General features: G+C 36.3%; 14 protein-coding genes across 14 annotated transcripts in view; 6 read left to right on the top strand and 8 right to left on the bottom strand.

Moving 5' to 3' along the window:
• Positions 1–271, top strand: part of LOC18020808 (phosphoinositide phosphatase SAC8) — a 4,802-nt gene extending 4,531 nt beyond the window's left edge. Inside the window, exon 20 of the mRNA XM_024157651.1 lies at positions 1–271. This exon is cut by the window's left edge and continues 79 nt beyond it. Within this exon, the coding sequence (XP_024013419.1) occupies positions 1–49 (49 nt within the window). The 3' untranslated portion in view covers positions 50–271.
• A 101-nt stretch (positions 272–372) lies between these two features.
• On the bottom strand, positions 373–3,822 carry LOC18020807 (acyl-coenzyme A oxidase 4, peroxisomal). The gene is made up of 13 exons (XM_006403813.2): positions 3,639–3,822; positions 3,090–3,194; positions 2,880–2,986; positions 2,699–2,776; positions 2,492–2,615; positions 2,304–2,377; positions 2,139–2,198; positions 1,916–2,025; positions 1,452–1,611; positions 1,251–1,327; positions 979–1,150; positions 768–860; positions 373–700 (listed from the first exon to the last, which is right to left on the bottom strand). Exons 1-13 carry the CDS (start codon positions 3,664–3,666, stop codon positions 578–580), a joined length of 1,311 nt encoding a protein of 436 aa, XP_006403876.1. The 5' UTR covers positions 3,667–3,822; the 3' UTR covers positions 373–577.
• Positions 3,823–8,122: 4,300 nt separating this feature from the next.
• Positions 8,123–11,672, top strand: LOC18020806 (calcium-dependent protein kinase 13). The gene is made up of 7 exons (XM_006403812.2): positions 8,123–8,997; positions 9,432–9,575; positions 9,693–9,845; positions 9,986–10,101; positions 10,192–10,359; positions 10,546–10,776; positions 11,194–11,672. Exons 1-7 carry the CDS (start codon positions 8,373–8,375, stop codon positions 11,341–11,343), a joined length of 1,587 nt encoding a protein of 528 aa, XP_006403875.1. The 5' UTR covers positions 8,123–8,372; the 3' UTR covers positions 11,344–11,672.
• Positions 11,673–17,936: 6,264 nt separating this feature from the next.
• Positions 17,937–21,918, top strand: LOC18020805 (vacuolar cation/proton exchanger 3). The gene is made up of 11 exons (XM_006403811.2): positions 17,937–18,224; positions 18,745–18,812; positions 19,403–19,431; positions 19,527–19,723; positions 19,950–20,171; positions 20,323–20,463; positions 20,554–20,670; positions 20,905–20,958; positions 21,055–21,171; positions 21,380–21,470; positions 21,564–21,918. Exons 1-11 carry the CDS (start codon positions 17,937–17,939, stop codon positions 21,623–21,625), a joined length of 1,386 nt encoding a protein of 461 aa, XP_006403874.1. The 3' UTR covers positions 21,626–21,918.
• Positions 21,919–22,395: 477 nt separating this feature from the next.
• Positions 22,396–25,785, top strand: LOC18020804 (probable envelope ADP,ATP carrier protein, chloroplastic). The gene is made up of 10 exons (XM_006403810.2): positions 22,396–22,797; positions 23,134–23,190; positions 23,292–23,354; positions 23,444–23,500; positions 23,873–23,956; positions 24,334–24,402; positions 24,551–24,663; positions 24,764–24,933; positions 25,075–25,153; positions 25,389–25,785. The coding sequence occupies exons 1-10, from the start codon at positions 22,447–22,449 to the stop codon at positions 25,492–25,494; spliced, it is 1,149 nt and encodes a 382-aa protein (XP_006403873.1). The 5' UTR covers positions 22,396–22,446; the 3' UTR covers positions 25,495–25,785.
• LOC18020709 (high mobility group B protein 1) lies at positions 25,702–28,005 on the bottom strand. Its single transcript, XM_006403809.2, has 8 exons — positions 27,870–28,005; positions 27,517–27,592; positions 27,099–27,221; positions 26,934–26,991; positions 26,811–26,855; positions 26,330–26,410; positions 26,195–26,263; positions 25,702–26,099 (listed from the first exon to the last, which is right to left on the bottom strand). Exons 2-8 carry the CDS (start codon positions 27,582–27,584, stop codon positions 25,986–25,988), a joined length of 558 nt encoding a protein of 185 aa, XP_006403872.1. The 5' UTR covers positions 27,585–27,592; positions 27,870–28,005; the 3' UTR covers positions 25,702–25,985.
• Positions 28,006–28,396: 391 nt separating this feature from the next.
• Positions 28,397–30,002, bottom strand: LOC18020708 (clathrin light chain 3). Its single transcript, XM_006403808.2, has 3 exons — positions 29,582–30,002; positions 28,968–29,121; positions 28,397–28,874 (listed from the first exon to the last, which is right to left on the bottom strand). The coding sequence occupies exons 1-3, from the start codon at positions 29,914–29,916 to the stop codon at positions 28,608–28,610; spliced, it is 756 nt and encodes a 251-aa protein (XP_006403871.2). The 5' UTR covers positions 29,917–30,002; the 3' UTR covers positions 28,397–28,607.
• A 406-nt stretch (positions 30,003–30,408) lies between these two features.
• Positions 30,409–36,169, bottom strand: LOC18020707 (sulfate transporter 3.1). Its single transcript, XM_006403807.2, has 12 exons — positions 35,743–36,169; positions 35,173–35,380; positions 34,376–34,547; positions 34,185–34,250; positions 33,808–33,921; positions 33,350–33,466; positions 31,931–32,057; positions 31,513–31,799; positions 31,216–31,406; positions 31,035–31,120; positions 30,872–30,948; positions 30,409–30,798 (listed from the first exon to the last, which is right to left on the bottom strand). The coding sequence occupies exons 1-12, from the start codon at positions 36,086–36,088 to the stop codon at positions 30,613–30,615; spliced, it is 1,977 nt and encodes a 658-aa protein (XP_006403870.1). The 5' UTR covers positions 36,089–36,169; the 3' UTR covers positions 30,409–30,612.
• Positions 36,170–36,638: 469 nt separating this feature from the next.
• LOC112087797 lies at positions 36,639–37,556 on the bottom strand. The gene has a single exon (XM_024157788.1). The coding sequence runs from the start codon at positions 37,554–37,556 to the stop codon at positions 36,639–36,641; it is 918 nt and encodes a 305-aa protein (XP_024013556.1).
• Positions 37,557–38,636: 1,080 nt separating this feature from the next.
• LOC112087796 (glutathione S-transferase T2-like) lies at positions 38,637–39,505 on the bottom strand. Its single transcript, XM_024157787.1, has 2 exons — positions 39,232–39,505; positions 38,637–39,133 (listed from the first exon to the last, which is right to left on the bottom strand). Exons 1-2 carry the CDS (start codon positions 39,503–39,505, stop codon positions 38,637–38,639), a joined length of 771 nt encoding a protein of 256 aa, XP_024013555.1.
• Positions 39,506–56,692: 17,187 nt separating this feature from the next.
• LOC18020706 (heat stress transcription factor A-7a) lies at positions 56,693–58,456 on the top strand. The gene is made up of 2 exons (XM_006403806.2): positions 56,693–57,087; positions 57,676–58,456. Exons 1-2 carry the CDS (start codon positions 56,827–56,829, stop codon positions 58,219–58,221), a joined length of 807 nt encoding a protein of 268 aa, XP_006403869.1. The 5' UTR covers positions 56,693–56,826; the 3' UTR covers positions 58,222–58,456.
• Positions 58,457–60,186: 1,730 nt separating this feature from the next.
• LOC18020705 (calmodulin-like protein 9) lies at positions 60,187–61,259 on the bottom strand. Its single transcript, XM_006403805.2, has 4 exons — positions 61,036–61,259; positions 60,790–60,950; positions 60,611–60,688; positions 60,187–60,477 (listed from the first exon to the last, which is right to left on the bottom strand). Exons 1-4 carry the CDS (start codon positions 61,109–61,111, stop codon positions 60,337–60,339), a joined length of 456 nt encoding a protein of 151 aa, XP_006403868.1. The 5' UTR covers positions 61,112–61,259; the 3' UTR covers positions 60,187–60,336.
• A 2,112-nt stretch (positions 61,260–63,371) lies between these two features.
• On the top strand, positions 63,372–64,782 carry LOC18020704 (protein JINGUBANG). Its single transcript, XM_006403803.2, has one exon. It carries the CDS (start codon positions 63,417–63,419, stop codon positions 64,680–64,682), a length of 1,266 nt encoding a protein of 421 aa, XP_006403866.1. The 5' UTR covers positions 63,372–63,416; the 3' UTR covers positions 64,683–64,782.
• A 642-nt stretch (positions 64,783–65,424) lies between these two features.
• LOC18020703 overlaps positions 65,425–67,039 on the bottom strand; it is a 1,756-nt gene continuing 141 nt past the window's right edge. The window contains exons 1-2 of the mRNA XM_024157633.1: positions 67,000–67,039; positions 65,425–66,829 (exon numbers count right to left, since the gene is read on the bottom strand). The exon at positions 67,000–67,039 is cut by the window's right edge and continues 141 nt beyond it. Coding sequence (XP_024013401.1) covers positions 65,679–66,829; positions 67,000–67,039 — 1,191 coding nt within the window. The 3' untranslated portion in view covers positions 65,425–65,678. The remainder of the gene's footprint in view (positions 66,830–66,999) is intronic.

Below are 67,039 nucleotides of genomic sequence, written 5' to 3'. Positions count from 1 at the left end.
CAATGGAAGGCACTTATGTTCTAAGCCTCGTCTTTGCCATCTCATTTGATTCTTTCTACATTCAGATTCTCTGCCTTGGCCACATTCTTCTCAAATCCCACGACCTCTCTCTTTCTTCTCTTTCACGTGTTTTCTTGTTCAACTTACGTGTGCAAGCTTTGAATACTTAAAAGGGCCATATCAAAAATAATCAAATAAGTCTACAAAAACTAAACAATGTACATATAGTGATGTTTATTCAGACTATTATTTATTTTTCATATTATTTTGATTTCTTCTTCAAACCAATCTAAATTTCTGTTATAGTTTAGTATAAACTGGATCAGAACATATTTTTACAGAACCAAGAAAACCCAGAAAGACATTTAAATCGAGATGCAACAAACGTTTTACTTATTATTTCTGCTTCTTTGAATTGAATAAAATGTTACGGAATGATTCTATTCCCTGTTACATGAATCCATAATTGCAATCAAAGTTTGCGCACGACCCTTTGAGATAGATTTTATTTGCCCCACATTACATTATTAAAGTAACCAACAGACAACAACAAACACTGCACAAACCTTAATTAACCTTAAAGACGGCTCCGTGAAACCGGTTTGAAACTCGCGATTCCCGTTACTTCCCTTGCCGTCACTAAGGTGTTTATATCGTAAGTCCCTTCGTATGTATAAATGGGTTCAAGGTCACAGAAAGCCTGCAAATATTTTACTTTTTTAGCACTTAACTCTGACCATTTTTCATTAATACCCAACGAAGCTCACCTTTGCCACCAGAAAATCAGCTAAAATTCCATTCCCACCGAGTAATTCCCGACCTAGCGAAGCTGTTTCCCTTCCCTTCGATGAAATCCATGCCTAGAGAAAACACATAATTGGTTATGCAAATGATTTCAGTCAACGTTTACTATTGAGCTATGCTTGATTCTACACTACAATGCAGATTTTAATAAGCAAAAAGGATTTTTTGCTATACCTTTCCTAAACTGGCCTGACCTGGAGTCATCTGACCCGACTCATATAGCTTGCAGAGGCGCCAACCCATAAGAAACATCGCTTGAACATTACCCAACATCTGCACAAGCTTTTGTTGATTTATTTGGAAAGCAGCCAACGGTGCTCCAAACTGTTTCCTCTCCTTCAGGTATCTTTGAACAATACACATTAAATGGGGAATTATTGTAAGAAACGAGATAATGCACAAAACTATGATTACTGTGGTCTGGCTGTTTCTATGGTAATGAATACCTGTGACACATATCGTAGATTCCCATTGATATGCCGATTGGTTGCCAGGCGACCATTACACGTGAAACAGCAAGGACCTATTCATGTTTAGTGTAGACAACCACTTTAATATCACAACAACGAGAGGAGAATGTAATGTTTTGCTTGTGTTAAAATATCCAAAGACCATTTTTGGGTCATGCGGAATTATCACCACAGTACCTTGCTGGTATCCTGAAAAGAATTCACCCCAGGTAACCGATCCTCATCCGGAACAAATACATTCTGTAGTAGTATATCTCCATTTTGAACCATACGTAAGCCTATTTTATTCGCCATCTTTGTTGCCTTTAGGCCAGGCGCATCTTTCTTGACTATGTATCTGCAAGAGGGCTGCTGCTCAGTAATTTTCCAAAGCAGAAAATATAGTCTATCTTAAATATATCAAGAGCCATGTATTTAGAATAACACATAAGTCCAGTATGCTCTTGATAACGGTTTATACAATATTTATTGTTCAGTACACTTAATTGTAGAGCAAGCTATTTACCATATTCTTGAAAAAATGGATTTTAAAATCTACCGTTAGTTGAAATTACGAGCCACCTCACTCGCGTAAGACACGACATCTACACCTAAGACACAAAATATCTGAGAGATCTAAGAAACTCAAGAATCTGACATACCCGTTGATCTGGTTAGTTGTCGTATTCCTAGCAAAGATGATTAACAGATCTGCAAAGGTGCTGTTTCCGATCCAACGTTTTTGTCCCTCAATTATCCAACCTCCTTCAACCTGATGAAGTAGACAATTTAAACAAGTAGAAAGATTGAAACACTCCAGTTGTTGAAGAAGTAGAGCAGGAACGGATACAAGCAAATGAAAACAAGGAGAGAAGCCAGCCACACCTTTTTGGCTGTTGTTCGTAGACCACTTGCATCACTTCCATTATCAGGCTCTGTCAACGCCTTCATACAAGTTCAATATACGAAATGGTATCAACATCAGCTTTACATAACACAAAGTTTTATTTAGGGATGCAAATAGTCTACGTTCAAGATCGAAGTACTCACCCAACAAGCCACAGTATTCAATTTCGCCAAAGAAGGCAAATACTTCTGTTTCTGTTCTTCTGATCCACAGAGTGCTATTCTTGACAAAATCAGAAGAAATTAAGCTTATGGATATCCTACGGTGTTTCTCACCAAAAATAGAAAATAAATACGAAACAAGCTAAGAGCTTTCTTTTAGTAGATCTCACCAATAGTAAGCATGCCCAAAGAAGAATGCACCAAAATGAAAGTCGAACAGCTTGCATCAACTCTAGCTATTTCTGCTGTTGCAATTGCATTAGCGGTGATGGAGAGGCCAGGACAGCCATAACCCTAAGAAGTCAGACAAAAAATTAATATTGAAATCAACATCTACATAATCAAAAAAGAAACCAGAGACAAGCATTGCAAATTACCTTGATCGAGCCACCAGCAACACCAATAGCCCCAAGCTTTGGAACGATATGGAACGGAAATTCTGCCTTTTCCCAGTACTGAGGAGTAAAAATCACCCAAAAAAAGAACAATAATGTAACACAATGATACCATCATTAGTAAACAAAACAAAATAAACATCTTGAACAGGAAGATAAACACCTCTGCCATGATCGGGGCAACTTCTTTCTCCATGCACTCCCTCACTCTCTTCCGTACGGCCTGTTCCTCCGGAGTCAATAGATCATTGAAATGATAATAGTCTGAAGCTGTAGCAGTATCAAGTATAGAAAAAACATATGAGGCCAAAGCACAACAAATCATCCAAATGTATTGTTTGGTAAGAAAACAAATAGATTGAATAATCCTTACTGCACGGTGGAAATGTCGAGGCTGGAGTTGCTTGAGGAAATGCTACAGATATGTCCATAGAAGGTAAATTAAAATATGAACTCTTCACCTTCTTCTCTGTGATTTCTGCAAGACCAAAACACATTCATAATCAAAATTCTCAACTCTAAAAACCAAAATTCATAGATAATCTCGTCTTTACTTCCTATATACTGTATATTACATAAGTTTCAGCAATCATGATCTGCAAATGAAACAGTTCGCGAATTGGAAATCGCAAAAGCCCCTGAAAATTCGCCATCTCCAAACTCACACGCAGAAGTGCAGAACACAATTCCATTGACGGAACCAACGATATTACTTGGTTGATCGGTGATCGACACATAAATCGTCAAAAACAAAGTAAAACTCGTCCATTTCTCGAGAATTGAACAAGACATTAATTAAAAAAAAAAAAAAAAAAAAGAAGATCAAACCAGAGAGCAAAAACAGCTGCAATCAGATGAAGAGTAAAACGAAACATGCAAACCATGAGAAAAAGGAATGAAGACTGTGAAGACGGTAACGAACCTCGATCTGCAGATGATAGCACAGTCATGGCGAGGATTGTAATTGAAAATTTTATTTGGCTTCTTCGTGTTGGAACGAAAGTCGATACAAGGAGATAGAATGAATTATAATATGCAAGACCCGACCCGGTTACGTGTTTAATTTTTTTGTTTTAAGATAAGATCTTTTGTCTGTTTTTGTTCAAAAGATAAGACTTTTTTTTTTTCATAGAAGTTATCGATTCCATTTTAAAGTTATTCTTAAGCAATGTATTGATAGTTTTTGTTTCTTTGATTGAGAATAATGTAGTCGACTGAAATTGATAAATATTTTTTTTTCAAAAAAGGGTTATCAACTAAACACAATGTATTTTTTAAATAATTTTTGTTTGCTTCTGTTAAAAAATGTGGTTTTAATGTTAAGATGTTGTACCTTTTTCAAATATATACAACCTAATCTACTCACTGAAACCTAAAAAAAACATAATGTTTGACATACAGGAAACGATTACAATTAGAAAAATAGAACGAAATTTTTTGATAAAAGTAATAGATAGATGTTACGTACAGGCCCCGTCTTTTAGGTGACAAATGACAACAGCACTTAATAATTATGAACAATAGAGACAGATAGTGAAATATTTGGAACTTTTAGCCGTAGAATTAGAAACGATATCAAACACTCAGACAAATCGTGTCGTTTAACGTTCCATTGTTACTTTCAACCACAGCAATGCCAATGAACATACATTGTTGCTATTCGTTTGTCGTCATCGCATGAAGATGGAAGGTCTGAAAATTAATTTGTAAGAGAATAAAAGACTTGCGAATTCTTTAGCCAAAAGAGCCATCATTTTTGGCTCATTTTCTCGAACTGAATTTCATATTCTTTTTAAATAGGTTAATCCACTTAGATTTATATGTTTTTGTTTGTTTTACAAGGACTAGTTGTTCCTTGGATGTATACAAGACATTCAACTTTTGTTGGACACATGTGTTTTTTTTTTTGCCACTTCATCACCTTTATATTGTAGTTTGTACGTATTAATTTTGGGTTTCGATATAAGATCATCCGCGTATATTTTTTAATATATAATTAAGAAAGGTGGTTTGATAATTAAGAAAGGAGTAATAGATAATAATTCAGGAAAAATTACATCTTTATTGTAACATGTGTTTGAACTCAAACTTGATCTACCACCCATAAATTTAATGGGCTAAGCTTTTTGAGTTGTCTATTATATATATCAGTATATCACTGTGATTTGTAAACTACTGGCTTATACTTGTTGTGTTCACCGTATCATAATCTGAAATTAATTTTGGAAGTGTGCATGTGTGAGTTGTAAACAAGATTGTACTGAAATATACATATATAGACAAGCAATCATTTCCAACAGTTAAAATTCTAACATACTTTACATTTGATATAGAATTGAGCTCGTACTTAAATATCCATCAACATAAACTCAACTTTATTGCCAAGCTAATGGCCGGCACATGAAAAGAATAAAATTATAAATTCATATACGAGTGCATCCATTTTGAAACCTTGTTTTTGTAGCATACTTGAGTTTATTATTTAGATGGCCCATCATGCTATGCTTTCTCTTTCGCTTATACCATATACTTCGCGACAATTGAGGAAAAGACAAGCCCAACACATTTTACTTTAACAAAAAAAACTCATCAAACTCTACTTCTTTTTCATATAATTAAAAAGGTGTGTTCGTAATTTTTATTTTTTATATAAATCCATTATCGACCTTGTGTGTGTCCCGATAAATCTTGCCTTTTAAGTTCTTTGACTACCAAAATTTTTTAGAGTTGTAATAATTATCATTGACCAATTGTGTCTGTATTCTCTTAAATTAAGAAAGACAATATGATGTAACGCTCCGGGTGGATAGCTTAGGAAAGCGGTCAAGCTATGAATATCGACGGATTTATGAGGATTCGCTGTTGTGAAAGAATATTTTTGTTATAAATTTAATGGATTTTGTCAGTCAATTATGAGTGAATAGGTTGCAAGTTTGGTAGAAGACACTACACACAAAAAAGTGATGAGCTAATAATATCAAAAGTTACACGTTGTTCAAGAGATTCGTCAACACACTCGAAAACCAGTTGAAACCTATATTTCTTGTTTCCTTTTTTTAGAACTACCTATACTTCATATTTCAAATCAAGATCATCAAATTTCTAGGTAGTAAATCTTATACGTTGTAGTAGTATTGGTCCATTGCTAAAAAGGAAACGAATAGAATTCTCAAATAAAATCCTAGAAAATGATACAAGGGTTAAACAAATCAATAGCTTGTTGGGTTTGATCTTTTGGACGTAAAAAAAGAAATGAAAAGAAGATGGCCGTTGTAAGTTGATCTCTTCGGAGGACAGCTTCTCTTTATTCATGGTATAAATCCTTGGTGATATATATGTGTTAAAAAAAAAAAGTGTTAACGCATTTCAGACTAGACAAATAAGTTAACTAGATATGTTGTGGTAGGTGTGAATGCATGTCCACATTTTGAAATTTGGTTGGTTACATTGGGTCAAATGTGAACGCATCATTGGTGCTTCAGATCTAGTAAAAAGACGTTTGTAGCTTCTCAAAATATTTCTCTGATCCACACTCTATCAAATAATTAAGATATGTGGCCGTTGCAATAAGTTTTAGTGCTCTACGCATCTTTTGTTGGTTGGTGATTTCCAGATATGGCAAGTTAAGTAGACATTGGTTTGCTCTCCAAAGCACCCATTTCGGTTTCCACATACCGAAACTTTAAGGGTCCATGATCTTTGGTTCCGAACCACGGGCTTCTCTTTGCGTTTTGGACATCAGTTTATTCATCTTACACGAGAGTCGTGTGTCGTCCTATCTAGAACACGTTACAGAAATCCTTAGCAGAACACATATATTTACATTATACAAAAAAAAAAAATTTAAATAGAGCATGTGTTACATAATTTATCTGACTAAAAACAGAACATACATGCGTTATACTAAGGTTTATTGCAAAACTATTATGCGTGCAGGACATAAAGCCTCACAAGACTTTTAGTTTTGAAAACCGTGATTGTGTTATATTACTCGGTACAAAAAAATCTATCGAAGAAAAGTAGTAACAGATTTATAGACGAGTGTAATAAAACGCATGATATATATACCATACTTGCTGTGGATCAATGGCTGTGGCTCTCCAGAAAGTAAGTAATACTCAAATTAATGTTTTTTATTCAAATTTCAAAAATTTTAATGCAAAGCATTTATATATAAAAAGATTTTTTTTCCTCAAAGGCCAAACAAAAAATCAATGATAAATTTTTAAATTAAATGATAAAGTCCGGTTCGAACTTTTTGCGTAAAATACCACACGATCGTTTCGAACACCATAAACTTTGCTATATATATTGTCACCTAGTGGCTAGTGCTAGGCTCTTTTTGTAACCACTTACCATAGCATGTTGGCTTGCATAGCTATTTTGAATCGCCTTTCTATTTTTTTGGACTAGGATTTGCCCTTTGTATTTGATTTTTTTATCGGTTTTGATAAAACAAATACTTGATTTATAGTGCATGGGCATGTTTTGACTAATATATTTTTTCCTATTATTTTTTTCATAAAAGTTGTTCGGGTGAATTTTTGGAATGTTATAAAATTCGCGAAACTGTTGGGTAAGCTTCAAGGATTAAGAAGACTTATAATTAGCACCAAAAGCAAAGACGATCAAGATTTATTTTATTAGGGAAAAATGTATATATTTTTTAGAGAATGTTATCCTGAGATTTTCTTCGAAAAATTTGTTATGCAACCAAAAATTCGTCAATGATATTTTTGGATGATGTATCATAGACAATGTTCTAAAAGTCGGTCTAAGCGGCGCTAGACATTTGTAGACCGCCTGCCTAAGTGTTAGGCGTTCATTGACGGTAACGGTTACTTCCTAAACGTATTTTATATTTGATATTTATAAATTTTTATTTGTTTTTTTATGTATATTTAGAATTTTAAATATATATTTAAGATTTTTAATATGTAAATGTTATTATTTATAAACAAATCGTATAATTTTATATATTGCACTCTATAAAATATATAATAAATTAATTTATTTTATAATCGCCTAAAACGTTTAAAAATCGCCTAGTTGGAAACTAGGCGTTATAAGACCGTTCTAAACGTTAGGTGGTGTATTAGCGCTACCACTTTCTTGAACATTGATCGTAATCTCTATTTTAGGAAATGGAAAATTACTGTCACTAGTAATATTATTATTTTTTTTGGACGTATTAGTTTCTCAGAATATATATGGGAATTTAGATGTTAAATAAATCCAATAAAGTGTTGATTTACCAAACAAGTAAAGACCGTTTTTCAAAAAGAAAAAGAAAGCAAGGAGACCAAATTATGATTGAAGTTTTAAAAAGATAGAAAAATATCAGTTGAAAAAAGAAAAAAAATAAATAAATATCAAAAAACTCAGAAAAGGAGAGAGAGAGAAAGACCTCTAGCTGCTCATCTTCACCGTACGCTTCTTCGATCTATGCTTCTCTCTCTCTTTCTCTTTATCTCCCTCTCTAGCTACCTTTCACAGATTCCATTGTTACAATTCTTTCCAAAGGCTAGAATGTGGAACCCTAGAGTAGCTCAATTTAGTTAAAAGCTTTGCAGAGATCTGTCTCCTTTTTTCATTTTTTGCTGTATACTTCTACTTTTGTAGCCATAAGAGCTTTGAAGCTCTAAGCTACAAAGTGATGGGGAACTGTTGCAGATCTCCGGCTGCTGTTGCTAGAGAAGACGTGAAATCGAATTATTCCGGCCACGATCACGGCCGTAAAGACGCCGGCGGTGGTAAAAAATCAACGCCGATTCGAGTCCTAAGCGATGTTCCCAAGGAGAATATCGATGACCGGTACTTGCTCGACCGAGAGCTCGGCCGCGGCGAGTTCGGCGTCACTTACCTCTGTATCGAGAGGTCGAATCGCGACCTCCTCGCCTGCAAGTCGATCTCGAAGCGGAAGCTCAGGACTGCCGTGGATATCGACGACGTGAGGAGGGAAGTGGCGATTATGAAGCATCTGCCCAAGAGCTCGAGCATTGTTACTCTCAAGGAGGCTTGTGAGGATGATAATGCGGTGCATTTGGTGATGGAGCTCTGTGAAGGCGGTGAGCTTTTCGATCGGATTGTTGCTCGAGGGCATTACACGGAGCGCGCCGCCGCGGGAGTCACCAAGACAATCGTCGAGGTCGTGCAACTCTGCCACAAGCACGGCGTCATTCATAGAGATTTGAAGCCTGAGAATTTTTTGTTCGCCAACAAGAAGGAGAACTCGCCGCTTAAAGCCATTGATTTTGGATTGTCGATTTTCTTCAAGCCAGGTATGTCACTGCGTCGTTGAGTCTTCTTTTGAAAGTAGATTTATGGTCTTAGTAAAAAAATTAGACTTCAACTAATTTTTGGGTGAGTTTTGCATTAGATTCAGAAAGTTATAGATGTTGCCATATCTTACGAGGTTGGTTCCTGGATAAGTCCAAGAACTTGATGTTCTAGGTTTAAGCTGCTTCTACGAATTACGGTCACGGTCTCAAATCTCAACATATGAGGGATTTAGATTCTACAATCCTCTAGCTTTGGGATGTTTCTAAATACAAGCTTGGAACTGATTATCAGTTGTATTACAGTGGATTACTTGGTCATAGAGGGAGCTTCTTGTTTTTGCAGGCCTCATGTTTCTTGATTGATACCTTAGATGCACCTTGTCCAGTTTAACTGTCGTTGACACGATTTTCTTATAATGCTTACACACATACAGGTGAGAAGTTCTCCGAGATAGTTGGGAGTCCATACTACATGGCACCTGAGGTGCTAAAGCGGAACTATGGACCCGAAATAGATATTTGGAGTGCTGGAGTGATTCTTTATATTCTGTTGTGTGGGGTTCCCCCATTCTGGGCAGGTCTGCTTACACCTTCCTCGCTTCTTTTATTCTCTCGATAAGACGATAATCTCTGCCTGAGCATTTGCTTACTGATTCTCCGTAGTTTAAGTCAAAATGTTTTCTTTTCAACCACAGAGTCGGAACAAGGAGTTGCTCAGGCTATTCTGCGCGGGATAATTGATTTTAAGAGGGAACCGTGGCCAAACATTTCTGAGACCGCTAAAAGTCTAGTCAGACAAATGTTAGAGCCTGATCCGAAACGTCGGCTGACTGCAAAGCAAGTGCTTGGTACATTGACTCTACCTTTATCCTCTGCTCTTACTCTCTCCTTCTGCTACAATGTCTTTGCCCAATCTCATTGATCTTGAGATACTCCAAAAGATTTTTTACGCTTATTCCTAATTGTGATGACATTTCTCATTTTCTAGAGCACCCATGGATTCAGAACGCAAAGAAAGCTCCAAATGTTCCTCTTGGAGATGTTGTGAAGTCCAGGTTAAAGCAATTTTCAGTGATGAACAGATTCAAGAGAAAAGCTTTGAGGGTTCGTTAATTAGATAAGCTTTCACTGTCAGTTCTTTGCATGAGTCACTTCTAAAACCAAAGTCATCTTACTTAATCTTATTCTAACCAGGTTATTGCCGAATTCTTATCTACCCAAGAAGTAGAAGACATCAAAGAAATGTTCAGCAAAATGGATACGGATAATGATGGTATTGTTACCATCGAGGAGTTGAAAGCTGGTCTTCGCGATTTTGGTACACAGCTAGCGGAATCAGAAGTTCAGATGCTTATTGAAGCGGTGCGTATATTTTTCCCCTTTTACATCACAATGTTTGTTATTATTGATTGCTTGACTGAATAAGTAGAGTCGAACTACCTTGCATGATCCTGTCCTTCAAAATTTTCAGTGATTTTTGCTGGTACACGTAACGCTATCCAATTTCACTTAATTATGGTATTCGTATTTCAAATTTGTATAAAACAGGTGGATACTAAAGGGAAAGGAACACTAGATTATGGGGAATTTGTTGCAGTCTCGCTCCACCTGCAAAAGGTAGCAAACGATGAGCATCTCCGCAGAGCATTCTCGTACTTTGACAAGGATGGAAATGGGTACATTTTGCCCCAGGAGCTTTGTGACGCCTTAAAGGAAGATGGAGGGGATGACTGCGTGGATGTCGCCAATGATATATTCCAAGAAGTTGACACGGACAAGGTAAATGTCAAATCTTCTATGCATGGTATGATCTCTCATGTTCAAAAGATCTTTCTTTTGCAAGACTATCAGCAAACCAAAGTTTTGAGGGAAAGGTGACTTTAAATCTCTTTTTGCGCTATTTGTTTGGTATCAAACCATTTGAAATTACAATCGTACAAATAGGTAATGGAAATATGCTTTGCACAAGCTTTTTAAAGTCTGCGAGGACAAAAAGTGTAGCTTTAATCACTTTTTTTCCCCTTTTCGCCTTTGTCTGTTGTGTAAGCGGTCCCCATAAACTAAAGCAAAAATGATTTCTATGTTGAATGTGGTGGAAGTGCTTTGTGTAGAGAGTTCACTTCTCATGTCGTTGAATAGTTATTGTGTAGAAGATGTTTCTTCTGATTTATGCCTGACATGTATTATTGACATTAGGATGGGAGAATAAGCTACGAAGAGTTTGCGGCAATGATGAAAACAGGAACGGATTGGAGAAAGGCATCTCGTCATTACTCGAGAGGGAGATTCAATAGCCTAAGCATCAAGCTAATGAAGGACGGATCTTTGAACCTAGGCAACGAATAGCGAACAAAGTAAAGAAGCCGCATTAGGGTTTTTTTGTGTGTTTGTCTCTCTCACGACACGTCCTCGTTCACGTCAAGTATTAAGCCAAGAGAAGGTAAACATCTTGGGGACTCAGAATTCAATCTTTTTTTGTAAATCTTTCGTTTTTCTATTTTTGGTGATTTATTTTATCTGTGTCCTCTTTTATTGGTTTGTGGGCTGAGTTGTGTTTGTTTAGTTTGTTGTGGTAGAGGGCAAAAAACACGAGAATCAATGTTTGATGTGTAGAAGAAAAAAAAAACAAAGACCTTTCTGGTAATGATGATGTAATATTCTTTCGTTTTTCTTAATCTTTTCAATGATGTGAATCATTTACAACTCCTCAATTTGCTCAGAACAGGTAAGTCAAATGACTCCGAATATGAATGTAGATTTGTTTTATAACCTAAAAGGCTAAAAGTAAGAGTACACCATCTTAAGAGTAATTAAACTTAAGAGTACATCATCTCTAAGTAGTTTTTTCATATAGGTTATTGATTATGAGGCTGATTTTAATCTAAACACGAAAGCTACATAGTACCTACTTTCCTTATCTCAGCTCTTAGAGCATCAACATCACTGACTACAACAGCAAACCCCTGCATTATTTGCTGGATCTGGAATACTCCAACCAACTCCATAATGAGCCTTTTTTTTTATTATTGGAGATGAATCGCTCATCTTATAGGAACAACGTAGCCACAAAAGGCAATTGCTTAAGTTGGCAGTAATAAGAACCCTACTGGAATCATTTCAACAAGATTTGAGCTCTAAGATCCAATTCAGAGAAAAGACTGATAAAAAAACGAGATTTCAAATCATAGTGGATTTTATAGGAGTGGACATTTGTATTCATTTATTCAAGGGGATCGATAATTTTAATATTTAATTTAAGACTGTTAGTTTAAAACTGGTGTTATTCAATCAGCACAGGCTAAAGTATATAATAAATCTTCAAAGTTTACTATTGTAAAAAAAAAAAAATCTTAGATGAATCATTCATAACTAAAATCTTTAATGAAATTTTTGACATATTAAAAAGTAAATTAAAAAATGCATAATCCTAAGATTTACATGTCAAATCAGCATATAAGGGGAGAATGAAGCATGCCTACTTAATTTCTTCTAACCATTTCCGAACCTCTTTTCTTAAGTTTCAGACAAAAGTTTCAACATTTTAAGTAATTTTTATTTTTTGTTTCTTTTTGGAACGTGACTTATTTTATCATACATATATCAATTTGATTTTACTTCTTCTGAATTACAACAAAATATCGAGTTATTTTACTATTTTAAAATACAAATTCATAATATTGCCCTTAAAACATTATATATTGAATGAATAGATTGAATATATGATGTACGTACGAACTTTAGAAAAAAAATCTAATAATCTTTTTAAAACACTATTCTGTAAACCCAACATGGTCGGATATATAAAAAGTAAGTGCAGATGAATTATCTATGAAACACAAAACTCCAAGCTTGAGTTAATCATTCTCAAAGCTCTTATGTCCCCCACCCAATAAAAAAAAAATTATTCATTAGAAACCTAAAAACACAAAGTAGAAAAAGAGTTACAAGAAGAAGATATCGACTGAAGTGGGCACCTTGAGAAACAGAGATGCCAACTCAAAGACACATGTGTCCTGTACGAATGGTAATGTACTATGTTATTAATTATTCCGGAAAGCTCCACAACTCTCTATTCATTTTGGAATTTTCCCCAGTATCTCGTTTTGGCTCGGTGCGACTTACGTATGGGAAACAAATCGATGAAAGGCATATAGATTACACAATTAAAAAGTCAAGAGAATGATTTGAAGTTGTGTATCGACAAAAAAAAAACAAAGATATATTTGTAAGCGTATGGAGATAGGAAACTTCGAGGAAGGCAACTATTTGAGAATAGAGTCTATATGTACTTTACGCATGCATGTGAACAGACCATCTCTGGATAATATTTACTAGAATTATGTCAATTGTCCCTAATAGTTACGTGAAATCCCTAAACAAATTAAGTAATATACATTTCCTGGAAGGCTGGAACCGAACTCTACATATCTAGACTCCTCCTTCACCATTACGGCATTACCTATATATTTTGAGTTAATTAATAATCGAAGAGCCAACGAAAAGTACAGCACGTTGTTCTATTTTTGGAGTTTGATAGACCAACTTTCGGTAAGAATATGGTGACCATCGTGGTATGGATGATGGCCAATGCTTAACAAGTTACAACTACATTATTTCTGGAGTCACGTGTTATGATTTATAGCGATTGCAATTATTGGCTAATATAGGCCCCATAATTCGTACGTAGAATTCCGCGATAATGGATATTCCCTTTTTATTCCATTTCCCTTGCCAAATCGCTAACTACTGTACAGCCTGATTTGAAAGAAAAAAATAACACTTTCTTATCTCATAATTATAAACATAAGTACGTATTGAGCTGATAGGTTTGTATTAGTGTGTCAATTATATTATCTATTGGAAATGTGTTACTATAGATTGTTAACCAAAAACATTATATACTGTATATATATATATATATTGCTTTTATGATTGCTGAGATTATTGATTATTTATTTTATTTAAAAAATGTAGGAGAAAGATACATATAAGATATAGCTCTTATAGTCTAATTATGTGTTAGAAAAAAAACACCCCATTCATCTGAAAAAAAAAACATCCCACTTTGATTTAAAATTATTTAGCTGCAAATCTATTCAATTCAGTGGGATTTCAAAGTTATAAATCGAACAACCGATGATTTTTAACCAAATAAATAGAAGATTACAAGCCTTTCTTAAACTAGTTTTCAAAACTTTCAACGTATTTTTGATTACTTGATTTCTTTTTGTTAATCAAGCAATGCCAATGCCATAAAAGTAAAGATAATATTTTCTTACAAAAAATGCCGGCAATGGGCAATAGCATAATAACAATAGCAATTGAGGTACTTAAATACTCACTTTCAATTTCAAACTTCCAAATTGACGAAAAGAAACTTTCATACCATTAAGTCCTACCTGAATGAGAAACTGACCAAAAAAAGAAAATGAGAAAATAGCCGCATCTCGCTTTTATTTTGTTTCTCGTTCATAAAACTGCCGCTTCGAAAAGCCAAAGGCAAAGCGTTAGATTCGTACGACTAAAAGTGATAACGAGTGATAGCTACTGCTAACCACAATTTGAGCCCCTACAACTTTGCAACTTTTCAATTGGAACACTCTTGAAGTACACGTGAAGTGTACAACACCACCTTCTGTTTTTTCATGTCTTATTAATAAGTAAGCATATCATACCTTAAACGTAACACACTATTCATATGATCAATTAATGTCAAAAATATTATATTCAACGTTTTAAAACTATCGAACCAAATCAATTAAGAACCTTAATATTTTAAAGCATGATTAGCTATAAACATTTATAAGTTCATTACACATGATCTTCAAACAATTATACGTAAATATTAATCAAAGAAATAATGAACTCAATTAATATCTTAAGCTAAAGAATCATGTCAAAATGATCACAATCTAACTTCCATTAATACTGCGTTTAAGCATACATTAAGGGTGTGAATGGTTGTTATTCTAAAGGAACAAAATTGGAGGAAATAATGTGTTACTATATATTCCTCCCAAATATTACCATTATTATTGGAATAAAAATGGTGGACAAAAAATTCCACTCATTCTGCACTAACTCCTGGGCATTCGGGTCTGCGGTTCGGGTCGGTTCGGATTTTTCGGGTTTCAAGTTTTTCGGTTAGATGAGAATTGGACCCATATGGGTTTTGAGAAAATTTCGGTTCGGTTCAGTTCGGGTCTTTTCGAGTTCGGGTCGGTTCCTTGATTTTAAATTAGAACCGATGTAGAATCAAAATTTTCTTCGGTTCAATTCGGATAGAGTTTTAACCCGAAAACCCGAATTAACCAGTTCAATTGAGCTTTTTTTTTTATTCTGATGTGCAAACCTTCTCATCTTCCGCCGAAGCGCCGTCCTACAATCAAAAGAATCAGACGGGCGTCATATCATCGGCACCAGACTCGTTGGTTTAGTCGCTGCGACTCGGCTCACCTCTGAAGAAATCCCTTTCCTACTCTTTGAAACTTTCGATGGTGGAGGCGTCCACACAGATCCGGATGATAGAAGATGAGGAAGGAGAAGAAAGAGATGAGGACGAAGTTGATATGAAAGAAGAAACAGGTGAGAAGGAGAAGAAAGAGATGAGATGATAGAAGATTATAAGAGAATTAGAAGAGATGTAGAAGAAGATGTAGACGAAGAGATGAGGAAGAAGTTCATCTTTTCACGATTAAAAAAAAAAGTGGAAGAAAACAATACAATAAACAAAATAATCTGTAGATTGTTTGTCAATGGGCTTAAAAACAAAAACAAAATAGATAACATGCCCAGCTTTATTCTACCAAATTGATTATTAAACCAAAAACAAAATAAAAATGTTTAATGTGTTTCGGGTTATTTAGGACCCGAATGGTTCTCGGATTTTACCCGAACCGAACCGAAGCCCGAATTATATTTGAAGAGGAACCATTCAGTTTTTAGAGAAGAACCGAATCCGAACCAAACTGCATTTTTCGGGTCGGGTCAGTTCGGGTTCTTTTGGATCGGGTTTTATGCCCAGGGCTAAATTTCTGCTGGAGGAAGATGAAAAATTGAACAAATTTTAAAGGAGTATGTTCTTCTACTAAATTGGAGAGGACAAAGTGGAATACAATTTGCCTCTAATTTCTATATTCCACTCATTAATTTTCCACTATATTCCTCCCATGACAACCCTAATTAATATATATCAATAATCATTTCTCTTAAAATTATAAGCCCTGAATATACATCCAAATTCATATATTTGCAAGACAAGAATGTTAATAGAGAGAGAAAGAATTGGGTACAGTATAATGAACTATATATAACAGAATTCGAAGATAATACACCCTTAAATTTTCTAAAATATGGTCTGTAAACCTCTAAAACAACATTAAACAAAGAAAAGCATCTAATGGGTATGCTAAGCAAGTTCACCCTGACAACCTTTTTTTATATCTCCATAGTGAAATGTGGTTTGTTTTAGAAGAGTGGACGGTTATATATGCAAATACAAAAATACTGTAGTACCTAAAATATATACGTGATCGTTTTAGTCGTAATTAACCACATGCATGAACAGTCACACCGATTGCCATATATTTATTTAAAATATAGTTTTTACTTAGAATATACTTTGTTCATGCATGTATAAATTATATATAAAAACGATCGGAAGCTTGGCGAGATTTTTACACACATATATATAATATATCGGTGAGAAATGAAATGCAGACGCAGTTTTTCTTATAGTAGAATGGCATGTTTCTAAAAAAAAAAAGAATGGAAAGATTCTCCATGCACGTGTCAATGAGGATTGCAAATCACATGTTCAAGCACAATGGAATACTATATCTGTATATAGACTATTCACTAGAGAATATAGATCCACATCTTAAAAAATGATGAAGAATAATTAAATGTTAGAAATTAACAGCAGTCTGATTAAACCAGAAATGTCGTTCACAATGATTTACTATTATATTTAATTTTAGTACAAAAAAGCCGTCTATACACGAGATCTATAAAATAGATTGTTCTAGAAAAGATTCCTGAAATAACACATATGATCATATCAATGTCGAGATAACAAATAATTTAATCGCGCAGGTCACTTATACTAGTGGCGACCTATTTACCTCCAGTTTCTCGACCAGACACACAAGTTCACTTTCTTAAACTCAAGTAAGAGCTGAGCACAACACACTTGCATAAAATTATAAAATTATTAGAATGAAAAAATTCGTAAACTAAATAATTAAAAGAAAATCATGAAACAGTTGAATAACAAAAAGCTAATACTTGATAGATGAATAAATTTTTGTCTAATCTAATTATAAAATTAAAATGTGCAGAATAAATTGAAAAATCACTTGTCAATTTTTTTTTAAGAGTACTCGACAGAATGTTACATTTTCAAAAGTACTTTAACAATATAAAAAATATATACTATCCAAGTTCTGTAGAAAATGTGAAAAACTTGTAAATATTTATGAATACATTATATATATATTGAGTTAAAAATTTTAAATTCATTCTATTTTAGTATTTTTGAGGTGAAGTGTCTTAAAATATGTTGTTGTTTAACATTTATCGTATATTTGTACCTCGTCAATTTATAAAATAACTACAGTTCTTCCTAATTAAAACAATGGTATGCTATTTTTCTAGTCATCCGATCTAATTTTGTGTCATCTCCCTAACTACTAGTTGACTCAAAACAAACTTCCCAAAAAAGATACGTAATTCAACTAAACGCAAATCTACCAAAATCGTATTTCTGTCAATACAATTATACAAAGCAAAAACCTACCATAAACTTAATTATAAAAACAAAAAGAGAGGAAACTTCCGGGAAGTTGCATGAGTGGACCCAACTTGAATCACAGAATCGCCACCTATATATACAGAATCTGACACAACACACACAGATGGAGATTCAAAAGTATTAAGCTATGGGGAGTATCGTTGAGCCATGGGCAATCGCGGAGAGCGGAAACGCAAACGCAAACGCGACCGCCAAGGGTTTGAGCAGAGAGCTGCGACATGGGAGAACGGCGCACAACATGTCGTCATCGTCTCTTAGGAAGAAATCAGACCTGAGACTGATTCAGAAGGTCCCATGCAAAACTCTCAAGAACATTCTCTCAAATCTCCAAGAAGTCATTCTTGGTACTAAGCTCACTGTCCTCTTTCTCGCCATTCCTCTCGCCATAATCGCCAAGTCTTACCACTACGGTCGCGTAAGCTCTCTCTCTCAAATTTGGTGAATTTTGCTAGATAGATTAGGCAATTCTTGTTCAGTATCCCAAAGTGATTAATTAGTTGAAGGGAGTGAGAATTTTCCCAACCAATATTAAGGATTATTTATCTACATGTAAGACATAATTTTTGTTAAGTTTTTAGATTTAATTTTCACAAGTATATTTATTATATCTGAATAGTACTAGCAAAATCACTTGTTATTCTATGGCGTTAAAGCAAAGCTTCTATCGGAGTATCATACATCTGTCGAGGAGTAATAAATGGTTTCTCTCGGGAAAACATTATCTACGCTCTATATTTTGTAATACTGTCTGTATCTACTTATGCCTAAATCCCGTGATTAATTTTATGGTTAAATAATAATTGGTTTCTTTGTTTGTATTACGCCACGTAATTATGCGTTACCTATATTTAGTGCGTGGTTTTGGAAAAAGGATAAAGATAGGTTTATTTATTTCTAAAATATTATTCTTTTGTAAAATTAAATGTATGTGACAGCCGTTGATATTTGGACTGAGCTTGATAGGGCTGACACCTCTAGCTGAGCGAGTTAGCTTTTTGACAGAGTAAGTACTAATCGTCCCGTTGTCAAAAAAAAAAAAAGTACTTATCGTCCCACATAATCTATATAGTATATACAGTCCTTATAACGTAAAATATGTGGCATATGTTTTGGCTGCAAATGGTTTCCTTTTGGGGGAAAACCCGTTAAGAAATAAAGTATTACAGAAAAAAATTATGATATTATTCAAATTTTAAACTATTAGTGATATTTTTTTTTTAAAGTATCTATTTTAAACTTTATACTTTGTTTTAAAATTTTATTCAACACTTCATTATTTATTTCCTATTACTGATCAAGGAATACTTTAAATATTTTATCACGTTTTCCTCTAGCATCAAACTAATTAAAATTTGGTATCATTTCAGAATTACGTATTGTTGGTGAAAATCACTTTTTAAGATTCTGTTAAAGTTTCAAGCCGATGTTAAAAAGCCAATGATTCAGCTTCTTTGACAAAGAAAACTACAGTGTGGATAAAAAAAGATACGAATTATCTCAATAAGCCAAAATAAATTTTTAGTTACAATTTTATACAACCAAATATCACATACGATTAGCATAGACATGATCGGTTTGCCTTAACTCGCGCAGGCAACTAGCTTTCTACACGGGTCCAACAGGTAACGGAGTTTCATACTAATAAATTACTCAATCATGTAAATGTAATCAACAACGTCGCTTACATCATGTTTCTATGTGTTTGTTTTCTTGGCAGTGGGCGGTTTGTTGAACGCGACTTGTGGAAACGCGACGGAGCTGATAATCGCGATACTAGCGTTGGCTAATAACAAAGTAGCAGTGGTGAAATACTCTCTGTTGGGTTCAATTCTCTCAAACCTTCTCTTGGTTCTCGGCTCCTCCCTCTTCTGTGGTGGTATCGCCAATATTCGCCGTGAGCAGCGGTTCGACCGGGTATATATGCCTTCCCTTTTGCACCATCTGGTTTAATTCTTATGGTAATTTTACATAACCAAACCGGATAAACATGCATACAATTGCATTCGGGACTAAACCAAACCAGTACCGATTTATATAAATTCAGGTTTACTTCACTTGAACCGGATAAAAATCATTCTCCGCGGTTATCAAAGCTGGTAGGAGTTTTGTTAATGAGATGTTTCTCTTCTCAATGTTACAGAAACAAGCGGATGTGAACTTCTTCTTGCTGCTTATGGGTTTGCTGTGTCATTTGCTGCCATTGTTGTTAAAATATGCAGCAACTGGAGAAGCATCAACCTCTCTGATTAACAAAATGTCGCTTAGTCTTTCACGGACAAGCAGCATCGTTATGCTTATCGCTTACATTGCTTATCTCATCTTCCAGCTTTGGACTCACCGCCAATTGTTTGAAGCACAAGAGGTAACGAAACGTTACATGTTTATACTGGATCTTGCTTTCCAAGTTATCTCGAGTAGTTTATGTAGTTTAATGGGTTTCATTTTTTTTTTTTGGTGAATTGAATATAATGGGTATAAATGATGTGACTGTATTATTTTCAAATGGGATTCAGGACGATTATGATGATGCGTATGATGATGAGGTGACTGTTGAAGAAACTCCGGTGATAGGATTTTGGAGCGGATTTGCTTGGCTTGTTGGGATGACACTCGTCATCGCATTGCTATCAGAGTATGTTGTAGCCACGATCGAGGTAATTAATTAAGTTGATATATTTAAATTCCTTGATTTGAAACAAATACTCACAATATTAATTATATGGAGGTTTACAAATCTTGGTCAGGATGCATCGGACTCATGGGGATTATCAGTGAGTTTCATAAGCATCATATTGCTTCCTATTGTTGGAAATGCGGCTGAGCACGCTGGTGCCATCATTTTCGCATTCAAGAACAAGCTCGTGAGTTTCCTCTTTTTTTTTTTACATGCCTTCTATTGTTTGTTTGGGTTTGTGTTTTTTTTTTCTTAAATGTTTAGGGTGCATTTTTTTTTTCTTTTCCAAATTCAACTATAAAGAAGAAACAACTTTGTTTTGTTGCAATAAAAATAAGTTCTTATAAAACTTTCACACGTAAATGCAATCGGGTAAGACCTAAATGGAGCACCTCTTTATGTCGAATGGTCATAACGGCAGGACATATCTCTAGGGGTCGCGTTGGGCTCTGCAACTCAGATATCTTTGTTCGTGGTAAGTTCTTAATTATTATGTTAATATCTGAAAGATTCAATGAAATGTTGAGTGCATTATAACAAATTTAAGACGATAATTTGTGGGTTTCCTCAGGTTCCACTGAGTGTTATCGTTGCGTGGATTATGGGAATCAAAATGGATCTCAACTTTAACATTCTTGAAACAAGCTCTCTAGCTTTGGCCATTATCATCACAGCCTTCACTTTACAGGTAATATAAATATATGGTTCATTCGTTTGAGTTTAACTTTCATTAATTTCAGCTTATTTGGTTTGGTCACATACTTACATCAAAATCATTTTTGGTAAACATATTTTGGTTTTATTTCAGTTTTAAAGTATTTTGGTTTGGTTCAATTTGATTTATATGCTTATCCCTGTAATTAATCTATCATCCGTTTGTTTTTGGGGGTGGTTAGGATGGAACTTCTCATTACATGAAGGGATTGGTTCTATTGTTGTGCTATGTCATCATTGCCGCCTGTTTCTTCGTCGACCAAATTCCTCAGAGTAAGCAACTTAGTAAACCAACTAATATATAAATTTCTAATGAAAATGGCCAAAATGTATAATGCTACTTTTGTGTTTCACCCAACAAACCAGATGGTGCTATCGTGGGAGTTCAACACAGGAACATTGCAGGAGGAGGATTTTTCTCAACTTAAAATGGAGAACAAATTATCATCAAATGACTTTTTGTAAGAAAAACAACAACAAAAATGGCAGAAATTAGCAAATATGATTTGATTGAATCACCATCCAAAAACGGAGAGAGAGAGAGACTTGTTAGAGAGATTCCTCAGTATGAAATAGGGAGGGAACTTGATGAAGACAGGTTTTTGATGTTTTAAGTAAGTTACATTTCTTTCTTTCTTTCTTTTGTTTGTTGGCATTTTATGTTGTATATTTTATATATATGTTCTTTTAGTGAGTGATATGAATAAAGGCTATTTTCTCATTTTCTGGTAAAGCTATAAAAGGGATGAGCTGGGTTTGTCATAAACCAACTGAGGTTAAAGAATTCATTTTGTTTGTTGAACAGTTATGGTTCTAATTCTGTCATATGGATTCATGTTTTCACAAGTTCCAACCTTTTTTTTTATTATAACCAAATAGATACAAATACTTTTGGTTATTGATTCTTACAAAAAGAATAGTTATCTTGTGTGTGTTATTCGAACAAAATAAAATCTATACAAATTATGGTATTTAATAAAAAATAAATATATCAAAATTTCATCTATAAAATCTATAAGACATATACAAACTACATAAAAAAAGGATTTACAAACTACATTAAAAAAAGGATATAAAAGATATAAAAGCACATCCTCATAGTCTTTTATGAGAAGCCCATAAAGCCCAATGTAATGCTCGAGCCCTAATGTATTCGCGCCAGTTGACGGAAATACAGAGCGGCCATTTCTATTTCTTTATTGTTGTTTTTTGAAACAAACCTTCGCCTTATCTCTTTTCCCTCTTAACCATGGAGGAAGAAGACACAGCGACTCTCACATTTCACCGTATCCCTTCCCTCAGTTCCTCCATACTAACCTCTTCTCCGGCCAAATCCGGCACCGTACAGTTATGCCGCCGTGTGCGGCGGAATTCGGCTCTCGGAGATGCCGGTTTGGTTAATAGATTCGCCTGCATTTCTCTGGTGGAGAAGTGCGACCAGAGGGAATTCGCTCCGACGTCGACTCAGCTACTGAACAACCCGCTTGCTATCCTTGCTCTTGTCCCCAAAGATGCCGCCATCTTCGCCGCCGGTGCTATTGCCGGAGCCGCCGCGAAAACGGTTACGGCTCCGCTTGACCGTATCAAGCTTCTTATGCAGGTTTTTAGGCTGTCTCTGTAATTTTACTTTGGTATTTTGTTCTTAGGTGGATAATTCTTTTGGCCTCTCGGATTTTATAATTTAAAATTTAAGCAAACGAAATCGTATGTTCAAAATATTTCGAAGCATAAAAGCAATGATACAACTGGTAAATGAATATGAATCCCAAGGACTCTTACTTTCTTAGTGTTTTAGTTCTTTTTAATTATCAGCAAAAAAAAAGAGTAACTGATTAGTCTAGTATCATATATGGTTACAAAGAGATACACATCAGCAGATGAATAAACCGTGGAAAGTGTTTATTTCTTCGTTTCATTGAAAATGGTTTATCTGCAGACACATGGTATACGAATTGGACATCAGAGTGCAAAAAAGGCTATTGGATTTATCGAGGTAGTTTGTACGCCGATGTTCATGTGCTTGTTTTTTCCACATTTGCCTTAGTCTTTCATGTTCTTCTAATTGATGTAAGAGTTATTTGAAATGAACTGCAGGCAATCACTTTGATAGCCAAAGAAGAAGGAGTGAAAGGTTACTGGAAGGGAAATTTGCCACAGGTAATTGTTTTGTTTTGAAATGTGTTGTATTTTATACACGTGAAGAGGTTTTGACTTGAGGTAATGGGTTTTTGAAAATGTGACACCAGGTGATAAGAGTGTTACCTTACAGTGCGGTCCAGCTTTTGGCTTACGAGAGTTACAAGGTTAGTCTGTGTCATCACCAGCCTACTAGCTATTTGGCTTATGTGATGAACAGAAATAAAAAGTTATGGCTGTAAAACACTATAAAGGCACAGAAAATTCCGTAGCTACTTAATCTAGAAAACAAGCCAAGATAATGAAAATTGACATATCAAACGATGATGCTGCTCTAAAGTTAGATAGATTAACCAGAGGGAGCTTATATGAGAGTTAATGTGACCGCCTCTATGAAAATTTCCTTGATTGCATTAGTTTTTTAATTCTCTGTATTTGAAATTGACAACATTTAGCTTAAAGAAAAATTCATCACTTTTCCTGCTCTTTGTCTCTATAATCTGTTCCCTTACACTAATGCTTCCATATTCTGAATTCAGAAATTGTTCAAGGGTAAAGATGATCAACTCTCAGTAATAGGAAGACTTGCAGCTGGTGCTTGTGCTGGTATGACGTCTACTTTGGTGAGTAATCGTGGTTCGATGAATTTACCCCTTTCTAAAATTGTTTATCCTTGTATGGGTTTGTTCATTTGTTGGGGTAAATTAAGGATAACAAACCCACAAAATTAACTCCATAAAAAGTTCACATCCTTATGGTTTATGGTGGCTGTACTGATGTATGACTGAAAAATTAGGCTTAACATCCTCTCTGTCGAAAACTCAACCCTTATATTTATATGCCAATGCAGGAGTTTTATGTGGTTTACCTTCCGCTTTTTAGATTTAATTAGAGTTTCTTCATTTTACTTTAGGCATTCAAGTAACATTTGGTTAGAGTATACACTGCTCCTAGCGTGTAGATATGTTAATCTGATTCTTGCATCTTGATTCTTATGCAGTTGACATACCCACTAGACGTTTTGAGATTAAGGTTGGCAGTAGAACCTGGCTACCGAACAATGTCTCAGGTGAGATTGTTTTTCATTTCATCGTTCCTAACTTAAGCCCTCAAACTCCAATCATTAATAGCCATGTCCTCATTTGTAAATGTGGGATGAGATATGGTCATGTTCATGTATTGATTGATAGACATTGTGTTAATGTAAACTCTTGCAGGTTGCTTTGAGTATGCTCCGTGAAGAAGGAATTGCATCTTTCTATTACGGTCTGGGACCTTCTCTAGTGGGGATAGCTCCATATATTGCTGTTAACTTTTGTATTTTCGATCTGTGAGTCTGCTAAACTTTCGTTCCATTCGTTTCAAGTACCCTTACGAAACAAAATTTTTGAATCGGGCTAATATCTTTTTCTTCCCATAACTGACAATAGAGTGAAGAAGTCTTTACCGGAGGAATATAGACAAAAGGCACAATCGTCTCTATTGACAGCTGTTCTTTCGGCCGGTATTGCAACACTGACATGTTACCCTCTCGACACTGTGAGACGGCAAATGCAAATGAGAGGAACTCCATACAAATCAATCCCGGAAGCATTTGCTGGTAAATAGTATTTTTCATCAGTGCAACACATTAGAGAAAGATCTTCATAACTCGATTTACGTTTAATACATGTTTTGTATAACTGAGCAAAAAAAGAGACTGAGAGTTTTGTTCTGAGGCATTTTTACATCTGCTGTGCAGGAATTATAGACCGTGATGGGCTTATAGGCTTGTACCGTGGCTTTTTACCCAATGCATTGAAAACTCTACCAAACAGCAGGTTAGACTCTTCTTAAACAATAGAATTAGCAATTCTCAGTGTATTTATTTAGATGCTCCTAGGTTGTTTATGTATGTGATAGAAAACAAAACCAAACCCAAAACTATTGCTATGCTTATTGGATCATATAGTCTCGTAACTTGGAACTTTGAGTATTCTTTTATTCAGGTGTTAGGAACCTCACAATGCCAACATGATAAGGATTACTGAATGTCCGTTTATGTTTATTTTGCAGCATTAGGCTTACAACCTTCGATATGGTAAAACGCCTTATCGCCACAAGTGAGAAGCAGCTTCAAAAGATCAACGATGATAATCGTAACCGAGACCAAACTCGATAGCCATTTCTTAAGTTTTGGGTACATTAAAATTTTGGAGCTGCTGGAATATTTTTGCTTGAGTGACTAGTTTTACTTTTTTGTTTTTCACTTTGCTAGTTCAATTTGGGGAAAAAATTGTATTTTCAGCAAAATTATGTCGGAAAATTCGTTATTATTTGGACTTCAGTAGAAAACCAACAACCTTGAGATTCAAGAGACATAAGATGCATTTGAAGGGAGAGCTTGAAACATGTACATAGTTTGAGACTTTGAGTGTTTTGGTTTACATGATCACTAAAGCAGATATTGGTACATTGTTTGTTGTGGAGAAAAGGTTGAAACAAACCCCCTGAACCGCTAAGAACTGTTTCGCTTTCTTACGAAAAGAAAAAAACACACAGACACACGATTTGGATCTATATAGTTCTCGACACACAAATTACAAAATACTTACTTCTGCTTCTGGACCCACAGTTATGCCCGAGTTACAGAATCTGATTTCTATCTCCGGTTTAGTCTTCATCCTCATCGTCATCAGCATCACCATCATCATCGTCATCATCTTCATCTTCATCTTCATCTCCTTCTTCTTCACCTCCTGTCTTTCCCTTCTCTAGCTGCTCTTCCTGCCGAGAAACATCAAGAGAAACATATTCTTAAGAAACATAAAACTCATTACAAGACACAATAGGTCATGTATAAACTCTGCATTGTTTTTTACCTCCTCACTAGCTTCATCTTCATCATTCACCTCGGACCTAGACTTCTCAGATTCATCACTCCCTTCCTCCTGATCCCATAGCAAGGAAATTAGAAGTAGCTACATAAGTGTTTGTATATGTGAGTTAGAGCTTACCATGTTTTTGTTGTATGCATCCATAAGCTTTTCATATTCAGCTTTCCTCTTTGCAGCTTTTTCTTCGTATGGAGCCTTTTCCTTCAAATAGGAAGAGGGGAAACTAATGTCAGTGTCACACTAGTCTCCTTTTTTAGTTCAAAAATCACAATAGAGTATTCAAGTGATATTTTTGGAGACCAAAAGACTTCAATATTAGTAACAAATGACGTAACCAATGTTGTTTAAACTTTCTGGCATTATATGTAACCATGGATTAGTTTAGTTTGTGTAAGCTTTCTAGTAAAGATAAAAACAGAAATTTTTTCTAGTCATCTAACAGAAGGTGGTTGTATATAAACGAAGCGGGCAACTAAAACTTTTTCTAATGTGAGATCTACAGATCCATCCTTTCTACAATAGATTAGAAGGTAACTATTTTCATGAACTAAAAGTTCTAGATCCATCACAGTAGCAGAGAGGAAAGGTCAACAAAACTTACAGCTTGAGACATTGACTTCCATTTCTGCCCTCCAGCTTTCCCAACCTTGACAAGGAAAAGGAAGGTACGTAAGACTATGTATATCCAATAAAGGACTAATTAGCACATGTGATCTTTGCTTACAGCAGAGACAGCCTTCACATTTGGATTTTCTTTCTTGAACGTTTGCCTAAAATCTTCTCTGAAACAAAGAAGCCCAGGAAAAAAATCAATCCAGTAACTTTACAACAAAAACAAAATAAAACAAACTAGTAAACTTTCTTCATGGAAAGCATCCACATTACTTACAGAAAGACAAAGAATGCACTAGGAGCTCTTTTCGGTTTGTTTGGATCCTTTTTGGCCCTCTTCTCTTTACGAGTCTCTCGTTTGGTTGCTTTCGCAGCCGGTGCCTTCCTCTTTCCCACCTTTCTGAAAATCAAACAGAGTTTGGTTGTATTTGAGATCAAATCAAAAGAGACAAATAGCTTTTGGCTATATTTGAGATAAGAACAATGCTTGAAGCATAAAACTAGTCTGCCCAACTTAAGCTACAAAGTCAACAACAGCTCCAAGCATGGTCAGTTACTGTTCCGGTACAGCTAAAGCTAAGTCAGATTTGCAAAGATATTTTAATGACCGATTTCAGCAAGAAGATATTCCCTTTCTCAAGAGCCATAGTGTGTCATTATTACTTGTGAAAGTTTCAGAGAGGTAATGGATTAACCTGTCATCAACTGGCTTCAAGGTTTCCTTTGTGGTCTTAACTTTATCTTTCCCCTTTGCTGTCTTCATCGCTGCAACTGAAGAACCAACGACTTGAATCAATTTCTTAGCAAATTCAGTATGGAACAGAATCAACAGATATACTACTCTCTACAGTGAAAGGAATAAGTCAATCTTATCAGAAGAATCAATCTAAGATACAAAGGAAAAAATCAAATCAACCAAGCCAAGCTCTAGATTCTCCAAAAAGAGGGATAAATAGAACAGGAAACGTAGAAAATGAACTCGAAATAGCAAAAAAAATTGAAGAAACGAATAGATTCAAAAATCAAAACAATAGAGAAAATCCATTACCCTAAAATAATACTCGAGAGACGAATAGAAGATCTGTCCGTTTGAGAGAACCAAGCGGAATCAAAAGAAAAAGACGATCAGAGAGCAAGGGATGAGCATGAAGAGATGCTTATTACCGGTTACCTGTTAAACCTAGGATTGGCGTTTGCCGGTGAACAAAAGGAAAGAGTCCAGTAACCCCAGGTGCTTTTACCTGCTATAGCCGGTCAGATGGTAATAGTGAAGGAAGGTCGTTGATTTGAACGGTTGCGATGAAACGGTTGCCGCCAAATCATGATTTATCAATTGATACGATAAGGATGCGACGGAAGTCACGTGTGGGTCTAAGATGGGCCAACAAGACTTCATTTTAAGAGACGGTTTGGGCATATTTTGTGAAGCCAATCTAAGATGGGCCAATCAACAAGCTAATGAAAATTGAAATTGTAAATTGTACCAAAACCAGATTTCTTTTTTCCTACAACTATAGTTAAACAAAATGGGAGGCTTGCTAAAAAAACCAATCTTCTTTTGGTAGGAAGACGATGTACACACATTATGGTCTGTCTTATTATTGATTATTGAATATAAACATCAAAGTTAAAAACTGTGTGGGAATGCTAAGACCAGAGAAACGTAACCAAAAGAAGCAAAATTCGAGGCTAACACATTGCAGACGGCTTTACACAAAATAAAGAAGAAGTTAACTTGTCACAGAAACAAACTACAGCTTCTTTGAACCTGCGGACCCGTTTGGACTCACGGATCAACTTGAGAAGGTGGCGTAGGCAACTTAGGCTTCATATGAGAAGGTGGATTGTGCTTGAGTCTCGTAAGCACTTGACGCATACGAGAAAGATCAGTGGGTTTCCCTGGTTTTGGTCCTTGTATCACAGTTATGGAAGCTTTCTTACTCTTCCCTTTCTTCTCCAAAACCGGTACTTCACGAGGAATGAGTTCCGCAATCGCCTTCCAATTGTTTTTCTCAGCTTCAGCATAAAACTTTTCTTGGTTCTCCAAAAACAACTGGCAAATAAAAGAAAGCTTGAGAATTTTCACAAACTCAAACACACAAATCTTGATATGATAACAGCAAGTTTACAGAGACCCAATCACCACCTTCTCTTTCTCGCGGTTGGATTTCTTGTTGTTTTCAACAGTTATGCTACGCTTGCTATAGAACTCGGCCTTGTATTGCTCTGCTGTTTCTATAATCTGCTGAACCATTTCTTTCTCCTTCTTCTCCTTCTCTTCCAATCTCAGAGCGTTTAGCCTGAGACACACAACGCAACACAACACAACACTTTTCAATATAAGATATTTAATCAGACATTACTAATCCCAGATTATGCTCATGTAAATGGAAAATAAGACAACATAACTGTACCAATTAGTAACAGGATCAAAGACATGGATTACTGGCTTTTGTCAGACTCTTTGTTCAAGGATAAAACTTCTTGAACAAATTAAAAGACCCCATGGGACAATGTTTGGTCAACGTTAGGAGTTGACCCCTTATTCAATGGATATTTTACAGACTTGCTAGATTAAGGTTTTAGGCAAATCCAAAGCAATCAAATCCAAAACTCGTGGAAACTCTATAAAAACATCGACTTTACAAAACGGAAAAAAAAAAATCGAAAAATTCGAAGATTATAGAATTTATGAATTAAAAAAAGAGACGATGAAGCTAGTAAAGGATCAAAAGCTGCATGCAAGAAGAAAGGTTTTACCTTCGCCACTCCCTGAGAGCGAAACCTTCCTCTTTCTCCATGACCGATGGAGGCGGCAAGATCGGACCGTTCGTAGGTTCTGAACTGTTTACAAACGGCGGAGATTGATTTTCTGGTAGTTCCTTCTGCGATGACGAGAAATCTCCTTCGTTAGAGTGAGGAGACGAATCGCCGCCTGGTGAGTCTTTCTCAGGTTGGGAGTCAAAATCGGAGAAGGACGAGTCAAATCGCTGCGACTGGAAACGAGACTCGTAAGGCGTGTGGTTTCCACCGTCGTGGCCATCTTCTTCCGTCGAACGAGTCGAGTCACCGAGTCGTGAATCGTCGTTGCTCATCTTAAGTTCTGTTTTCTCCAAAAAAGTCTCCTTGCTCTGCTTGTGAACACACTGGATTTCGTAACGACGAAGTTCTTCTTGGAAAGAACCACGTGGCATTTTAGTATTTGTTGGAGATTAAAGACACGAAAGCATTGAAAATGATACATCGTACGTATCGTGGATCTGACTCTATTTGCTTACGTGTCCTGTTTTGTATGGGGCAAAGAAGCATCCGTATGGTGGACGTTGACGTACAGAACTATTATCTTCAGATCCCTTGAATGTTCTAAACTTGATGGGCTTTTATGAAAAGAGAAGGCCTTTTAGATCACAAAACCGCTTTTGTAACACACATGATTTTATTTACGGTTTAATTCGGTCAGTTAATTACGATTTTGGTGGTTTATTTTATTTTTAGTGATTTGTACGCTTGCAAACGATATTGGTCGAACTTCATAATCACAACTTCTTCAGACTTCTCTTCAATATTTTTATATTCCGCTAAACGTCAAAAAATTTTACATATATAACACTGGATAATCTACATTTACCCTTGTTGTAACTTATAAGGAGATCATAAAGAGTACAAATTGCATGTGAGATGTGTTACACACAGTAAACTTTACAAAATGCGATAATTACCTTTTCCTGATATTTAAGATTACATACAGCAATTTAATTACGAGCACTCTCAAAACGACTAAAAAAAAGGAATTATACATTGTTCCAAGGCTCTTCTTTGGAGGCCGGTTCGTTTTTGAACGTGTGAAGCCTGAAACTACAAGCCTCCACGGCTTCTCCTACCGTTAAGAACATCCATTCTTTGCCCAAATTACCATCGATGAATTTGGATCTTGTTAATTTCTTCACGACCTCTCCTTTCGGATTTGCCAATACTAACTGAGGATTAAAAAAAAAAAGATTTAACAATATGAAGAATACGCGTAATGTACCCTAAAAAGCATTACGTTACCTTCAGCGCTCTTCTGTCGATAATTTTCTTAATTTCCTCCATCATGCTTATACCACTCGTGTCGATATTACCAACAGCTGTTTTGTTCAGCACACACAAATTTAGCCTCGAACAAAAACAATACAAGTAGTATCATAGAAATTAAATCAAGATATGCAATTACCGGACATATCGAGTATAACATATTGCAAACTGCTTTCTCCTGATGTTTTGACTCTCTCTTCCTCTTCATCGATCCACCTTGTGATTCTGTACCCGGCAAATAAATGAATAGGAAACATAATTATAAACTAATCCTCATTAATTCCTTGGCGTGTATAAATGAATTAGGGTTAAAAGGTTACCTCTCACGCAAGTAACCAGCGTTGGCAAAGTAGATGGGAGCGTCAATTTCCAAAATGAGAAGACCAGGAACGGTTCTTGAGTAAGGATACTGCTCAGTGTTCCTATATATCATGCTGTTTGGTATGTTTCCCTTCACCGCAGTCCGTGGCCTCGACATGAATAGCAACAATCTCGCTATCGATATCGCCACCTTTTCACAGAATGTAAATGTAAATGCAAACGCCAAACACAAACAACACAGTATAAATCTGAACTATATGAGGTATATTCTGAAGTAAATGTATAATAAGACTTACGGCGAGGACGAGACCGATCTCGACACTACCGAAGACAACACCAAAGTAGGCGCTCATGCAGACGAGGAAGTCGAATTTGTCGACTTTCCAGAGATGAAAGGCAGCTTGATAGTCAATGAGGCCGAGCATAGCGGCTATGATGATAGAGGAGAGGACGACGAGTGGTGTGTAGTGGAAAAGCGGAGTGAGGAAGAGCAGTGTGAACATTACCGCAATCGCCATCACTATGTTCGACACTGCTGTCTTGCAACCCGCGTTGAAGTTCACGGCCGACCTCGAAAACGGTCCTAGAACGCAGTGTGTGGTAATGTGATTAATATTATATTATAATTAAGTTTTTTTTTTTTTGTTTTTTCAGATTACATATATAGTTAAGAGATGTGGTAATAATATAAATTGAAGGTGTATGTGTACATACCGGTTGTGAGGTAACAAGAAGTGAGGGAACCAACGATGTTCATCATTCCAAATGCTATCATCTCTTTGTTCCCGTCAATGTTGTAGTTCTTGAACATCGCAAAGCTCCTCCCCACAGCTATACCTTCCTGCATTTTTACACATGATTTGTTTTTTTTTTAGTTTTTTTTTTTTATGATTTTCATTTTTTATTTTTCATATTTTAATCTCAAAACTGCATACAGTAAAACCTCTATAAATTAATAATGTCGAGACCGTGATATTTTATTAATTTATCGTGATATTAATTTATCTGTAAATTAATAATTATTAATTTATAAGAGAAAACTTGTTTTCTATATATAATTTTTAAAAAATTCTTTGGAATAACGTTATATTTTTAAAGTTTAACAAATCTTAAAATATAAATTATGATTAACAATCAATAAAATAGTTTTTAATACCATATTGGATTGTCTATATAAAAATATATATGTTCATAAGTTTAAAATTTATAAAAAAATTATGGCTACTATCTGTATTATTAATGATAAAATTGAAGATAACACTATAATATATTTAAAAACATTTACAGGTAAAAAATCAATTATCACATTAAAAAATCATCATTAAAATTTGAATGTATGCCGTAAAACACCAATAAGAGCTACTGATATAATAACTAGAGAGATGAGATTCAATGAGATTTTAACCTTAAATAAAATCAAATATATTGGTCATATTATAAATATTATATATACATATATTTATATAAATTTATATAATTATTAATTTATATTTTTGTTGGGACCATATATTTACATAGGAGTTTCAAAAAAAAATATTATCTTATTATCTTATCGAATTTGATGAATTTTTACATTGTCCCGATTTGGAACCATCAAAATTTATTAATTTATAGTGATTATTGATTTATCGAGTATTAATTTATAGAGATTTTACTGTATTATGAGTTATAAAAATTGCTCTCGGTTAGGTTAGTTTCCTAGCTTTTAACTTTAGTTGGAAAAGGGGCTATTAAGGTCCGGACTGATGTGAAAAAGCTAACCCAAAAGTGAAAGGAGGTGTATTCAATCTAGCATTTGGAGTGATTTGTATTAAAATCATATATATGTTTGAAAATATATATATTAAAAAGTTTTGTAAAATCTCATGTTATTGAATTAGTGATTTGTAAGGAACCACTAATTGAATACTTGGTTAATTTGCTAGTGACACTGTTAGTAGAATTTCCTTTCTTCGTTAAAATTAGTCGAGTATAATAATTAGCATTTATGAGTTAATGAAAGAAGACATTTTACACAATACTTAGATCATATTTCTTCCAGATTATTACTCTATCTCTCCGATTATTACTCTCAAAGTTCAAAGCATACTATTTTCTCGTTAAATCCAAGACCTATAACTAATCTTTACTTACAGCGAGGGCGATGATGCCAGTGATGAGGCCAGTCTTGACAGCTGTCGACATGTAAGGGGAAGTGAAGACGAGATCAGACACGGACAGTGGATTTAACCCTTTCTTCAGGTTCCCTATCTGCACATATCGTACACCTTCTTTTATTCTATCATTCCTCTCCATTTTGTACAAAATTATAATAAATAAAATTCCGAGAAAGCACATGAGCCCACTTCTTTTCCCACAATCATTTAAAAACTTACAACTTCTTGCTTCTTGTATCTTTTCTAACCACAATATTCTACCTTATTTTTCTCTCTTTTTTAAATTAAGGTGAAATGTAAATATTAAGGTGACATGTATATATTAATTTTGTCGATTTCGGTGAAATGACTATACATTATATATTTTTGGTCTTTATTGAATTATTGTTTCAATTATTATTGTCAAAATAAAGAGATGGAGAGATTGAAAAATACCACTTGAACACCATGTCTCTCAGCGTGAGTGAAGTAAACCAAGAGGCTTCCAAGAATCACTGAGGTCAAAGGAGCCATCGCCGCCACCCAGAAGAATTTTGGTTTCTTCGTGCTCTGCATCATCAATTCGTCATTAACACACATTAAATTACGTTTTCTACTGTGTGATTACTTAGATTTCATCATGTGAATTTGTCTCTTATATATATTCTTTGTAAGAAAAAGATTGATAAAGACGAGAATAATGGAATTATACGATTACGAACTATCATTGTAGCGTGTCTTTGTTAAAATCCGCCCTCGTCCAAAAAAATGGGAATAATTAATTTGATTCAAATCATGATAAAAAGGTAAGAGTTGAAATAATGAAATCTTACGAAATATTTGGTGGAGAGAAGGAAGAAAAGGAAACCACAGCCGAGAACGCCACTCTCCCATCTCCACTGCACAACAAAAATACCTTTAATATTTTTAAATTTATCGACACTGTAAACTTGAGTGATATTTTGGTAAATTTAATTAAATAATTAATTAGCCAAAAAATAAATAAAGCGGAAATAAGACACACCTGGTGAGTTTGGGAGAAAACGGAACGCATGACAGAGATAACATCAGTGGCTTCTGTGAAATGTTTAAGTCCGAAAATACCCTTAAGCTGTTGCAGACTCACCACCGTCGCTGCTCCTCCCATGAATCCCACTATCGTTGCATGCGATAGAAAATCCACTATGAACCCTAACCTGCAATTAAAATTATCTTTAAAACTTTTTCACCTTTATTTACTTTTGTGTAATTTTACTTTTTTTGGTTAAAAAGTTTGTTTCTTTATTGGTAATTGTTGAAAAGATACTGACAGTAAATGATCAGTTTGCATCATTGACTCATCCATCACCAAACTCACCAGCTTTATCAGAATTTTTGGGAATCTATAATAGATTCCACCTATAAATGTATACGTCACAGAAAATATCTCCCATGTCTTTTGGACCAAGTAGTAACCAATCACACTAAAAAATTAAAAACATAATCATACCAGTAAAGTAATTACATTCGCGTAGGATTCTCTACACAGTTATCACGCGTTTATCCTATAGGCTCGTTTGTCAGCAATATCAAGTTCACGTGACGTAACTTGCAATGACGTATTTCACTCATAGCCCAGTGCTTTCTGAATGGTTTATAATGTCTTTTTTTTTTATATTGTATGAGTCCAAGAAAGCAAGGTGAAACAAAAGGTTAATATTTTTGTTCAGATATTTTTGAGTGCCGGATTCTTTGTCCACATCCAAAGGTATAACTCACACTTTAAAACCAGATAAAAAAAGGAAAATAAAGTAACAAAGGAGAAATCAATTAAATAAGAACCTGAAAAAGCCGAGTGAGGCTTCGAAAACGCCGGCGAAAAACGTGGCGGTGAAAGCGATTTGAAGGTAAAGCTTAGGATATTTCTCAGCGTCTATTTCTTTGCTCAACATCGCACCTGTCAACAGAGACGCAACCGCAACCGTTCCGACCGCCAAATCCTTTGAACTCCCCAGTACCGCGTACACCAATGGCGGTACAAAACTCGAGTCTAATTAAACGCAAACAAACAAACAAAAACACACAGTACAATACAATAATTAGAACTCTGAATTTTAATCAAACTGTATTGAGTTTCATTGTATAATTACTTACTGCCTTTCCTAGATTATAATTTGTTTTAGTTTAATTGTCAGAAACTTTCTTTTATCAGGAATAAAATATTTGAGTTAGGACAAAACAAAAAAAAAAGTGTTGGATTTGAGGTTCTTTTGTTATTGCCGTAATGCTCGCTATCTATTTCTTAAAAATATAGTTCTCAGTGTAATCATAAGAAACCGCCATTTTTATTTTAATAAAGAACCGTTTTACAAACAAAAAAAAAAGAATAGAAAAAGAAGAAATAACGCTTACAAAGGCCAAGAATGGGAGGCAAGTTAGCGAGTTTGGCGTAACTGATGCCCTGAGGGATGGCGAGGCTAGCGATGGTGATTCCGGCAATGAGATCCGATTTGAAGAACTTGAGATTGTAGCGTGGAGCCCATTCGCAGATCGGGAAGAAGTACTTGATGCCTAATACAACTTTCCTAGATGCTTTCTGGTTCTTGAACTGTCTAAAAGGGTCGTCTGGAAACAGAGTTTCCTTCAATGAGTACTGAAGTGACTTCAAGAACGGCTGAGGCTCGGGAGCCTCCACCGTGTGGTGGCGGCGGTGCGACTCCTCCGCTCCTTGAGGAAATGTGTAGTCCGCCGTGCCCATTTGAAGACCGCTCGGATTCGGTTCGTGGTTAGGAAAGATTTTGTTGGAGTTTTTGGCGGCTGGAATTTAGGAATGAGGAGAAGAGCTAAGGTGGTTTCTTCTTTTTATAGGAGGAGTTACTAGTTAGTGTGTATAATGTAATAAATAGATAAATAGAAGAAAATAATTCAAAAGCGTTGAAATTAATATTGGAACCTAGCACTGGGTGAAAGTGCGTAAGGGCATCTCCAACCATGATATCTATGGGGTTCATAGCAATTGTTTATTAGTTTTATTGCTTATTAAAAAAGAAATCATCTCCACCTTAAAACTACTTTTCATCAATGAACCTATATTTGAGTATCAATTGAATATAATAATAATATAATTTATAAAAAAAAAATTCGATTTTTTCAAAATTAACATTACATAATTAAAATTACATAAAAACAACATTAAAATACAAATACAATACATGAAACACTTAGAAAACATTAGAATACACAAACATTTAAAAAATACTGAAATATGAAATCTTAAAGGAAATAACAAAATACAATACATGAAGCACTTAACCAAATTTATGCCATATATGTTCAACTAGATCATTTTTTAATTGCTGATGAATATCGTTATCACGAACTTGATTGCGAATCCCGATCATATTGCCAATATTTGTGGGCATATAGGTCGAATACGTCATATCGACTTGTGAAAATCTCGTTCCTTCTCTTTGTTCAAACTCTGATAGATCATATTGGGTGTCGGATTCTCTTTCGTCTTCTACTATCATGTTGTGTAAGATGATACACGTTCTCATAATCTTGCCTATTTTTTCCTTATCCCAAATAAGAGCAGAGTTTTTGACAATAGCAAATCTTGCTTGCAAGACTCCGAAAGCTCTTTCAACATCTTTCCGAACAAATTCTTGTCGTGTAGCAAATAACTTTTCTTTCTCACTTTGTGGAAGGTGGATAGATTGTATAAACGTTGCCCAATTTGGGTAAATACCGTCGGTGAGGTAATATCCAAGTCGGTACTGATTTCCGTTGACAGAGAACCTGACTTTTAGAGCTCGACCTTGTAATACATCATCAAAAATAGGTGAGCGATCGAGAACGTTTATATCGTTTAAAGTACCTGGAGGTCCAAAAAAGGCATGCCAAAACCAAAGATCGTATGATGCTACAGCCTCCAAGACAATTGTTGGTTTTCCTGAACCCCGTGTATATTGGCCTTTCCAGGCTGTTGGACAATTTTTCCACTCCCAGAGCATACAACCGATGCTTCCAATCATCCCGGGGAATCCACGATCCTCTCCTTCATTAAGCAAGCGTTGAAGATCTTCTCTAGTGGGTCGTCTTAAATACTCATCCCCGAAAGATGATATGATTCCTTCCGTGAAATGTTCCAAGCATGAAATTGTTGTACTTTCACCGAGGCGCAGGTATTCGTCCACTGCATCCGCAGCACTACCATATGCTAACATACGAATTGCTGCCGTAAATTTTTGTTATCCCGATAGACTAACTCTTCCAGTGGCATCTCTCCGTTGTTGAAAAAATGGCATTTCTTGGGAAAGTTGTCCCACAATACGCATGAACAATGACTTGTTCATTCTGAAACGGCGGCGGAATAAGTTGGGCGGGTATGTAGCATCTTCACTGAAGTAGTCATTCCATAAACGGATATGACCTTCTTCACGATTTCTTTCAATATATGCTCTCTTCTTCTTCTTCTTTGGTTTGGGAACTGTTTGACGTTCAAGAAAAAAGTTCAAAGCTTTGTCAAATTTTTGATCAAAAAGATCATCAAACTGGTCATCCAAACTATCATCAACAATTTCAACAAAATTTTCATCATAATTTTCATCAAAACCATTGTTGAAATCATTGTAAGAAGAAGATGCCATGAGAGAGGTTAAACAACAAATTTTAAAAACGGTGTTTAGGTGTTTAGAAGAGAAGAGTTGGATTACTTTTAAACCGTTTGTGTTTGAGAAGATAACATAGAAGAAGATAGAAGAGAAGACTTTGAGAGACATAGTTTGAGGGTGCTTTGTTGCTATATATAGATGGGCGATTATGAGAGATGAGGTAGTGGATACCAACATCTGAAAAATCATGTGGCTACAAAGATATAAAAAATAAAACATGTGGATACAAATACAACTCAAATAAATATGTGGATACAAACATATGAGTACACAGCTTTAAGACAACTTGCGGATACAAACAAGTGATAAAGACGATAGGACACATCTCTATGATACAAACAAGCTTTATGACAACTTGCGGAGTCAGCACTTTCTCCAAACCTGTTCAATACAAAACCATTACCAAAGTCCAGAAACCAAATGTATGAAAGCAATTTCCAAAGTAAATGTATGAAAGCGATTTCCAAGCCATAATGTAGTAGATAAAGTGCCATTACATGAACTTAAAAAACACAAGGATATGAAATGGAAAGCATAAACCGAAGTTCAAAATCTACCCTAAACATTGTGGTCGTCTTAAAAACATGAAAACACCATTCTTCAACAAAGAAAAACCCAACAGTTCACTAAAGATTAACCCAACAGTTCACTAACTAGTTTATCCTTGAGGGCCCTTTCCTTTTCTGAAAGTAAGTTCATTCGTAACACCAAACTATCAAGCAATTTCTGCTTGGAGAGCCTGTCCTTAATCGCAAGATCCTGTTTCTTTATTTCCCAAAACTTGTTCATCTCCGTCAACTCTTGCCCGTCATCTTCATCGGATTGAGCACCCTTTTTACCCTTGCCATTGCTTTCCAAAGCCTTCTTCGCTGCCTTCACACCCGGGGGCCGACTCTCTGGTGACTCCTCAGCATCAACTTCATGTGGCGATGTTGCAGCCGGTGACTTGTTCTTCCTTTTTTTGACCTCGCTCTCTTTCACAGCGGATACTGACGACCACTTCTGGTCGTGCCTGAGTTCACGCCAGCAATGTTCAAGTCCGAACTTGAAGCCGTGATCACTAACAAATATCTGATGAGCAGCCTTCATCAGATCGTTATCATTTTGACCAGAGCTTTGCTGTTTAACGGCTGCATCGTAGCACCCGAAAAATTTGCAAGTCTGGTCATTGATACGGCCCCACCGTTGCTTGCAAAAATCAGCTAAATGCGGACTGTTGTTGAAGTACAGACTGATACGACCCCAAAATGCGCCGGTTTCTGGTCATTCCCGATGACGGGATCCTTGCTTGTGTTCAACCATGCCGAGATCAAAACGATATCTTTAGTTGGATGCCATTTCCTCTTCGATGTTTTCGCGTCAACAGTCACAGTGGGCTCCTCCGTCAACTGGGAACTAAAAGGTGGGAGCTGAGAGGATCCTAAGTCTACATTTGGTGAGAATGAGAAGCCGTTCTCTTCCTGGCTATTTAAGAGGTTAAGAAAGCTGTGCGGTGAAGCCATAGTGGGGTTTACTTGCGTTGAAGTGTGAAATGAAGAAGGGTGATTTGAAGAAGGGTAAAAAGGGTTTAATATAGAAGGATTTAAAGTGTATATTGCTTAGTGTTTGGTGGTGACATTAATAAGGGTTTACAATGTTCTGTTTTATGATGACAATTTTCTCAAGTTTTCAAAACGTTAAAAGATTTAAATTTAAAGTTTTTAAGAGATTTTACGTTTTACTAAATATCTACCAGAGTAGCTAGCAATGAATGAAACCATTAAGCTTACATCGTAGAAGTAATGACCGATGACATGATGGTCTATAAGGGTTTTTAATCTCTATTTAACCTAATCTAAAGCAGCAACCATTGACAAGATGTACCTTAACTATACACCTAACTGTCTTAAATGCTACGAGGTGAAGTAGTTGGGTTTATGACTAACCTTTGTTCAACGCGGGAAGTATTCCTCGGTTATGGTTGGAGTAGATGGCTTCGATCTTTATGTGACATGACCTCGCAAAGACAGAAAGGGAGTGTAATGAAGTGATACACTGACAAATATTAAACCCTAAACGTAATAAAGCAACGAATAAGGAACTTTTACCTTCACACATTCTTTAGCCTTCCTCCCGATCTGTCACCCAAATATCAAAGACGGAAAAAAAGTAACAAAATTCTCCAAGGCAATAACCAAACATGACCGAAATACATTAATGAAACAGATGTCTTAACAATGTCTTAACATAAAGGTAAAGCCGCTTACATAACTACTGATTGTCTTAACTTAAGGGAAAAACCGCTAAAACACGTAGCAGGTCATCATAAACTACCTAAACAGGTAACACAGAGCAGCAAATACACAAAGAGAGCAAAGCATAAGATAGCTTTCACTTTGACGTGCCATTTGTTCCTTCAGAGTAGCAACTTCTTCAGCGAGCACACGTATCTCCTCCCTCACTTCCCCTTCGAGCACACTGACCTCCTCCCTCGCTACTCGAGTGGTGGGTTGAGGTAGTATGTCGAACATGGTCTCCCTTTGGTCTTCAAGTCTTATCTCCAAACGGGAGATAACTGCCTCATCCCACCACTTAAAGAGATGCTCATATGTCTCCTGCACATTGTCGGATGAGGTGGTCAGAAATTGTAAACATGGGCATAAATATATCTAAATGAACTCGCTCATCATCTTACCTCGTTAACGTACTCAGGACATCTGTAATATTTGCGTCTAGGAGTCCCACTAGTCCCACCTCTGGCCACTTCAATCTTCACCGGTTTACCACAGAAGCATTTCTTGGGAATGCCGTAGTTGCCATCCGCGTATGCCCAACGCATGTCTTGCTCCGGTTCATCATCAGAGGATGGCTCGCTCCAGCTCATCGGCATCCTGTTTACAAAACAATATGCTTTCACTATCACTAAAAAACAATACTTAAACAATAGTAATCAAGGCAGGTTTAAGCATCTTCGAAACATTATCCCTAAACAATACTTAAACAGATATGCTTTCGCAAACGAATAGGTGAATCAACCCAAATACAATACGATTTATTGATCACACTTAGTGATCAAGCTTAGTGATCATTACTATAAAGCGTAAACACTAAACCACAAAACAGATTTCGAGTAAAAACACAATCAAAACGAGAGGAAAAACCCCGAGTTCCCCTAAAACGACAAAGCCCTTATCCGTACTCAACAAAACTTATCGATATACAACTACAAATAACCGATTAATCATCACCATATTCAATCATTCATATATATCAATCAAATCAAAAAGCCCTAAATTTTAAAACCAGAAATCGATTTTTCCCCAAATTCAACGAAACCCTAATTTCGAATCGAAGAACAACAACATTAACACTACACCCACGAATAAAAATCAAATTGGTGATAAATCCCTACAATAAAACCGAACAAAAACACTAAATCGTTTTTTCCCCCAATTTCCCCTAAAACCCTAATCGCAATTTCAAGAAGAACGCGAGCAACCACTCGACAATTACCCAGAAATGAACTAAACGGAGTCAGATGAACTTACCTTTCTTATTCGGCGGCGAGAAAAGGCTGGAGAAAAGGCTGGCTTCACCGGCGGCGTCGAATCGCTCTGGGAGACGAGGAGATATGTGTTCGACGACTCAAAAAAAATTTCAACTCCAAATGAAAAAACGAAACACTTTACCCATTTCTCCTCCACACAACAGCCAATGAGATTTCGCCACTTGTTCAGTTATACCCGAGTGAGACGGGTTCAATAAACTCACTCTACTCATACCGTCTCACTCGATTTGAGCTTCAAAAATAATTAAAAAACGAGACCACACAAAACGGGCTCACTTATGAAACCCTCTTGAACCTCCGTTGGAGGTGACCTAAGAGCATCAGTAATGGTGAACCTCTCATGGGGTTCATCTCAAATTTTTTATTAATAAAATTTTGAGAAGAAAGAGAAAATAGAAAAAGAAAAAAAGTTTAAAGAAAATAGGAAAAGAAGAGAGAGAGAAAAAGAAAGAAGGTGGAGAAAAAAGTTTTTGTCAAAAGCCAACCAATCAAATTCGGCCAAGTCACGCGTGAACCCTTTGTAAAACCGACTTCAAAAGTTCTAAATTAGAATCTGTCTCTATAAATATTGAGCTTTATTCATTTAATTTTTAATGAAAAATCTCATAAACCCCATGCTTGAACTCCTTTAAAACCATCGTTACAGATGCTCTAATTACTAATTACAAAATTAACCACTCGTCTTCAATTATTTCAATCTCATAAGTTTATTTTCTGATGTAAGTTTTAATTGAGGCTTGCTATACGAGGCCAAATATAATAATTATACAATTTCATAGCTCTCCATAGTTAACGATAGACGCATAGCTGATATCCTGATTCAATTAATTATATATTGTTTTTTTTGCTCCGTCTAGCTAGTTCAGCATATTTCGAGTTTCATATCCTTTTCTGAAGCTAGTTAGAGATATCCATTAAAACCTGAACAGTTGATCTACTAAATATAATTAACATAATTTGTAATGCTCATAATTCTATTAATTCATTTGGATAGCTTGATAACTAGTCTAAAGAATGTGTAGCGTCTACTACGTAAAAGATCATTCATGGTATAAATTTGACTTTTAACATCAGTTGAGTAAAATAGTAGTGAGGAAAAAAATAAAGGAGTTAGAAGAAATGGATAAGCACCGATTCACGGATGTATGACTCTGTCACTCTGATGAATGTCTTGTTCCGACCAGAGAGAGAACGCAAAAGCAAGAAAGCTTACGTTTCCACTTTCAATCATATATTCTGAATTGCCCATTTTACCCCCCAACTCAGCGACCCTACTACTGAATTGGCATCATCATCGTTCCCTTATCATTAAACTATTTATAATGTATGGCTCTGCTGACATTTGTCCATTACCAGATGGGTTAGTTTCTCCTGACTGCCATGTCACCTTTTTCCCCTAATTAGAAAACTATATATTATTTTTGATATTTTCAAAGTATAGGTATTTTTTTGAAAAAAAGAAACTAGGTTAACGCTATATGATTTTGCTTTGTGGGATAGTTTTCAAAAGTTATTTTGAACGTGCCTAACGTTAGGAGTTGGAGATGACGATGTAGCAACAACAAATGGTCACGGTACTTTAGTTGGTAACAATTGTATACTTTTTCTCTTATTTTTTTCTATTTGTATGTTCTTATATATACGTATAAGTTTTTAACTAACAGTTGAGTTTTGGTAACGGTTGCAAACACATGAAACTCCCTGGAATCTCTTCGGATTAACCGTTCCAAAACTAAACTCTTGAAAAGTAAATAAAATAAAATAACAAAAATCTTGAAACTTGACCAACCATGTAACTGAAACTTTTAACTATATCTAGTGTCCTTTACTTGATGTTGCAAAGAAAGCTCTGATACAACTACTAAACCCTATGTTAATCATAACATTTCGCATATATAAGAAGAAACTAATATAGGGAGTAACCAGTTTTCACCTTGAAAAAGGTTGAGCCTAAATGGACGAATATTGGTTTATGTCTTTCCGTTTCTCAGTCGAAAGTGAGTGCAATCACAGCTGGATGGGCACGTGGTAAACGATGATTTATGTTAGTTGTTTATTATGTCCTTTAATAAGTTTTGTATAACTTGTACCCACCGAGTCTCGCTAGCTCCAAATTTGTCCATGAGTAGTCTTCTTTCTTGACCAAATTTTATTTGCATGGCAGATGATTTAAATTGATATGTATGGTTGAACATTAAACACGTGAACTAACTAAATACACTAATATAACCTTCAAAAAACAAATCTATTCTAATTCTTACAAATACTACTACTACTAAACTGTAATCGCATGACTAAAATAAGTACAGCACATATGTTAATTAAGTGTTCATCTAACTGACGACCATAATTTACTACTTAAGTTTTTCTAAGTAACAAGACATAGCCTTTTCTTTTCAGTTAGTCGTATCGTATTAAAACTTAAAAGTATAACAAAAGTGTGTGTATAAAAAAGTAACAAAAAAACTCTGGTCAAATTAAGGAGTAACGGCTATTGACCCGTAATATAATCAGTCGACATTCGACGCGGCTCGAATCGCAGCCGCAGCCACAGGTGCTTCTGTCTAAAACGGAAGTTATTCCCACCACAAATATCCTGACACGTGGTGTTCTTATTTTGGTTTTCTGTATACTGTTTTTTTCCTCACAATATACGTAAAAATAGTGTTTTTTCTTTGCATTCTCATTGAAAACGATGGATCAGCTTAGTTTTTGCCTACACTTACAATGGCCTCTGTTTCACGCTCGGAGTATAAACGATGAGTCGATGAGTCGATGAGTCTCATCACTCATGTAACAACCGCGAAAAAGATTAAGCCATACACTACAAATAAACAAGGTAATAAATTACTTTTGCTTGCGTAATTTTTTTTTTAATAAACGATTTACTTCAGCAATTACACATGGCAAAAAAGTCTATGGCTAAGTCTCGGTTAGTAATATAATAAGACGATTGTTCAATGAGTTGTATCGTTTGGTAACGACCGAATCCATCGCTTATACCAGAGTCGAATCATATTTCATCGATAGAAGAAAGTGAAAACAAATTAAAAGTTTTTGCATTCGATGTCACGGTTAAATCAAAGTTTTAAGTACATCTTTACGTAACATATAGACTTTATATGGAATGAGGGGTTGATGGTGTCGCCTTAACATATATTTCTATTGGTGTTTCGTTCAAGTAGGATATGCTTGTTATGTGGTAGATTTTTCACATTTTTTTAATATATCATCCGTTCAGTAAATCCTGAAAATCTTTTCCAAATATAAAATAATGATGTTCTCTCTTTTGTCCATTTGTAAGGTACTTCCCTAAAAAAGAAAGTGATTTCATAGTTACTTACTTATTAAGTTTCAAAATTTAATTGTCTACTTAATTAACGAATTAAAAGTAAGAATAAAACAAGGATTTAAATATGAATGATGTGATCTTTGGATATATGTTAAATAATAAAGTTAGTATAATTTGGTGGAGAAACCAAAAAGTTATAGAATTTTGCCTACAAGGACATTTAATGTACCTTGTTATCATGAAAGTGGTATCACTTTACTCGAAAGCCACCACACTTACTGTAGAGAGAACAGCAGAATTGACTAAATATCGCATCAATCACACATTCGAGACAGATACAACAATCACTAATACAATAGAACTTTCTAGTGGGATAAAAATGGGAAAATTGATGATTACTCTCAAACATAAAACCTGTTGCATAGATTGATTTAGAATTTTTGTCGTTTCTGGTTTTCAAAGGCGATTACCATTTTACGTGTTGTTAATCTAAATTAACATTTTCTTGTATTATATGAACTTTTTGGCTTCGCATGCTGAATAATAACATATTATAAAATGAGGCGATATTCTGTGCGATTGGGGTTTCTAGCTTCGAACTCAAGCGAACTCTCCGGTCATGGCGGCGCCGGGGCAGGAGGCCCTCCCGCCACCGGAAAACGGAGGAAACGGTGGGGAGGAGACGACTATGGTGGTGACTCAGCAAGCTGTGGAGAAGAACAACCCTTCACAGGCGGTGATCGATCGGGGTTCATCTCTGTTTACAGGGAATGAGGAGAAAACGGATGGTGTGCAAGAGATACAGGATTTGGGAGTTGCGAAAATTGACAAACAGGTCGGGGGTGCGAAGTGGACTGAGGTAGTAAAGAAGAAAGAACAATTGCAACAATTCAGCATGGAAGCTGATGAGATCGAAGGGGTTAAAGTCTTTCGAGTTCCGGAAGCAATCCTAAACGAAGCTCCAATGTGGAATGACTGTGTGTTGGGGAAATTTCTCAAGAAAGCTCCTCATGTCGGATCGATACATATGACAGTAAACCGAATCTGGACTGTGGGAAACACCGAGACAAAAATCGACGTGTTTGTGGTCAATGAGACAACAGTAAAATTTCGAATTGCTGACAGGAAGATGAGGGAGAGGGTGCTTCGACAGAAGATGTGGAATATAAAGGACGTCCCCATGCTGGTTTCAAAATGGAGTCCTAAAGAGGAGGAGGTTCAACCGATTCTGCAATCAGTCCCCTTGTGGGTTGTTATGAAAAATGTGCCCAGGAAGCTGTATAACTGGAAGGGATTGAGCTTCTTAGCAAGCCCTATTGGGGTTCCTAAACAACTTCATCCTGACACACTTTGGGTAAAAGATTTTGAAGTGGCCAAGATCTCAGTGGAGGTTGACTTGACGAAGACGTTACCGAAGTTTCACTGTTTTGAGATTCAGGGGAAAACAGTTGAAATTCAGTATGAATTCCCCTGGTTACCCCCCTATTGTACGAATTGTGATGGATGGGGGCATGTCGCAGCTGACTGCAGAAGAGAGCAGAACCCTGTACGTATTCTGAAGAGGGGGAGCGACTTTACAACTCCAGCTAAATCACACGCGTCTGTTGGTGAAGGACCGATGATGAAGAAACCTACACATTCGAACACAGTGAAAGCCACTCTACCAGTGGAGACAGCGATGTCAAACTTATTGTCCTCAATGACAAAGGAAAATGGGAAGGGAATAAGTGGACCAGGCGACAAAGTACAAGCAGTTGATACAACCGCCACTACGCTCGACTTTGGAAAGCAAGTGACCCAGCCTGAGAACACAAGTGAAGGAACGGAGTGGATCTCGCCAACGAAAGTATTTCATCGAACTCAACTCGACGAATGCCAGCGGGAGATTCTTTCTACAGCATCACGTTTCTCTGATCTAATGGACGTTGGAGAAGAGGGGGAGATAAGGGAGGGGTGTGATGGGCTTGAGGAAGAGATGGAAGCTGGGGAGAAGCAAGGACTTGATGTGGATACAGCTGGGAAAAGCGAACTAGATACGAATGCGATGCAGGAGAATGCGGGTAAAACTGAAGGGCCAACAAATAGTGTCATGAACCCTGAGGGGAGCCGAGCAAAATTGAAGAGAGCGGCCAAAACAGCGCACCGATACGGTGCAGAAACTTCGAGGAACCGACCTGCGACTACCAATCGTGGATCAGTGGCTGAGAAGCAAGCGAATAACAAAAAAACCCTTTCTCAATGACAGGTTTTTTTTGGAATATACGAGGTTTTAATAAAAAATGCAAGCATTCAGTTGTCAAGGACTGGGTGCGTGGTAATTCTTTTCAGTTTGGTGGTATATTGGAAACGAGAGTGAAGGAAACTCGAAGTGCACATATAGCTTCATTGGTATTTCCGGGCTGGTCTATGGTCTCAAACTATGAGTACAATAGATTAGGCAGAATCTGGGTGGTATGGAATAAGGATGTGCAATTAACAGTGGTTCAAAAGAGTGCTCAGATGATCACTTGTTTGATATCGACATCAGAGCAAGATGGGGAGTTTGTCTGTTCTTTTATTTATGCGGCGAATTTCAGCGCAGAACGCAGGGCACTGTGGGAAGAGATGAAGCAGCTGCATGATTCTGGAATATATAAGGGCAAACGTTGGATGCTGTGTGGTGACTATAACGAGATTCTTTCAAGTGATGACCACTCGAACACTGGCTCAAGGGTCATTACGCAGGGATCTCAGGATTTTCAGGAAGCAATTCAACATTGTTCTCTTGTGGATATGGGCTCTCATGGACCGTGGTTCACATGGAGCAACAAAAGAAGCGAAGGACTAGTGCACAAGAAGCTAGACAGAGTCCTAATAAATGAGGAATGGCTCACTCAACAGCCACGTTCTTACTGTGCTTACGAAGCTGGAGGATGCTCGGATCACTTGCGGGGGCGCATTCATATGGATATCAACTCGCACCATCTTAAACGGCCTTTTAAATTTATCAATTCGATGGCTAAAATGCCAGAGTTTATGCCAGCTGTCACAGAGTATTGGAGAACGACGGCAGACCTCTTTGTTTCGACGTCGGCGATGCACCGCCTATCTAAGAAACTCAAGGATCTCAAGCCTACGTTGAGGAGACTAGCGAAGAGCAGATTTGGGGATCTATCAAAACGTACGAAGGAAGCGTATGAAGATCTGTGCATAAAACAAGAGGCAGTGATCCTGAATCCCATGCAATCATGGCAAGAAGCTGAAACTCGCGCTTTCATGAGATGGGAACAACTTTCTGAGTTGGAAGAAGGTTTTCTAAAGCAGAAATCGAAGCTCCATTGGCTGAATGTCGGCGATAAATGCAATAAAGTGTTCTTTAGAGCTGCCTGTATGCGAGAATCGCGAAATACTATTCGGGAGATTGTGGATAGTCAGGGTACGGTGCTGAAAGATATATCTGAGATAAAAATGGAGGCAGAAAGACACTTCCAGGATTTTCTTTCTCATGTTCCGTCGGATTATCAAGGAACAGAGATCTCTTTTCTGGAGGATTTATTGGGGCACAGATGCACTGCAGCGGAGAATGAGCTACTGATCTGCGAGGTCTCTGCAGAGGAAGTGCAAAAGGTTGTCTTTGCCATGCCAAGCGACAAGTCCCCTGGTCCGGATGGGTATACGACGGAGTTTTTTAAGGAAGCTTGGACTGTTATTGGACGAGATGTGATAGCTGCTGTTCAATCGTTCTTTAAGTTGGGTTTCCTTCCTAAAGGAGTAAACTCGACGATTCTTGCTCTGATCCCAAAGAAGAACGACGCAAAAACAATGAAAGATTACCGACCCATTTCGTGTTGCAACGTACTGTACAAGATCATCTCAAAGATTCTTGCCAATCGTCTCAAATGTGTTCTGCCAAGCATTATATTACCTAACCAGTCTGCTTTCGTCCATGATCGTCTCCTTGTGGAGAATGTCCTGCTTGCTTCGGAGCTGGTCCATGACTATCATAGGGAACAAGGCCCCCCGCGATGTGCTATGATGATCGACATAGCAAAAGCTTTTGATACAGTCCAATGGAACTTTCTGCTCACCGTTCTTGCGGCTTTGGGAATGCCTCAACAGTTTATTGCTTGGATTAGCACATGTATCTCCACTGCCTCTTTCTCTGTTCAAGTAAATGGAGAATTAGTGGGATACTTCCAGAGTAGGCGGGGCCTAAGACAAGGATGTGCTCTTTCGCCTTACCTCTTTGTCTTGTGCATGAATGTTCTCTCCTGTATGTTGGACAGAGCTGCTTTGGTGAAGCGTTTTGGATACCACCGAGATTGTGCAAAACTAAATTTAACCCATTTATGTTTTGCCGATGATCTAATGGTTTTCTGCGATGGTAAACTGAGGTCAATAGCAGCGATCAAGGGTGTGTTTGATGAGTTCGCCGTTATCTCGGGACTATAGATCAGTATGGAGAAATCCACCATTTTCATGGCTGGGATCAAAGCTTATGATCGGGATTTGATAATGCAGGACTTTACTTTTGCAGCTGGTGAGCTGCCTATGCGGTACTTGGGTCTCCCTTTGATGACAAAGAGAATGACAACTGATGATTACGCCCCCTTAATAGCAGGGATCAGGCAACGTATTGGGAGTTGGACGGCTCGCCATCTTTCATATGCAGGTCGATTGCAGCTATTAGTTTCGGTGATTGCGGGGTTTACAAATTTTTGGAGTGCTGCTTTTCAACTCCCCAGTAGCTGTATCAAGGAAGTGGAATCCATTTGTAATGCGTTCCTTTGGTCTGGGCCTATTCTTAGCACAAAAAAGACAAAAGTGTCTTGGATGGATGTCTGCAAACCGAAAATAGAGGGAGGATTGGGTATTTGCTCGTTAAAAGAAGCCAATTTAGTCTGTAAGCTCAAGCTTCTTTGGAGACTCTTATCGAACAAAACCTCTCTTTGGGTGAGGTGGGTCCGAATATACCTACTTCGGGGTAAATCCATATGGACTGTAAGTGAGACGCAGATGCGGGGTTCTTGGATTTGGCGACGATTACTGAAGACAAGGGCTGTGGCTAGAGGTCTGCATCGCATTAAGGTGAATAATGGGGAAGAAACCTCTTTTTGGTATGATGATTGGTGCCCAATGGGTCGCTTAATAGACCTAACTGAGCCAAGTCGATTTATAACTCTGGGGGTCGGTATGCACGCATCACTCGCCTCTGTTTGGAGATCTCATCGCCGAAAGCGACATCGCCTTAATGTCTACAATCTCATTGAGCATGAGATCTTTTCTGCAGCAGCAAAGCGAAATCACCATGAAGATCAATCGCTCTGGACCACTAAGACTGGTGTTTTTGTATCCAAATTCTCATCGCGACACACTTGGCATGTTACAAGACAGTCCAATCCTCGCAAATCGTGGAGCTCAGCCGTCTGGTTCAAGAACGCGACGCCAAAGTATGGGTTTATAACATGGCTGGCAATGTTAAACCGTTTAACTACTGGAGACAGGATGCAACAATGGGGTGGTGGTATATCGACAGCTTGCAGTTTCTGTCATGATCCTTTGGAAACAAGAACACATCTGTTCTACGAGTGCAGCTACTCTCAACAGATCTGGTACGAATTGGCTGGTCGACTATTCGGGAATGCGTATTCAAATGAGTTGGAAACTATCACCACTCTCCTCTCATCTAATAGTTTTGACAGAACAAAGCTATTTATCCTGCGATATGTGTTCCAAGCATCTGTATCTCGGATCTGGAGAGAACGAAATGCGAGACGTCATGGTGATGTCCCAAACCCACCACAGCGGCTTATCTCTGATCTGGACAAGATGGTACGCAACCGTCTCAGCTTGTTATGCAGGGCAGGGGACTACAGCTACGCTGATGGTCTCGAAATCTGGTTCGGAACCAGAAGCTAAGTCGGACGAAAAATCATCTCTGCTCAATCTTATTATAAAAATAGTTCGTGCTCTGTTTTTGTTTCTTTTCATTTTCAAATAACGATTATGTAAAGAAATCTGTTTTTTTTGGAATATAATTTAACATAATTTCAAAAAAAAAAATAACATATTATAAACTTTAACCAGAATAGAAAAACAGTTGTTACTACCTATTAATTCGGCAGTTACAATGGAGAAACCTTTTATTCTATGCAGCTAAGAATAATAATATATACAAGGAAACAAAGTTGTCTACAGAGGCGGATGGATACATAAATTTGATCGGGAACACACATCTTGAAATGTCAGATATCGATGTATTATATTATACCAAGTGATCTTACAATTATATACGACGTACGTTTGCTCAAAATATAATCCAGTTTCACTATTTCATTAATTTATAATACACCAGTGACCATACTTCATTTATAAAATTCAAATTAGACAATCATTAGAAAATGATCGCCCATTTTTTTGAGTTATGCTAATTAATATCAGAAGTTGAAACCAATTTCAGATATAAGTTGAACGATGCTCAAGGTATAAATTTATAGAAACTAAGAGATATTTTATAAAAAAATTAATAAAATTTTTGAATGGTACCGATGCTGGTTAGTGTTAAAAAAAAGGTATTGATGCTGGTTTTAATAAAAAAAATTTGTGATCGAATTAATTAGTACTGATTCCGTTTCACTAAAAAAATTTTATTAGAAATTTTTTTTGTAATTTTTAATGCAGATTTTTTTTTAAAATCACATATATATATATATATAACTTATTAATTAAATAGTAAAACTAATGCATTGGATTTACAAAATGTATAGGTTTAAACTTATCTGAAAACTCTAAAACAGTACTTAATATAAAACGGAACGAGTAATAACTAAGGTTTTGATGGTAGCATGAAATAATTTTTTAATGGTCCGATAACAAATACTATAATTTTTTTTAAAAAAACAAACAGGAGTAAAATAAAAATAGCATGGAGCCATAAACAATATTCCAATATTTAGTGGCCACATATACACTCTTTTTAAACCACCTATCGTTGGTAATTCGAAATTTAGCGTTGACTAAACGTGTGTAAATTTAAATCGAAGTATCGAAGTTTCTGAAATGTTTTTTTTTGGGTTAAAAAGTATTGAAATGTTAGTGTGATATTCTGGCAGACAACATAAATGGGTTCTCATATCGCACCTCAATTATATGTACTATGACATTGGCTCCTCGCCAATCTACAGTCTCATACACATGTGTATACCATATATACATTGAAGTTGCAGGGTTACATGATTTGAATCTATTGTTTTTGGGATGCAAAAATTTGTAAGTCACACGTATTGTGCGGACACAAAATGCGGCACTTGCTGGACCCATCAGAATTATACACATGTGCGTGTGTCTGTGAGTAAAAACAAATTGGAAATGTATAAAGTTTAAAGTTATATATCTATATGGCAACAACCGCATATAAAGGATGTGGATAGAACAGTATCAAGAGAATCTACTCAAAACGCCTGCGTGGATTTCCTTTAATTGATAGATAGCACTACCTAAAATCGAATGTAATGACCTTTATAACTGTTTTTTTTTTTTTTCGTTTATACACCAATATTTACAGTATTGAATCCGTTAAGTATATCAGCAATAGTATATGCAAGCAAACAGTATTTCAATATTTTTATATGCTCGAGAATTAGTCTGGCATTAGGCTTCGTATTCTCGGTTAACCAATAAAATGGTATAGTTAAGTTGAATTTCGAAACAAAGCTACCAACTATGATGATAGTACTTTTGAGTTTTGATCACTAACCAAGGCAAGGTATATTTGATAATAACATAGACAATATTGAAGGTCGAAGGCCTTGTCTGCTAATATATATTCATATCAAAATGCGAAAATGGGTAGTTCAATCGGTTGAATCCATGGTGTTCAGATCCCATCCCTAGCATGGGTTATGCAATGATTATAAGTTTCGATTGTAATCCCCATAATTTTAAAAAGTAGGCAAGTCTTCTTCAGATCCCATCCATTTTAACCTAAAAAGAGACTCCCAATACATGGATTGGGGCATTGGACCCACTGGCTTTTTACTAAAGGTGATATGGTTGGGAAGTTTATCTGCAAAGTTAAAGGAGTTATACAGTAACAAGATGGATTATAATTTAGGTTTAAAACGTTTTGTTGTTATATATGGTTGGGTAGTACTTATCTGCAAAGTTAAAAAACTTATAGGGACGATAAGGTTTTTTATTATTTAGGCTTGAAACTTTTTGTTGTTATATGGTTTTGACTTATATGATTATTGACCTTTTGGTCTTATGTATTGGCAATTTGGCATGCTCTATTCGGACCGACTAGCTAGCTTGGAAAGGAGAATAAGGCAGTCGTGTGATGTCTCGGTATGCATTGCAATATTGCATGGGAGATAAAGTAGGTGGTCTCATTAAAGCAGAGTTACACATGGATCGCAAATGTCAGATCCAACTGGATTAATCATTGATTTATCAGTATGCTTTACTTTTTAATGTCATTATTGACAAGTGATCTGATTAAAGAAGTTTAAAATGGATTTAGCAAAAAAAACAGTTTTTTTTGGCTTTGAAAATCTAGACCTAACTCCTAATTTTCTGAGATCCACAATTAATCGATATATAATACATATCCCTAATCCTTATAGGAAAAACATTGTAATCAAAATCGGTTAGTCAGTATCTAACTAGGCGGGCATGCTGTACGTCCTTATTTTACTAAAATCGGGTTCAGATTAGTTCAGACATTCTTTTTTTTTACAATATCATTTTGAATAATTAATGATGAAAAAATCATTAAAAACCCTTAGTTATTCGAACTGTAAAATATGGTTTAATTATTTTTTTCTTCTTATGATTTTGATTCTTGACCTCTTATCTAACATAGGTGTGAAAGCTCGAATTGCTAACGTTTTAGTATTCTGTATTTAGAGATCATATTTTTTCATAAAATTTAAAAATATTAAGAAAATAAATAAGAATTTTATGTATGTCTAGGCTCCGATTAATCGGTTTATGGCTAAACTTATACCGAACATCTAACTACCATCTAGCAAAGTTTTGAACATTGATCAGTAAATGTGTTATTTATCATTCCATCCGAACCAAAAATCAAGAAGACCCTAATAAGTAATAAACGCTCAGTTAAATGTAAAATAGTAAATCACACTAGTATTGCGTCTCATTCTCTGATGTTTTATTTTTTCATGTTCTGTTTATTTTTGACACAATTCAGTTTTTGGCAACAATCTGTCTCATTCACATAAGTCAACAAAGTATAGGTGTAAAAAAAAGTCAACAAAGTATCATTACACAACACTCACGACTCATTTTTGAGTTTAGTTATTTTCTGGTAACATGTGATAATACTTTTTAAATTGACTTTGCTAACGTGCGATATATATATACTTTTTGTTCTGACTAAACATCTAATGAAATAGGATAAGATCTTTCATTTTTTTTTTTTTTGTCAAAAAACTTAGAAACCATCATAATTTTTTTTTCCTTTTTGTGATTTTCAACGTAAACAAGTCTAATTCTCCTTTTTAACAAATTAAATTCTTACAAAAAAACAACATCAACTTGTAGCTAAATTTTTCTTTTAAGGTGTAAATACTAACTCTTAACTAGAAAAAAAATCCAGATTTTCACACTAGAAACTCTTAACTCATAACTCTTAATATATAAGATTGATTTTGTAAGTGGACTTCTTTATAAGGTGGCCCTGGGTCGGTGGGGTTCATGGCGGATCCTTCCATGAATATTTCAGTTGTGTGCGGTCCTGTTCATCAACAAACACATGGCTATGTGTGTATCATCAACATTATCGTCATGTAACTATGTAAGTCTCCTTTTTGCACACATTTTAAAAATTGCGTTGTCTTGTCTTCATAAGCTCAAAAACAGACCTTTAGAGAAACACTTGAAAAGAAAAAGTCTGTTAGATATTCACATCGGTTAAGAATGGGATCGCCTACTGCCATGAACTTTATTGGGTTTGGTTATGGGCTTAATATGGGATCACTTCCATCAAGTTGTAGTAGAACAATTCGATCCTTAAGACATGCGATGTCCAGCTGGAGAGAAGCAAAATGGAAAAGGCCCAAATTCCAACCACCAGATTAGTACCTGACAAGAACGTTGCTGTCTTAAAACTTAAAAGGGCAGTAGTGTTAAATATTTCACATCTGTTAAAAATGAGACTAACTAATTCCTTATAAAATGTCATGAGTTCACCACTCTTAAAACTAACTTTTGGATAGGTTCTATATATTGGACTTGGTTGTTGGCCTAATATGAGATAAGCTTCTGAGAGTCATACCTTCATTTTCGTTGTCCATGTTTAACTTGATTCATCATTCATAATTAAGCTCTGTTGCTCTTAGGCCGGACCATATTACGCCTAATAATAATAATAAGATTAGTTAGTTGTCATTGATGGCTTTTTAAAATAATGGAGGCTTATCATTGTAAAGTTTTTAGATCAAAGTTTATCTTGTGCTACTTGGATTTTTTTTATTTTTTTGCTTGGCAGTTTTTCCTAATCAAGCTAAGCCATATTTACAAAATTAAAATTAAATTATTCATTATTAAATATTAAAAGAAATTTTACGTTACAAATGTTATGAGAATTGATTCAATCAAATGTCTCCACATTGCTTTTGTTAATCAGTATCCATATTTTCTATAATTCGTCGTAAATCTCTACTATAATATTTTAAAGATCCCGACAGACAGAGTCATAAAAAGTCTGGCACTATAAGCTTAACGGTAAGGAAAGCTTTTTTTTTTTTTTGACCTCAACGGTAAGGAAAGCTTTAACTCTAAGGAAAGGCATACGTACCACAAGGCATCAAGTGTCATTCAAAACTGTTCGACACATGTCCGAGGATTATCTGATCATCAGCAATGAAAAGGTGGCTTGAGAGTCTACTGTTACAAGGAAAAGTCCAAGCGGACCAATTAGCATTTGTTTTATGTGGTCAAAATATATAATTTGTTTTCTAGTGTTTGTATTTTCTTTTTACCTTTTTTTTGTTGTCAGATAAACAATCTGTTTTTTCTCCAAATACTCTGTTTTCAGCGGCCAATTCAGAATTTATTACTAGAATTTTTGTTAGCTAGTAACTAGTAACATTGAACCGGCCCAACATAAATGGTTCTTCAACTTAAGACAAAACTATGTAGTCTTATATCAGCTTTCAAAAAAAGTAATTTTTTTTTCTAGCAAAATAAGAGTCAAAATGTATTGAAATATTTTTTTAAAGTAAAAAAAAAAAATCAATAATTTTGGTAGCTATTGATTTTTACTTATCCCGTTTATTCTCCGGACCAGAGCTGCCAGTAAGTAGTTAACTAATGGCAAGGCCGTATAATTGTCGGAAACTTTATTAATTCCACGAATAATCCTTATTTTAATCATGCCTTCTTATCCGACCCCAAACCGAATGTCCTAGCTGGACCAACCGCCACGTCGACAATAAGCACAAGATTTAGCCAAATAGCGAATTGCCATTGCAACACTTTTTTTCGAGTTTTATAATATTTGGGTGGGTCCCACTTCCCATGTATTGAAACCATACCGTACAGTCCTCACTTTGAAGGTCCAGAAGTTTCGACGATACCTTTCTCTTGTTACCCGTTCCAGAACTTTCTAATTTCCTAAGCTGGGAGAGACGAGTTACTAAATATAAATTTTTTGTTTAATCAATTTTAATATCATTAATCACTTTCCCACTCTTCCTATTTAAGCCACCTCGAATGGCTTACGTGGATATTATCTTCCTCACTTTTCCCCTTCCCTCTCAACTGCCATAAACGAACTTAAAAAACAGAGAGAACAAATTCAAAGTAAATCTCCATCTCTAAAACCCAAATCTACTTCCTTCACTTTTTATTCTCCTCTCAATTTACTTTAACCATGTAACTCCGACGAAAAAACCCAATTTCGGAGATTGTTTCACTGCGTCATTGATCCCAAGATCAATTTTGATTACAGAGAAAAAGCCTTTGTCTTTTTTCGTTTCAGGATGAATCCGTTTCTCTTCCAAGAATTTGATCCACCACCACCACCAAGACCGATCGAAGGATTGAACGAAATCGGTCCTCCTCCATTTTTAATCAAGACATTCGAGATTGTGGAAGATCCAAACACAGACCACATCGTATCTTGGAACAGAGGAGGTACTAGTTTTGTCGTTTGGGATTTGCATTCCTTCTCTACCGTTCTCCTTCCTCGACACTTCAAACACAGCAATTTCTCAAGTTTCATTAGACAACTTAACACTTACGTGAGTCTTCTCTCTGTTTTTCTTTTGTCTATGTTCTCTGACAGGGAAAACAAAAACAAAAAAACAGAGAAACCAGTGCTCTGTTTTTTTTTTTTTTTCTCCATTTGTTTTCCTTTATCTTATTAATAGTTGGTGGAATAACAAGCGAAGTATTCTGGATTCAACTTCAAAAATTTGGTTGCACTTAACTTGGTAATGAAAACCGATATTGAAATTTCAATTTTGTTATTTTACTTGCAAAAGCTTGTTATTTCTAGAAACATCGAAAGTGTGGATTCCATGTGGTAGTGGAGTAGAAGAAGGTTTAGTAAGTTCTAGAATCTTGATTCGTGTCAAGTTGGCTTCTAAAATATACGTAAGAAACAGTCAGCAATCTTATCCCAATACCTATTGTTTATTCACAAATCAGCTTTAAGGTTGCCCACTTGTTCCATTCTCTGTATATCTCCTAATAAAAAATTCAATTTTTACACCTCACTCCAATATTGATGTTCTTTATTTAATCACATTTATTCATGTAGATAGACTTTCAAAACCTTAGATGCTACAAACACAACTTTGAATATTGACGTATAAAAAATTTTACAGGGCTTCAAGAAGATAGAAGCAGAGAGATGGGAGTTTGCAAACGAAGGGTTCTTGGTGGGACAAAGACAGTTGCTTAAGAGCATCAAGAGACGAGCCACATTCTCATCATCGTCTCCATCGATCCATGATCCTTGCATCGAGCTTCGCAGGGAGAAGCAATTGCTACTGATGGAGCTGGTGAGCCTGAGACAGCAGCACCAAACCACGAGAAACTACATCAAAGCCATGGAGCAGAGGATCGAAGGAGCAGAGAGGAAACAGAGACAGATGATGTCTTTTTTAGCTAGAGCAATGCAGAGCCCTACGTTTCTGCATCAGCTACTGAAACAGAGAGATAAAAGGCTCAAGGAGCTTGAGGATGAGTCAGCAGAAAGGGAAAAAGGTTCTTCGATGTCGGAATTGGAAGTTCTGGCTCTGGAGATGCAAGGGTATGGAAAACAGAGGAATATGAAGGAAGAAGACGATATGGTGATCGAGAGAGAATTAGACGATGGTTTCTGGGAGGAGCTGCTTAGTGACGAGAGTTTGGCTTCCACGTCTAACTAGATGGATCCCTTTGTTTATTTTATTTTTTTACTTTTTAGTTGTTCTTTGAATCTCATTTTCTGCTTTCACAAAAAAAAAAACTTTTTTAGTTCTGTATTCTATTAGTTTCCAATAGTTTTTGATAAATAGTTTCCAATAGTTTCTTGTCAATTAGTAGTAGTGTGAACTAGAAAACGGTAAAAATTCTTTTAGGTATGTATGAAATATATGTTGTCATTACATAAACAGCCCTTGACAAGGCTTGGCATATGGAGATATCTGATATATCCTTACCTAGGCCTATTGATGTTGTCCACAATACACCATCTTTCTCTGCTTCACTCTTTTCTTTAAACCCTTTTCAAAATGTGATCTTTACTTTTCTATCTGCATTTGTTTCCAATCCCTACATGCATAGCATCAATGTCATATGACTCATGAGAAGCTTTGACATATTTGGGTCAATGTCGAGACAAGTCAAACAATGGTGAGAAATCATCCAAGTCTGTGAATCTAACCTGTAACGGTGATCTTTCACTGGCATCTTGGTCAGTGACGGAGCTAGAAATTTTTTTCATTGGAGGCAAATAGAAGTATACATACCTTTATAGATGGGGCATTAAGATTAAGCTTTATTAAATTACACCAATTTTTTAAATTTCTCTAGAGGCGAATGACCCCAGCTCATAACATGTGCCTCCGCCACTGATCTTGGTTTATGAAGCTCATCTACGGACTTGTGGTTGTGCTCAACCAAGATGTGGGTTTATCCTAGATAACAAGAAGTTATATCCTTATGGGTTGTTGTGATCATTTTCAGACGACCACTCTCTCCGGTCATACTAGACGAATCATCTGCCCCCACGAACAGATATCAGATCTCCAAAATCTTCAAGAAAACGACATCAGAAATCAAAGATGAAGATATGTTGAGAGCAGTTTCTACAATGATGCTACCAACCGAGTTCGTACCAGCAGGATCAAGAATCCAAGATGGTGAAATTCTTGCTAATGTATAAAGGAAGAAAACCCCTCCTTTGGGTCAAAAAGCTTTGAAGGGATGCATGGAGCCAAAACATAAGTGTATTCATGTGTGTATAACTGTATATGCCATTCTTTTAAAAAATTGAAACTTGAATCAATCATTTATGTGGGTCAAGAAAATAACAACCTTTTGATTTTACCAAAGATTGTTTATGTGGTTGTCGTCGTCAACATCACATCACAAAATCAGTTCACAACTTACGTAGTATCTAAGAGCATCAGCAACGCGAGTACTTGACCCAATTTTAAGGGATTCTTAAACTCAAATTTAAATGAAAAAGAAAATAAAAGACAAGTATCGATGCTTATATAAGATCTATAAGAATCGATACTTAATTCCACGTGCTATAATTTCATTGGACAGACACTTTGAGATAATTTTTTTTTTCTTCTTTCTTTCTTCTCCGAGAAAATTTTCTTCTTTTTTTCGACACTTTTTCCTTTCTCCATCGCCATGATAGAGTGGAGAAATTCTCTTCGCTGTGGACCAAGACTTTGTAATTTCGTGAAACCCATCGAATTATTCGCTCTGAAACGAGACCTATCTCGTCCAATTTCCTTTTGATGCTCTGTTTCCACGGCTTCGAATACGCCATCGACGGCGACCCATAATCATTATCTCTCTGCTTCGACCCACAAGTCCTGAGGTTTCGAGGAGTATCATGGAGCTTTCCTTCGTCGGAACTCTCTCCACCTTGACACACGACGGCGGGCTGCTCGGCGTCGGAGTTCGCTTCGCCCAGATTTTTTTTTTTTTTTGAAGAATCCATTACAGATTCTTGCATTAAAGGCAACAAAATCTTCATTTTTAAATTGAGATTCTTAACATAACTTTAATGTTATTATATTGTTTAAGTACTCTTAATGAGGTACTAGCATTGCTGATGCTCTAAAATCTCAACCTTTTTGTTAATCGGCTGATTAATTGATCAAAACAAATCATTGATATGGGACAGAGAATTTTATTGCATGTTGGGAAAATACAATAATACTAATACATGATAGGATCTCGCTTTAACATATTGGAAAGTAGTTACCAACTTATAAGTGCAAAACACAAACCCTTATATCATAGCTTTTATAAAAAAAAGGCTAATAAGAGGCAGCGATCATCATTTTGGAGAACTCATGGAAAGAGAGAAAACCATCACCGTCGAGATCAGCTTCTCGCACCATATGCTCCGCCTCTTCCGCCGTTATCTTCATCCCCATATCCTTCATTCCTTCTCCCAACTGCCATTAATTTTTTACATGATTATATAGGTCTATAAAGTATATATATATTCTTTGTTTATGATCTCTTCTTATTATATAAGTTTTGGTTCAAGAAGATATTGAAAGAAGACTCGAAGAAAAAAGAATTTACCTCAAGTGCAGATATGAAACCGTCTCCGTCTCTGTCGAACACTCTGAATACTTCTATTAACTCATCCGATGCCGATTCCTAAATACCAATTTTTCATTTCAATATTAATTCTCTTAAGTTTATTAATAATCAAATTAATGTTTTTATTTTTATAAAAAGAAAAGTGTATATATATAGACCTGAGAAGTGTTTTGAGCCATTATGTACAAGAAATCATCAAAGGTGATGCCACCGTTGCCGAAGATGTCGACGTCGCTCATCATCTCTTGAAGCTGCTCTGCTTTTGGATTCTTCCCCATCGATTTCATCACTTTCTTCAGCTTCTCCTTCGTGATGAATCCTGTTTCAAATTATACGACATATATTATCAACTAATCGACTCTGATAAAACTGTGAATCAAACCTCGGAGTAAAAAGAATCAGACCATCGGAGTCTTTGTCGATGAGACAGAAGGCTTCGTAAAACTCCTGGATCTGCTCATCCGTGAAACCATCCGCCATCTTCGATCTGATCTCTCACAAAGAAAAGTCAAAGAAGACGACTTTTCTTAGTTGATGATTATAGATGATGAAGAAGAAGGGAAGCAATCTATCTGATTTAAGTACATGTTCATTCATGACCTCACAACTCTTTGGCTCTTTTGCCCGGTCAAGGTCAACACAAATGACCTTGCGTTTTCATAGTTTTGTGATTTTTATTTTTTTCTCGCACGACTCCAGGTCACGCGTCTTTGTTCAAACTTTTGACTTCAAGGCTTATTTTTCATAGTAATTTTTTTAAAATTAGGATTTAATAATGTACAGGTTCTCTAATACATGCTTTTTGATTGCACAGCATGAACTTAGGATCTTGAAGTATTGCTCGGGTTTTAGGAGTCAAGTATTTGAGAGTCGCACACCATATATATACGAGCAAGTTGCATTTTAGTTTTATAGTTTGATGTCCTAATAATGCATATACTAAGGAAAATTATTTAGACAGGAATAAGCAAAAACAAGTAGTTTTGTGGCGATCCACAAAAGAAAGAAAAAAACCTATATTATTTTGGGTGAGTACAAAATGATTATTTAGGTATATAAAGAAAATTAATACTAAAGGAAATATAACCATATCAACTTCTGTCGAGCTAAAAAAAAAAGAAAAACTTCTGTCGATCGAGCTATGAACAAACCCTTTTCGAAGCACAAGTGGTACTCTAGTGATCGTTAGATCAGAAAGTTTAAAAAGCTATATCGATGTCTTGTTACCATAAGAAAAAGCCAGTCACATTGGTTTACAGATGGATTTTCAATACCAAGTGGGATTTAAAAAAGGTATCAAAAGGGAATTGACAATGTATAAACAAATCTTTCAAAATCCTACATAGAAAGTGAAATGTGACCTACAATATACTTGTATTTTATGAGAGTGAGATATTGGCTAATACATGTTCTGTCAATTATTTTTTTAATTGGAAATTCATCATTTCTCGCATGTTATTATAATCAAATATACCGAAAACGAATAATAACCAAAGGACAAAAATTGCATCCAAGATGAACAAGCCAAGGTCACAATTTTGAAGAAACATGTTAGTAGTCCAAACTATGAAGGAAATTTGGTTCAATCCATCAATACATGGCTCTTTGACGCAGTGCATAAAATCATTGGCTCCTGACAGAAATTGACGAAGGAGGGAAGTTTAAGGTTCGGTGTTATACTGTTATATATCCTTGAATGCATGTGATTCGACATTGTCATTTTGGTATCTAGATCCATGCCTTCATCTAGATATTCTTCTCTCCAACTCTTGGAATAAACACTTACCAATTAGGCAATTGCGTACAGACAACTCAACAAATCAAGAACCCAAGAATAAATGGATATTTGATGTAAGAAAAGAATAAATAGGTAAGTCATGTCATAAACATTTACGTCTGATTTGGTAGATATGATACATAATCGGAGTCACGTGAACTTACGCTCCCTCTCCGATCTCTCATTTACTATCCCCAAATCTTTACATTTTGATATAGTTTTTTCAGCTATCTTTAATTGTTGTTAAGCAAATAATCCATTAATCCATTTCATCACGCTAATTTATGTTTAACTTAAAAGCCGATATCTTGGTTTCCGTATTAAATGACAAAACTCCCTAAAATATCTTTGTCTTCTCCCACCATCAATAAAATTAAACCAATCTATATATATATATATATATATAAATAAGGGGAAATCCAAACAAAAAGGACTGTATAAATATGCATCAAATCGTTTATAATTGATCTATTGGTCCATCTACCAATTTGTAAACCAAAATATTGTCATAATCCTAATTAGTCTTGGGAATATTAGTTGAGGATTAGCTCGTCACTGTAATATGTTACGAAGCTAGCAACTAAATAAATACGAGGTCTGCTGATTACTACCAACTTATTCGCAATATTTTATCTTAATTATCATAACCCTTAACGTTACAGTATCCACATTATCAAGTACAGACCAACGATCAATCGGTTAGTATATTACTCACGTTAAATTCAAGGCGTCTCAATTGGTTACATATATATATTATAAGATTCCATGAATACGAATTGAAAATGAAATAATCATTATTTTATAAGGAAAACATAGAAATGCGAAATGATAAGCAAAAGGCAAAAAAAAAAAGGAGGCTGTGCCATCTGTCAAATGTAGCCGTTGTACCATCCACTTCATTTTTAACCCTTTTTAAATACTCCTTTAACATTTCCTCAAACGCTCCAATTTTTGTTTCTCTGTACCCAAAAAGAACCAGAAAGAATAAGTCTTGAATCTCTTGATGCGATGGTGGGATCAATCCAAGAAGGAGTCTTGTCAATGTCTTCATCTTCTTCCTCCACAACCACAAGCAACGGAACCGACTCCGACGATTCGCTCAGCCCATCCGCCTCATCCAAAAGCTTCGTCCTGACCACTCTCCGTCCGCCGCCGATCACCGGCGCGTACAAGCCACTCGCCGTCCTCTCCGCTCACGTAGGCTCTGTTTCTTCATTGGCGCTATGCGGCGAGTTCTTGCTGAGCGCGTCTCAGGGAAAGGATATCATCGTCTGGCAACAGCCAGATCTCAAGATCTTCGCGAAATTCGGACAAGGCGATGGGTCTGTGAAGGCTCTGGTTAGCGTGGGAAGCAAGGTGTTCACGGCGCATCAAGACAGCAGAATCAGAGTCTGGAAAGTATCTCGAAGAAGCTCCGAGAACGCTTTCAGGCTTGTCGATACGCTTCCCACGACCAAAGACTACTTGGGGAAGTTTATGAAACAGAGTAATTACGTTCAGACGAGGAGGAACCACAAGCGTCTTTGGATAGAACACGCAGACAGCATTTCTTGCCTTGCGGTCCACGCCGGGATAATCTACTCCGGGTCGTGGGATAAGACACTTAAAGTCTGGAGATTGTCGGATCTCAAGTGTCTTGAATCGATCAAGGCTCACGACGACGCAATCAATGGCCTTGTCGCCGGAGAAGGCAGAGTATACTCTGCGTCTGCGGATGGGAAGATCAAGATTTGGGGGAAAGAGAAGAGAAAGCAGATTGATTCTCCTTTGTCTTCGTCTTCTTCTTCTTGTTTACATGTTCTGAAGGCGACATTGGAGGGACGTGCGGAGGTTTCAGTGAACTCGGTGGTGGTTTCCGGCGATGGGAAATGGGTATACGGGGGAGGATCAGATGGGTTTGTGATGGGATGGGAGAAGAGAGAGAAAGGAGGAGACTTTGAGGAATGGAGATTAGGGTTTGAGACGAGAGGGCATAAGATAGCAGTTCTGTGTATGTGTGTGGTTGGGGAGATGGTGTGTAGTGGATCGGCTGATAAGAGCATTGGACTGTGGAAGAGAGAAGCCAGTGGCATGCTCTGTAAAATTGGAGTCATTCAAGGGCATGAAGGTCCGGTCAAATGCTTGCAAGCTTCTCCCAACAATGTTGGTACTGGCTTCATGCTTTACAGTGGAGGACTTGACAAGAGCATCAGGGTTTGGTGGGTCCCAAAACAAGACAACGTAGAAGAGAAGAAGAAGTCAAGTTTTAAGACATTGTTGATGAATCAGGGTTGAGTGAAAGATACAGTATACTATTTGGTGTTTTTTTTTTCCTTGGATTTTCATATACGTTTTGGTTTATATATGTAATTTGTTATTCAATTTGTAAAATCAAAGAGGGTCATTCCAAGAATAGATGATAAAATGACATTTGCTTACTGTAAAATTTTGTGTCTACTGCAATCAACAGAAGAACCGTTGCTTACTGTAAGTTCAAGTATTCTCATTTTCTGCGAATTGATGAAAAAAAGTTCAAGGATTTGTTGTTTGTTAAATTTTGTGTCTACCTACTGTTTTTGTCCTAATGATACAGAATAATAGAGTAAAGTCTCATATGCTTTGGTTAACTTTGCTTTGTATTGAAACTGTAGCAATGGGATGATAGCTTCTGCGTTAAACAATATATTGTTTTCAACCTCTTTTTGATCTTTGATCACCGTCTAATTAACCATGTCCAAATAATGTTTTTTTTTTATTGTTAATCAGATGCACCCATCATAATGGACCAACCTGTTGTTTTGAAAGTGAAGCGTATAGCTTTGTTTATTCCAGTATATATTTAAACTATAAAAAAAGCAGAATTTTTAAGTTTTCAATATAAAAATGAGATGAGAAAGCTTTGAAGGGATGCATGGAGCCGAAACATAAGTGTAATCATGTGTGTATATGCCTTTCTTTTTTGAAGTTGGAATAGATTAGGTAAATGTGATTACAACAAAGCTTTATAGAAGGAAACATTATCATATTATCAATCCAGTCCCAGAGGCAAAAACTCTGAATAGTTTAGTATGAAACATCATCATTAAAAAAGGGTACTCGTACTCGTATATACACACTACATATGTTGATTTTGAAGGAGAAACCTTTGTTTTGACCCAAAAAAGAAGAAGGAGAAACCTTTGGATCAATGACCCAGCTTAAACTAAGACATCAACACACAAGAAGACATCCATACAAAAAACAATGGATCATTTCATCTACTTAGATGAGAAATTGACCTTCCTGTTCTGATTACCATCTCTTATAGGCCTTGGAGTTTCTGTAGTTAGAATTGTAGCCAGACGAGTTATATCTTTCTCTACTTCGCCTACCCCAACCATCACTTGATTGGTTCACATCCCAGTTTCTTCGATTAGTCTCACTCGCTTTACGTGTTTGCCAACCGCCTGCATTTGCTCCATAATCTCTCCTAGTTGTATTGTCAGGCACAGAGCCAGCTCTCCATGGGTTGTAACTCTTTGGCTCCCTATAATCCTGACTATATCTCGTACTAGGCCACTCCTTCATCTCCATAACTTCATTTCCCAAATCTCGGTTTCTCCATTTACCACCACTGCCCCAACCTCTATCCTCCCACACCTGACCAGAGCAACCTCCCCAAGTAGTATCTTCTGCTGTCTCCTTTCTACAACTAGGCTTTGCTTCCCAAGGATTGTCGTGCATTTCATACTCTTCTGCTGGGACACTTTCAAACCCTTTCGCCTTCTTGTTTTGATGTCCTGACTTATCCCATCCCTCGTTTCCATGGCCCGAGTTCTCCCACCTTTCATCACCATTATCTTTGGTTTTCCACTGGATCTCCCTCCGTTCCTCAGTCCTCAAGCAATCCACAGATGTAGTATCATTTTCTTTCTCGTTTCCAAAACTAGGCTTAGCTTCCCAATGCCTCGCACTATCTTTTGGATGGTCAGTACTACTCTCTGAAACGTTCCAGCCATTCGTTTTCTTCCCCGAAACACTGCCTTCCCAAGGAATATTCAACATACGAGTCTCTTCAATGGGCACCAGGTTACAACCACTCCAACTCTTTTCTCGACGCCCTCGTTTCAAACCAATCTTGTCCTCATCAGGAGGAGCAAAGTAAGCACTTTCTAAATCCCAGATCAGTTCCGGGTCAATAAAATCGTCCCAGTCTACTTCACTAATGTAAAGATCCGGATCAGGAAGAGAAATATCGCAATGGAGGCCATTAAGTTGTGACCAAAATCGTTTTTTCTCATTGTTAAAAGTCTCTAGGCAAGCAGAATCATCCCAAGTGATTACATTACCTTGGTACCAGCTCTTGAAGTCACTAGCTTCAACAACTTTTTGCCATGGCACTGATCCAATCACCTCACAGAATCTCTTCTCCCATACTGGAATCCCATCGTCTTCACCATAACCTTTTAACAAGAAAGAAAACACAGTTAAATCTCAACTTTCCGTTTGACAAGAAAGTGTTTTTAGAAAGAAAAATAAAATCCTAATTCAATAGCTCTGCAAACAATTGTAGGAGAAAGAACTAAAACAAATTAAGATCAGATGAATGTGATAATAACATCAAGGAAAATACCAGAAGAGGAAGAAGAATGTCGGTCGCTATACCATCGCGA

This window comes from Eutrema salsugineum, unplaced genomic scaffold (genome assembly GCF_000478725.1).
Source record: "Eutrema salsugineum unplaced genomic scaffold, Eutsalg1_0 scaffold_16, whole genome shotgun sequence".
In the NCBI taxonomy this organism is placed as follows: domain Eukaryota; kingdom Viridiplantae; phylum Streptophyta; class Magnoliopsida; order Brassicales; family Brassicaceae; genus Eutrema; species Eutrema salsugineum.
Note: the sequence above shows the minus strand (reverse complement) of the source record. Positions and strands in the feature narration are given on the sequence as shown.

Excerpts from the sequence above, each read along its gene's own strand:
- LOC18020706 (XM_006403806.2), top strand. The coding sequence starts at position 56,827 with ATGAATCCGTTTCTCTTCCAAGAATTTGATCCACCACCACCACCAAGA. Across the intron at positions 57,088-57,675 it reads TTAGACAACTTAACACTTAC|GGCTTCAAGAAGATAGAAGC; the intron begins GTGAGTCTTCTC and ends AAAATTTTACAG.
- LOC18020707 (XM_006403807.2), bottom strand. The coding sequence starts at position 36,088 with ATGGGCACGGCGGACTACACATTTCCTCAAGGAGCGGAGGAGTCGCAC. Across the intron at positions 31,407-31,512 it reads AGATCGGTCTCGTCCTCGCC|GTGGCGATATCGATAGCGAG; the intron begins GTAAGTCTTATT and ends TTCTGTGAAAAG. Across the intron at positions 31,121-31,215 it reads GCTGGTTACTTGCGTGAGAG|AATCACAAGGTGGATCGATG; the intron begins GTAACCTTTTAA and ends TGCCGGGTACAG.
- LOC18020806 (XM_006403812.2), top strand. The coding sequence starts at position 8,373 with ATGGGGAACTGTTGCAGATCTCCGGCTGCTGTTGCTAGAGAAGACGTG. Across the intron at positions 8,998-9,431 it reads GTCGATTTTCTTCAAGCCAG|GTGAGAAGTTCTCCGAGATA; the intron begins GTATGTCACTGC and ends ACACACATACAG. Across the intron at positions 10,360-10,545 it reads TTCAGATGCTTATTGAAGCG|GTGGATACTAAAGGGAAAGG; the intron begins GTGCGTATATTT and ends TGTATAAAACAG.
- LOC18020807 (XM_006403813.2), bottom strand. The coding sequence starts at position 3,666 with ATGACTGTGCTATCATCTGCAGATCGAG. Across the intron at positions 2,378-2,491 it reads TTTGGGCATGCTTACTATTG|CACTCTGTGGATCAGAAGAA; the intron begins GTGAGATCTACT and ends TGTCAAGAATAG. Across the intron at positions 861-978 it reads GTCAGGCCAGTTTAGGAAAG|GCATGGATTTCATCGAAGGG; the intron begins GTATAGCAAAAA and ends TGTTTTCTCTAG.
- LOC18020705 (XM_006403805.2), bottom strand. The coding sequence starts at position 61,111 with ATGGCGGATGGTTTCACGGATGAGCAGATCCAGGAGTTTTACGAAGCC. Across the intron at positions 60,951-61,035 it reads CATCGACAAAGACTCCGATG|GATTCATCACGAAGGAGAAG; the intron begins GTCTGATTCTTT and ends AATTTGAAACAG. Across the intron at positions 60,478-60,610 it reads GTTTCATATCTGCACTTGAG|TTGGGAGAAGGAATGAAGGA; the intron begins GTAAATTCTTTT and ends AATTAATGGCAG.
- LOC18020708 (XM_006403808.2), bottom strand. The coding sequence starts at position 29,916 with ATGAGCAACGACGATTCACGACTCGGTGACTCGACTCGTTCGACGGAA. Across the intron at positions 29,122-29,581 it reads GCTCTCAGGGAGTGGCGAAG|GCTAAACGCTCTGAGATTGG; the intron begins GTAAAACCTTTC and ends TGTGTGTCTCAG. Across the intron at positions 28,875-28,967 it reads CCAACCGCGAGAAAGAGAAG|TTGTTTTTGGAGAACCAAGA; the intron begins GTGGTGATTGGG and ends TTTATTTGCCAG.
- LOC112087797 (XM_024157788.1), bottom strand. The coding sequence starts at position 37,556 with ATGTTAGCATATGGTAGTGCTGCGGATGCAGTGGACGAATACCTGCGC.
- LOC18020709 (XM_006403809.2), bottom strand. The coding sequence starts at position 27,584 with ATGAAGACAGCAAAGGGGAAAGATAAAGTTAAGACCACAAAGGAAACC. Across the intron at positions 27,222-27,516 it reads TTGAAGCCAGTTGATGACAG|AAAGGTGGGAAAGAGGAAGG; the intron begins GTTAATCCATTA and ends TTTGATTTTCAG. Across the intron at positions 26,992-27,098 it reads AGTGCATTCTTTGTCTTTCT|AGAAGATTTTAGGCAAACGT; the intron begins GTAAGTAATGTG and ends TCTTTGTTTCAG.
- LOC112087796 (XM_024157787.1), bottom strand. The coding sequence starts at position 39,505 with ATGGCTTCACCGCACAGCTTTCTTAACCTCTTAAATAGCCAGGAAGAG. Across the intron at positions 39,134-39,231 it reads TTTTGGGGTCGTATCAGTCT|CCGTTAAACAGCAAAGCTCT; the intron begins GTACTTCAACAA and ends GCTACGATGCAG.
- LOC18020804 (XM_006403810.2), top strand. The coding sequence starts at position 22,447 with ATGGAGGAAGAAGACACAGCGACTCTCACATTTCACCGTATCCCTTCC. Across the intron at positions 22,798-23,133 it reads GTATCAAGCTTCTTATGCAG|ACACATGGTATACGAATTGG; the intron begins GTTTTTAGGCTG and ends GTTTATCTGCAG. Across the intron at positions 24,403-24,550 it reads GCTACCGAACAATGTCTCAG|GTTGCTTTGAGTATGCTCCG; the intron begins GTGAGATTGTTT and ends AAACTCTTGCAG.
- LOC18020704 (XM_006403803.2), top strand. The coding sequence starts at position 63,417 with ATGGTGGGATCAATCCAAGAAGGAGTCTTGTCAATGTCTTCATCTTCT.
- LOC18020805 (XM_006403811.2), top strand. The coding sequence starts at position 17,937 with ATGGGGAGTATCGTTGAGCCATGGGCAATCGCGGAGAGCGGAAACGCA. Across the intron at positions 18,813-19,402 it reads CGAGTTAGCTTTTTGACAGA|GCAACTAGCTTTCTACACGG; the intron begins GTAAGTACTAAT and ends TAACTCGCGCAG. Across the intron at positions 20,172-20,322 it reads AATTGTTTGAAGCACAAGAG|GACGATTATGATGATGCGTA; the intron begins GTAACGAAACGT and ends AATGGGATTCAG.